At 42.5% G+C, this 68,888-nt stretch overlaps 1 protein-coding gene and 1 pseudogene across 2 annotated transcripts; both read right to left on the reverse strand.

Annotated features, from left to right (window-relative positions):
• Positions 1-9,287: 9,287 nt before the first annotated feature.
• On the reverse strand, positions 9,288-42,518 carry SLAMF1 (signaling lymphocytic activation molecule family member 1; the record flags this gene model as incomplete). The annotated part of the gene is made up of 7 exons (XM_080919871.1): positions 9,288-9,338; positions 10,624-10,719; positions 16,855-16,928; positions 21,279-21,374; positions 30,877-31,170; positions 33,615-33,956; positions 42,443-42,518. The coding sequence occupies 7 exons, from the start codon at positions 42,516-42,518 to the stop codon at positions 9,288-9,290; spliced, it is 1,029 nt and encodes a 342-aa protein (XP_080775997.1).
• Positions 42,519-43,517: 999 nt separating this feature from the next.
• Positions 43,518-44,304, reverse strand: LOC308430252 (small ribosomal subunit protein eS1-like; annotated as a pseudogene). Its single transcript has one exon. The product of its transcript is annotated as a small ribosomal subunit protein eS1-like (transcript).
• Between the last annotated feature and the right edge of the window lie 24,584 nt (positions 44,305-68,888).

Here is a 68,888-nt window from a genome sequence, read left to right on the forward strand (position 1 = left end):
TAGAGGGTGTGATACTGACACCTAGTGGTCGACCACAAGGATGCTGTTAAATGAGCAGGACAAAGCATCGCCACAAGCTCTAACCCACAGGGGCCTTAGAAACTGTATGTCAAGTGAGTCAGTATGTACAACTAGGATTCTTCGGTGAAATGACTTACCGCAGGTAGCTATGCTTAGACCCTGTTACCAACCCGTATTAGGCCTTCTTAGCTGTGGGGAGAAGGGGCAGCTCCCTCTTCCCTGCCTGTAAGTGTCTGAGCTAAGGTGAACCTAGTTATAGTTTCAGTAAGTCCATATCCTTCAGATACAGGAGAGACAATGGTGGAGCCATGGGGCCTTTTAGATGACATTGTCACACTACCCCCATATGGACAATGTGTAGAACTTGTTTTTAACTTTGAACATTGATCATCCTTCCTTCTTTCCTTTCTTTTTTCTTTCTTTCTTTCTTTCTTCCTTTCTTTTTTCCTTCTTTTTCTTTTTTCTTTCATCTTTCTTTCTTCTTCTCTTTCTTTCTTTCTTGGTACCTGGGTGATTCTAGCACTTTGAGAACTTGGTAACGCTGAAGGTATGTGATGGTTATTCTTGATATCAACTTGACCACATCTGGAACTAAAACCCCCAGATAAAGAGCACTTCTGAGAAGGAATTGTCTGCTTAATCTGGAGCAAGAAAATCCACATCTAATCTGGATCTTTGCGTTAGGAAGATATACATGCACCATGGGCATGCATGCACGTGAGCACACACACACACACACACACACACACACACACACACACACACTCCTCCAATCCAGATGTTTCAAGCTGGGGAAAAAAAGCATGCCTTTAATCCAGATCTTGAGGAGGGAAGACACATCTTTAATTGGGACCACGCCTTCTTCTAGAACCTATAAAAGAGATGGAAGAAGGAAGCTTTTGCTCTTTGCCTGCTTGCCCTTGCCTTGCTAACACACCCATTCTTCTCTCCAGCAGCCACAACTCAACCCACATGGCCCTCGTTATAAGTTTGGCTGAATTACAGCAAATATTCAAGTCCTAGCTTGGGAGCGTGTTGGTGGTTTAAAGGTCACAGAACTTGGTGAAGAATGGACACCTGCAACTTGGGCTGGAGTGTGTGAGAGGATCCTATTGAAGCCGCAAGCTTTGAACCTTCAGATTTTCAGGGGTTTATCTCACCCAAGGAAGCAGTACCCCCAGTCCTACACCCAGAACTATTGCCATTTTCACCTTTGACTAAAGATATTAATCCTTAATTGTCTGCTAACCAGTGGTGGTGACTTTCTTCGAAGGAAATGCCAGGCTAAACAATACTGATGTCTCTCAGATCCCACCAATAGTTGCCTTTAGACCTATAGCCAGACTCAAGGCAAAGCATGCTCCTAGAGGGGAGATAGAAAGTGTAATCCAGGAGATTTACTATGCTACTAAAGAGCTTAATGAGTTTGCAATTCATTCAAGCAGAAGTCTGGGGACTGTGTGTGGGAATGGATTTTAAGAGTATGGGATAACGGTGGAAGGAACATAAAACTAGATCAGACTGAGTTTATTCAAATGGGTCCTCGGAGTAGAGAGTCTAAGTTTAATATGGAAGCTTACACAGTTAAAAAGAAAAGGTGTCAAAATGTGCTTGAATGGTTGGCTGAAGCATTTGTCAACAGATGGCCTACTGAAAAGGAGTTAAAGATGTGTGATACCCCCTGGGCTAGAATTGATGAAAGAATCTTAAGGGTCAGGGAAATTTTAATGCAAGAGTGAATATGCAGTGTAAAACCTAACACTTCACAGTGGAAAGGGCCCAGAACACATGTCCTTCACTAATCCGATAATATGCAAAACGGTGAGAGGCACCAGCACATGTGAAGAGCTTTGTTGTAGCCCTTTTCCCTGGACCAGGCCTTAGGGTCAGAGATGCTGCTACTCAGTTGGACAAATTAAATATAACGGGTTTAATTGGGCCCATAAGCTGTAGCCTTATGGGGTGTTCCCTATGATCAGTTGACTGAGAAAGAGAAGACTAGTCCCAGTTTACTAATGATTCTATATGTTATGGACAGCTGCAGCATTAAAACCACTTTCTGAGACAGCTCTGAGAGACACTGGTGAAGGGAAATCTTCACAGTAGGCAGAACTTCTGTCAGCACACATGATCACGCGATCCTACATTTTGTTTGGAAGGAGGAAGGTTTGCTGATTCATGGGCTTTAGCCAATGGATTGCCTAGATGGTCAGGAATTTGGAAAGAGCATGATTGGAAAATTGGTGAGAAAGACCTCTGGGGAAGAAAAAGTCTAAGGATGGGAAGATACGCGTGTTCCATGTAAATGCTCATCAAAGAATGATTTCAGCCAGGAGAAGTTCAGTAATCAAGTAGACAGGATGACCCTTTCTGTGGACAGCCAGCCTCTTTCCCCAGACATCCCTGTCATTGTCCAATGGGCCCATGAACATGGGACCACATGGCAGAGATGAGGTTATGCATGGGCTCAACAACAGAGACTTCCATTCACCAAGACTGACCTGGATACAGCTGCTACTGAGTGTCAGATTTGCCAACAGCAGAGACCAACACTGAGCCCCAGATGTGGCACCATTCCCTGGGGTGACCAGTCAGTGGCCTGGTGGCAGGTTGACTATATTGAACTACCTCCTTCACAGAAAGGACAACACATTGTCCTTACTGGAGTAGATACTTATTCTGGCTGTAGATTTGCCTTTTCTAAACATAATGGTTCTGACAAAACCACCATCCGTGCACGCATAGAATGCCCTATCCACTGTCATGTTATTCCATACAGTATTGCTTTTTACCAAGGAATGTACTTCATAATCAGAAAAGTACAGCAATGGGCCCACAATCATGGAATCCACTGGTTTTACCATGTTCCCCACTGCTCTGAGGAGATGTTCTGATAAAAAGATAGAATGACCTTTTGAAGACACCGTTACATCACCAACTAGGTGGACAGAGCAGGGTTCCGCACAAGGCGGTATATGCTTTGAATCAGCATCCAATATGTTGGGTCCGGGAATTACAGGCAGGAAAAAAGGAATAGTTTCACTCACTATCCTCCATTGGTGACCCACTAGGAAAATTTTTGCTTTCTGTTCCTGTGACTTTGACCTTAAGTTCTGCTGGCCTAAAAGTTTTGGTTCCAGAGGGAGGAACACTCCTGCCAGGAGTCACAACAAATATTCCCTTGAGCTGGAAGCTCAGACTTGACCCTTGCCACTTTGGGCTTCTACTGCCCATAAACCAATAGGCTAAGAAAGGAATAACAGTATTGTGAGGGGAGATTGATCCAGATTACCATGGACAAATTGGATTGCTCTTCTACAATGGAGGTAAGAAAAATTTTATCTGGAGTACAGGAGATCCCTTAGGGAATTTCTAGGTGCCACTGTGTATTGTGATTAAAGTCAATGGGAAACTACAACAGCCCAAGTAGGCAGGATGACAAAGGGCACAAACCCACCAGGAATGAAGGATGGGTCACTTCTCCAGGAAAAGAGTCAAGGCCTGATGAGTTCTTGCCAACGGTGGAGGAAATGCAGAATGGGTAGCAGAAGAAAATAGGTATAGAGACCTGCTAAGGCCATGTCACGTGCTGCAGAAACCAGGGTTAGAGTAGACACGAGTGTTTCGGTTGTACTCTATTAAGAATGTGTTTGTGCTCCGTTTCCTCACTTTATAATGTAGTCTAACATCAAGTAAGAGCATGCCGATGATTATCATATTTAAGTCTGAGATACTAAAAGAATGTCTCTCAAGGGACATAGCCACCCATCCTAAATTTACAGTGTTTGTGGTTATATGAGGGATAGTTATATCATGTTAGGTGTAATTATGACCTGTTTATGATATGATAATAATATTAGGTTTAGGCATTATTGTGATCTGTTTGTTGTCTTCATTTGAAAATTAATCATGACAAGATATAATTCTGTATCAGGTTGACAAGGGGGTGGATTTGTGATGACTATTTTTGGTTGTCAACTTCAATATATCTAGAACTAAAACCCCCAGATGGAGGGCACATATGTGAGAGAGATTTCTAATCTGGATCTTTGTGTTAGGAAAACATACACACGAGCAAGCATGCATACGCCTCCTCCCGCCCTTTAATCCCGATCTTGAGAAGGGAAGACATACCTTTAATTTGGGCCATGCCTTCTGCTAGAAACATATAGAGAACATAGCAGAAGGAAGCATTTGTTCTTTGCCTGGTTTCCCTTGCCTTGCTAGCACATCCATTCCTTCACTGGCATTAGAACCTACTTCTGTGGAATTCCAGCATCTACCGAAGACCAGCTGAGACATCCAGCCATGCGGACTGAGCAACTACTGGACTCCTGAATTTTATTGTTGGATTAGCTTGACTGTACCCTACAAGTAATACTAATAAATTATACACACACACCACACACACACACATACAGATACATATTTATATATACATATATATATATATATCTATATATATGGAGAGAGAGAGAGAGAGATGAGACAGAGACAGAGACAGAGACAGAGAGAGATCCATTCTATAAGTTTTGTTTCTCTAGAGAACCCTGTTTAGTTTATTAGAAGCTAACTAAAGGTCCAGGTGTCAGTGGGTCTCAACTAAATAATTTGCCCACTTAGAAAATTTTGTTAATACCTGGGGACACTGATTTTTTTTTTCATTGCTGGGGTTCAAACAGGGCCTCACACCACAGGCAGTGCCCTCCTTCTGTCACAAAGACGGAGGATAGAGGTTGTACTGGTGGGAGTTAGTAGCTCTATTAAATGAACACAATAATTTACCGTGACAAAAATTTGCTCAACCCCAAATGTCAGTCAAGAAGTTTGGCTCCAGATTTCTCTCTGAGGGGAATTTGAGGGAAATTCAGTGAAGGGGATTACTGTGGCAATGACAAAAGTCAAACACTCTTTAGACACAGAGTGTCTCCTGTAAAGAAGGTGGATCCCAGGTTTGCTAGAGGGAGTCACTCTTGTCTGCTCTCTTGGGGAGGCAAAGCCTCACAGCTCATGTTACCAAAGCAGCCACCTTAGGTGTTCACAGATAAGGCTGCAAAACTAAAGTGAGCTTTTCTTGGTGGGTTGTGTGTATTTTATTAAATTTCCCTAGTAGAACTATAAACACATACCCATAATCCTAGCAATTGGAAGGCTGAATTAGGGGACTGGGAGTTCACCTGGGCTGCATAGGAAAAAACTCTGTTCTTGGGCTGGAGAGATGGCTCAGTTGTTAAGAGGGCTGACTGCTCTTCATGAGGTCCTGAGTTCAATTCCCAGAAACCACCTGGTGGCTCACAGCCATCAGTAATGGTATTTGGCGCCCTCTGGTGTGTCTGAAAACAGCTACAGTGTACTGTGTAATAAATAAATCTTAAAAAAAAATAATAACAATTTTGTTCTTGTTTAAAAAGTAGAACAACAATACATTTTAGGAGGAGAATGTGCACCCAATGTCTTCCCAGCCGACACAGGCACCCTGTAACCATTACACACAGGCTGCGGGACTCCTAAAAACTTGGAGGACCCCACCCAGGCACTAGAGCTTTAGTCTCTTAAAACTGAGAATGGATCTGTTCCTCCTGACTTCTACAGAATTCAGAAATGCTTGGTCAAAAGAAAACAACACTGGAACAGCAACACGGGGAATTCTAACACTGTAGTCTCTTCTCCAATGCTGTCAGCCTGAGGGAAAGGTGAGCTTGACTCACCCAGGGCCTTTTGGGGAAGATTGACATACACAAGTGTACTGGAAAGGGTTCTCTTCCATCCCCCTTAAAAACCAGGCACGTAATTGCAGGAAACAACAACAAAAGGCCAAGCACTGTGGGATGGGTGTCTGATAGGACTGCATCTAAGACAAAGTTCTCACCATCAGTGAGGTTTGGAGCCTAGAGATTCAGGAAGGTTTGGAGATAGAATCTCTTTCTCTGGTTTCTGTATCTCCATCAAGTACAATTCAGCCACAAAAAAACCCCCAAGTGTTAGGAGCTGATCTTGTAGAGCCATCTTAATTGCTGTAAATGAACGAGAGCATGTGACTCCAGGCTGTATGCATGTCTGTTCTAAGTAGCTCTGTGGTTTTAGGACTAGACAGCTAGTCTTTCAGACATGACACAGTTGATGCACACATCATAGCAGTGGTGTTTGTCTGCATTAGAGTTACATAAGATCAAGCCAGTCAAAATTGTATCATGGTGAGAGTGATCTCTTGAAGCCCCATCCTTAGCTGATGGGTTGCCTACAGTTGAAGGCTGCCGAGGGAGGAGTTACTTTTCTTTAGAGCATGTGGCCACTGGTAGGTTACCCCTGCCCTGGTGGATGACCCCATACACATTCTCACATGGTAAGCACTAACTAGGTTCGGAGGGTTACTGATAATAGTAATAACAATAAAAAAGAGGGCATTGAGTCAGAATGTAAAGGGTACATACAAGAAGGCAGTTGGGGTGGATAAGATCAAAATATTTTGTACATATATAATATTTTCAAAGAATTAAAAAATTCTTTGATCTAAAATTATACAAGAGCATGTAGTGAGTTTTTTTTTTTTTTTTTTGTTTTTTTTTTTATCTTCCTGGCACCTGAGTATCACTTCTCTTTAGGGAACTTTTTAGTTTATAAAAAGTAGAGTTGACCAGCTACTACAAAAGTAGAAATTTCCAGATAGCACATTTGTAACCTCCCCTGGAGATGTGAATATGTGACCAAGGGTTGGCCATTCTGAAGCATCAAACTTTGAATTAAAAGCTAGAGATGAAAGGAGTAAGGGGGGGGAGAAGATATTTTGATGGAAAATGCACAAAAAACTATTATCATGTTACTAAGCACAGCAGAAGCAGTTGGCAGGGGTGGAGTCTATGCCAAATGTTGTAGACAATGGTCACAAAAGAGTGACACCCAGCATCATAGTCCTTAGGGTAGCTTTGCGGTTTTAGTCATGTCCTAACCACAGTCTGTTTTTCCTTTATCCTCTTACTTTCAGGGAAGGTGAGTGGTGGCTGTTCTTGGCTGCCAACTTGACTACATCTGGAATGAACTACAATCCAGAAATGGAGGACATTTTTTTTTTTTTTGATGAGATATTATTTTTGCTTGGGTGAATCCACTTCAAGTCTGGAGCTTTGAGGTAAGAAAACACACACCTTTGACCCAAATCTAAGATGGGAAGACACATGTGGTTGATCTGGATCTTGAGGCAGAAAGATACAGCTTTAATCTGGGCCACACCTTCTGCTGAAAGCCTATATGTAAGGACATGGAAGAAGGAACTTTTCCTCTTTCCCTGGTTGCCCTCGCCTTGCTAACATACCCATTCCTTTCACTGGCATTAGAGCCCATTTCTTCGGGATTCCAGCATCTACTGAAGACCAACTGAGACATCCAGCCTTGTGCACTCAGAAACTACTGGATTCTTTAACTTTCTGCTTATAATCAGCCTTTGTTGGATTAGTTTGACTGCAGCCTAAAAATTATTCTAATAAATCCACACACACATATATATATATGTATATGTATATGTATATATTCTCATATATATCCAATATATCCATATCCAGTATATTTTCATATTCATTCTATAAGTTCTGTTACTCTAGAAAGTCCCAACAAAGGTTTTTCAGAATCTTCTAAAAATTATTTGAATCAAATGACATATTCTCAATAAGTTTCTTTCTTACATAAAAAAATCCAAAGTTAGCTTTTGTTGATTATAATTAGAAATACTTTGACGTAAGTTAGTAACCCAAAATGGGATACATGGAGCAACAGGACTTACACTGTAAATTATCTAAATACAGAAAGGTACAGGGTAATGGGACCTCAGGGTTTTGAGCTGGCCAGTTGATGTTCTTTGTTATGCAATGATACAATAGGGTTTTTTTATGCATGTGCATATGTATTACTATGTGTGTGTGTGTAGAGGGAGTGTCTTCCTCTGTCACTCTCAGGGCTCTTGGCATGTAGGGAGCAAGGTCTCAGCACCCATCTGTCTCTGTGTTACAGGCACACTCAGCCACACCCATCTTTTTACATGGACACTGGGAGTTTGAACCCAGATCTTCATGTTTGCAAAGCAAATACTATTATCCAGTTAGACCCCTCCCCCATCTCCACAATGGTTATTTTTTAAAGTATTTGCCAAAGTTGTGCAAGAAGGACCATAAACTGAAAGCTGGCCTCTCTAAGGGCAGACAGCATGAAGAAAATAGGACTTTGCGTAGATTCTTCTACCTGCCGCCCGTTACCTAAGAGATGGAACATCTAATCATTTGGAACTGTTCAATCAGAATAATTTAATTTTCTACTTGAGGTTAAATTTCCTACTACACAGAGGTGTGCAGTGAGACAGGAAGTGGTGGTAGACCTGCAGTTCCACAGGAGGCCTGGGTAACACAGCGGCCTCAGAACCAGCGGAGAATCTTGAGGATTCAGAGTTTTGCTCAAGGGAGTAAACAGAGAACTTAAATTCAAAAGTCCTTTGAAGAAGTGAAAAAACCTCCCTGGAACAAGTTCCTCTGAGTATCCCGGGCGACTTTATAACAGCATTACCAAACACTGCTGCTTTGATTCATACAGAATGCTCTTGCTGAGACCCGTACTTTGAAGAACCTTAGATAGATTCCATTCTGTTATTTGAAGCTTAAGATGTTCCCAAATCATCTTCAAGTCTATTAATTTGCTAGCTTGTGTATTGCAAATAAAATATAGGTTCTTTACAGAATGCTGTCAGACAACAAAGATTTCATTCTTTATGCTCTTTCCCTCTCTATCTAGAGAGTGAGAGAGAAACTGAGGCACAGAGCCCTTGGTCTTGAGGCGATCAGGATCACCGTCCAGAACAAAGTACAGAGAATCAGGATGATAACATCTGCAGTCTTGGTACCTTGTGTTCAGCCATCTGAGATAGAGTCTGCGTCCTGGTGTTTTGTCATTGTTGTTTTGGGTTCTGTTATCCAAACCAGCAAAGGGTCAGAGGCCTGAGCGCATATTATGCATGTTACATGCTACAGCAAAGATGAAATGCTGTATTAAGGAATCTCTGCTTAGTGTCTGGTGTCGGCTGCAGGGCCGGCTTACGTGCCCCAGAAGCCTCACTTCCTCATCTACTTGGCAGGCACGGCTGTGCAGATCCATCACCACGAAACTGATTGGAGAAGGATACAGATGAGCATTTCTGTCCCAGAGAACTTAGGATCTGGGGCCCCAGTTCAGCGTGGATTTTGGTTCCTCTATCCTCCTTCAAAAAGTCCTCTCACTGGGTCTGTGGGTCAGCTCTCTGGTAGTGTCACACTGGCATAAACCGTGGTGGCTTTTGGTTCCTGTGGGCAAAGAAGAAATCCATGAGTGAAGGAATAGAGGGGAGTTTCACAGGCAAGAAACAAAACAGCATTCCCTGGGAAAAGGAGAGGCTTAGAGTTCATACAGCATGGCATTACGCTTAAGTTTGTCACTGTCTGAACATCACTAGAGCCAGCATTTGGGTCTCTTGTCTGCAAATATGGTTGTATCACTCTTCCAAGCATAAGTGTGCCATCAGAGAGAGAGAGAGAGATTTGTTCCTAGTTATCTGAAGCCTTCATTTCCCTCCCTCCACTCTTCTTCCCACCCCTCTTCTTCCCTCCCCTCCACTCCCTCTGCTCCTCTGGAAGAAACTATCTTAAATCAGAGCTCCTGTCATGTCCTGCTGTGCTGTGTGATCCCAACATGACACAATAAATCCTCTGAAACTGTAAGCCAAAACAAAACTTTCTTAAAGTTGTTCTCTTATGTACTTTGGTCATAGTAATACAGAAATAGTTAATAGACTTCCCATAGGGCAAGGAGAGTCAAAGAACAAAGACAAGCAAGCTCACATCATGGAAACATCAAAGCAGGGTAGCAAAAGAAACCATAGCAACATCTGTCCTGTTTCAAAGGCACACCATAAGTAGACTTCTTCCTCCAATGAGGCCCCACCTCCTATCTTTTTCACCTTTCAATGCTATGATTGCATTATGAGGCCATCATATATCAGGAACCTTCCTATCAGGTCAGAACCCTCACCATCTGCTGCCCCTGGAAATGCCCTCAGAGACACGCCTAACGGTGGACTTAACCAACTTCTTGGGCACCTGTTAATCCAGTCAAGCTGACAACCAGCAATAACCATCACTGAGTTCTTCAATGATTCCTTTCTCCCTCTCTACGTTCCTCTACTCCAACTTACGGTCAGTCCTGGGGTATAGTTTTGAGAAAGCAAGAACGGTCAAGATTACTGAGTTTTTATAGGGCCTAGAAAGATCCAGATGTAGATGGGAGAAGTGCTACCAGTTCATCGTTTTCCACAAGTATGCCAGGTCTTTTAGATGTGGTCCTTGGATGACTCTCAGAGAGATACTAGGCAGTAGACAGGAACCCATAGCTTGTGAGTCGGAATGAAGGGTTTTGTGTAAGTCCTCACAAACCCTGGCTGCAGTTGCTCCTTGTATGATCTAGACCACTCTCCTACTCTACCACCCACCAATCTGTTTCATTTCATCTCTACTCAAAAATAAAATCAATAATAAAATCCTTCTTCTCCATCTCCCATCAGACATTCAGTGAGGCGAGGCAGAGATATGTTACCTGGACAGACTCTGGGGCAGGCTCTGTGGCAGCCACATAAATGGTTGTGCAGTGGTCCTGATCTGCCAGAGCATCATGAAGTTTCTTCTCTGGTTGCTACAAAAGAAGCAGAGAAAGCAGGTTAGTTGAGCAAAAAGCTGTGTCCTATCCAATTGGCCCCACAGAAAAGCAGTTCAACTTCAAAAGCTCCTTAGCCATTTGCTCTAACTTCCTTGGTGAGAATAGTCCCAAACTTTCCTGGAGTTCACTACAGCCACTCAGTTGTACCTCAGGGAATAGAGCCTCCCAAGGCAACTTCATCCCTTGTTAGCAATTCCAAAAAAAAAAAAAAATAAGTACCAAAACTGCCATACATTTCTCAGAAACTAGAGTTTGAAGAAAAAGTTAACTTAATGAAGAATTTCTGATCTAGATATGACAGGCAAAGAGCCCATAAAAACAGCTTATTAATCAACTTTTATTCACTGATGCAACTCTTGCTTCTCTTCCTCGTTGGGAGAATTTTAGTGTGACCAGACCTAAATGTAGGAATAAAAGGTTTAGTAAATAACTCACACTCTCTGCATTCAATCAGAAAGAAGAGTGTGATTAAAAAAAAAAAAAAAAAAATCACTCGGAGTTGTTCAGGACTTACGTTGCTGAATTCCCCATTAGGATTTTTATCTAGGTAAAAGGTGTTAACGTTCTGTCTCCACCCCACAGTTACCTGGCAACAGCCAGGTATGTCTCACACTATAAAAGGGATTGCTTGCCCCCTCCTCTCTCTTGTTCTCTCTTTTCTCTTGCCCATGCCTTCCAGCCCCTGCTCTCTCTCTTCCTTCCCCCTCCACATGCTCATGGCTGGCCTCCACTTCTCTACTTTCTCTCTCTCTCTCTCTCTCTCTCTCTCTCTCTCTCTGCTTTTCTCTGCCCCTAATACCTTCTTAACTCCCCTCCCCAAGTCCTAAATACATTCTATTCTGTCCTGTGGCTGGTCCCTCAGGGGAAGAGATGCTGCAACATGGGCCCCGCCAGAGGCATTCCCCTTCTCCCATACCTCACCACACCTCCATATCCACCCTCTATTATCTTTTTATAAACACACCATAAGGAGTTACTTTAAACACAATTTTAGCAATGTGAGCAGATTTTTGTTCCTCCTGTCTTGAATTGGGGTCCCTGACTTTCAAGTCTCCAGGAATCGGAACAACATCAGGTGTATAACTTACTTCTGCATACTTTTTGTGAATGGAAGCCCTTGAGGTAACTGTACAAGGGATGAGCCATAGTAAGCTTTGGAGTGGTTCTTACTGGATAAGCAACAGCTGCTTACTTTTCTATGTTGTTATGTTCTGGTTTTGTGAGACAGGGTATCATTGTGTAGCCTTGGCTAGACTGGAACTCAATATGTATGTATACCAGGCTGGCCTCAAAATCATAGAGATACACCCGCCTCAGCCTTTGGGGATTAAAGCCACGTACTATGAAACCTGGATGTTATTGTGGTCTTTATACAGATACTGTGTAGCAATTACGATGAAAAGAAAATGCTAATTTTTGAATAATTCTCTGTTATCATCTTTATACTGATATAAGCATGATAAACATAAATGAAGGAAATTATATAAGGATGTGAGTCTGTACATATTGACATGTAAAATAATAATGACGTCTTGTATATTTAAAAACATGTAAATTAAAAAACAATAGCATATAAATCAAGATGCAAAATTATAGTTAAAGTACTGACTGGAGGATAATAATAGGAACAAATGTGTGTTAAGAAGTCAGGGATGCATTTTATCATCTCTGGGGATCCACTAAAAATAAAAAAAAATAGTTATTTAATTACTAATGCAACAGAGAATAAAGAGGAATAATAAAATGTAATTTAAAAACTACTTTATCAAAGAAACTCAAATCTCAGAGACTCTCACCAATAAGTTCTACCAAATATATAAAGGGATAAATATGATAAATCCCAGGCAAATATTTCCTGAGAATTACAGGGGAAAAAATGCATCCATTGGTGAGCTGACTTACGGTCCCCAAAAGATATGTACCACCAGAGTCAAGGGTGTGGCACTGTGTGGGATTAAGGCCTCCTCAGGTGCAGATAAGTCCAGAGCATCAGGGTGAGGTCACTGTACCTTACACCCAGTGTGGGATGTCCTATGAGCTGGAAAGGAGAAGGCTGAGGCACAGACAGGAAAGTTATGTGGAGCTGGAGGCAGAAATTGTGGTACAACCACAAACCAACTGAGGCTGAAGGATGCCTGGCACCATTAGGTCACACCCAGGTAAAGGAGTCTCTCGACAGATACCCGAGGGCTGTGGTCCTGCCAAGATGTCAGTTTCATTTTGGATCTGTGGTCTCCGAAACGGATGTAAACAAAATTCTGGTTGTTTAAAACACCGAGTTTCTAATGGTTTGCTTGGGCAGCTTGAGGGAGAGAGTTCGAGCCTCAACCATTTGTAAGGTTAGCATAGTAGTGATATCACATCTCACAAAGTCATTGTGAGGAAGGGGGATGACAGGCCAGTTTCACCCAGACACTCACTGGGGAGAGGGAAAAAAACTGTTAATAAAACAACAGAAAAATAAAAATCCATGGTTTTTAAAAGGACCAAACTAAATTTGTTCTACTCCAGAGTGCAAAATATGTTAGATTCCTACAGTGGCAGATAAACGAGGAGAAAATATCCAGGTTACAACAACAGATGCAAGAAGGATGCTGGTAAAATAGAACGGCAGCTTGTGATACAAATTTTTTTTTGTCTAGCCAACCAAGAATAGAAGATAATTCATTCTTTATAATTCATTCATTCATTCATTCTTTCTTTCTTTCTTTCTTTCTTTCTTTCTTTCTTTCTTCCTTCCTTCCTTCCTTTCCTTCCTTCCCCTCCCTCCCTCCCTCCCTCCCTCTCTCTCTCTCTCTCTCTCTCTCTCTCTCTCTCTCTCTCTCTCTCTCTCTCTCTCTTTTCCAGCACTGGAATTGAAAGGCTTCATGAATGCTCACTACTTTAACACTAAGTTATATCTCCAGCCCCAGATAATATTCTCAATTTTTAATTTAATTTTTGAGACAGACAGGTAGCCTATGTTGGCTTGAAACTTTTTACATAGTCCAGGCTAGCCTTGAATTTGCCATAATATTGCTGTCACCTCCCAAGTGCTAGAATTACAGGCTGCTGTGCTTAGACTTCCCATATACGTTTTTGATTTATCTTATTTTTAAGTATGGGAGGGGTAGCTCAGACTGACTGTGAAGAGGTACATGCACATGAGAGCCTGCAGAGGCTAGAACAGGGCATTGCATCCCCTGGAGTGGATGTTGCAAGAGGATGTAAGCTGCCAGAGTGGGAATTGAACCCAGGTCTTCTGCAATAAGTGGTACACCCTCTTAGCCCTAGAGTAATCTCTAGGCCCCAACAATATTTTTATTGTGGAAAAGAGCTTCCTAGAAAAACTTCAGAAAAATGTATAGTTAATGATGGTGTATTAAAAGCTTTCCTTTCAAGTCTGGAACCTTATGAGACTATCACTGTTACTGGTTCTGGTCACCATCGTGTGGGCAATCTCAGCCGGCAAAACAGGGCAAAGGAGAGCGATATTATGCAACTGGAGATGATGTGATGGTGTTGGAAACCCAAGTCATCCACAAACAAATACAAGAACTTACAAATCAGTTCAGCAGTGTTGCAAATACAAAGTCAATATACCGAAGTTAGTTTTTGATATACCGACTGCAAAAAACTAGAAACTAAGATTTTTGAAAAAGGTAATGTTGATAATGTTTTAAAATATAAAATGCCAACTGACAAAATTAGAAAGATATTATTATTTGGAAAACTATAAAATGTCACATAGAGAAAACTAAGACTTAAAGGATAGGAAAGACTCAAAACAATAAAAATGTTTACTCTCCTCATTGTCCATTAGGTGCTAATTAGCATTTCAGTAAGGTTTGGTGAGAGGGCTTTAACACACTGAGTTTGAACTAGCTATCAAATGCAAAGTACCAAAATTAGTCAAGAAGGCTTGAAGAAAAAGATCAAATGGGAAGACTCATTTGATCAGATATCACAGTTTATATCTCTCATCAAGACAGTTTAGCCGGTGGACGAGGGGACAGAATACAGAACATCAAATAAAACCACACATACATGGGACCTCAAATTATAATGAACATGGCATGGCAGAACAATCTGCACAACAAATGACCAACAGAATACACCCATGTGGGAAAAAGAAAGAAAAGAAAACTTAGCCCTTCCTATACAAAACTCAAAAATATTACTTAGGTATATAACACATAAATGTGAAAAAGATGCTCAAAGAGTATTTTTATTACCCAGGACTGAGAAAAGTTTCTTCAACCTTTTATTATCCAATAAGAGTTGATAACTGTAAAGGATGAGGTTATAAATTGTTCTACCCTGACATTAAGAAGTTTTCTTTATCAGTACGTCTTGCTGAGAAATTACTAAGGCAAGCCACACATATGAATCTAACCTCTAAAAGGCTCACCTCTTAAAATGGCCTTTTGGTTTATACTAATTTGTTAAAAGGCCTAAAACTCAAAGGTAGATGGGGTAAGAGATTGGAATGTCAGGTGACTTTAATATGGCAGTTAACCTATAAAAAGTTGTTACTTACTGGGGGGGAGAGCTATAATAAGACCTCCCTACTGACATGAATAAAAGGCTGATAGTAACAGTTTTGGCTAGCATGTAAACTATTAAAACTCATTTATTAGAGAAGTAAATTGACCCACTCCCCCACTCTGAAGAACAATTTGGTCTTAACCAGTCAACTGGGGAATCCAAATATTGTCATCATTCAGCAAATTTACTTCTAGGTGTGTGTCCATCAATATGTAGACATGTTCATATGAATTCCATGACTGTAATTTTCATAATGACCTTAAAGTGGAAGTAACTCAAATGCCCATTAATAGTTAACTGGATAAACATTCTAAAACAGCACATTAATACATTCATAGTTGATAAACCAACTAGAGTTCAAAAACATGCATGAATTTTGTAACCATATGCAAAAAATATTATTTGGATTCTATTTTATAATGGTCAAGAAAAAAAATATGATTATATTTCTAGAAGGAAGTATTGTGGTTATCTCTGGGGAGGAGACTTAAGGCTGTGGTGCAGAGGTGTTCTGGAGGGACTGGCCATGTGGGTGGTGTTTTATGGGTAGACGACTCAAACTGAAAGATATAATTTCTTCTCAAATAGGTCAGTAGGTTTGATGCAAACCTACTTGTTTTATTTTGTAATATTTGAGAAGCTTTTTCTAAAAGACACACTCAGCTAAGTGCACATTTGGGTGAGAGAGAACTGTTGGGTCTCTCATGGTTTTAAATGGAGGTTTGTTCTTAATAGATGTTTGTGGGTAATGTATCCAGCAAACCATAAGCAGGCAGCAGAAAAAAATTTGCCCAGGACTGTCTCCTGGTCCTCGGAAATTTATTTACTGTATTATTATACAACTATCTTTTACTTTTATATCTTTTACTCAAGGACATTCTCCCACCACATCATAAATGAACAAATTATGGGTTACCCCCCACCATTAGCTATGTCCAGAAAACAACAGGGTCTTACAAGGTTAACAGAGTAAACTCCCCATCTCTCACTGCTGACATATCTGTCCCTGGCTCCATCATGTCTCATGTTTTCCCGTCATGTCACTCCCTGCTTAGTTCAGTGGACATGTTCCCTCAGCGTTTTTTCTCTCTTCCTCATTCAGCATGTCATCTTTCATTCAAACACTCTCTGACTAGAATTCTCAAGATGCTCCCTTTCTGGGCTTGACTTGCCTCTGCAGATGCCTTTGTTTGGAGCAGGCCAGTATGCCACACAATAGCTTCGCCACACTTCTCCCTCTTTCCCCAAGCTTACACCCTTCAAGAAGGAAGCTTGAGAACTTAAAGGAGTTCCCAACCTAGAATAACACAGCCGGAAAGCATGCTTACAACTTCATCTCATTACCACAAAAAAAAAAAAAAAAAAAAAAAAAAAAAAAAAAAAAAAAAAGCAGGTGACCAGGTTGCCCAGTGTTTTCTGTGATTTCAAACAATATAGGGTCCAGTGGCACTAGGGGAGCTCTTATTTTTGACTTTTCTGCTTTCCTAAGTTCATCTACTCTAGATCATGGATGTGTGCAAGGTAGTCTATCAGAAATCCTGTGGCAAATAGGACAGACACTCCCAAGAAGAGCATAGAGCTTACCCCTGATTTCTGTACTTGGGCATAAATAGTAAGGCCTTTTTCTTCTACTGTTGTCTGGCAGTGACTTGGTTTACCTGGAGAGAAAGAAACACAGTGGTTACCATCCTCTAGTCCTCAGTGTGAACCCTCAGCTCAGTTCTGTCTGGCCTTTCCTCTCCATGGTATAGTCACCTCCCCCAGCACTGCCATAGGAATGGGGCGCTAGTTCCCAGCCTCTACTTGTTCATTCATGGCATTAGATTGGTTACTTGATCTGTCTAGACCTGTATCCCTACCTGGCAAATGGAATTTGAAATGCCTGTTTCACAGGATTACTGTAGATAATACTTGCAAAGCACCTACACCAGTTACTCTAGTGGATAGCAAATGTCCGGTATGTGCTGGGCATTTTCTTCTCAACACATTGGCCCCTCTGCTGTTGCTGCTGCTGCTCCTCCTCCTCCCCCTCTCCTCTCTCCTCTTCTTCCTTCTACTCCTCCTCTACCCCATTCCTTGCCAAATCATGCCCTCATTCTATAGCCTAAGCTGCCTTCCAACTCAAAACTCCTCTTTGCCCCAGCCTCCCAGGTGCCAGGATTGAAGCAGATGCCATGACTCCCAGCTTGGGCACCATTTTATCGCTGTGATATTTGGTTGCTTTAGTTCTTCTGTGTGTTATCTGTTCTCCTAAGAGGGTTCTAGGTTTTCTGAGGTCACAGTTTGTTATTTATGGTCTGTCTTTTATTTTCCAGCTGGCTTCACTCACAGCTCTATCTATTTCTGGAGGGCATGCTGTGTGTGGGGGGTGGTGGTATAGGGGGATGATCCACTTGGAAGTGTCTAGAAAACAACTCAGCACTGCCACTTTTACACTCATGACTTAGACAACTAGCTCAGGGTCTGAGGTTTCTGCACATTAATGAGTTGTAAAACATTTTAATTCTTAGCCAACACTTCAATTTTTCTTTTTAAGTTACAAAGAAATTCCTCATCATAAAGATTCAAGTAGGTTAGAAATACATAAAATTATAACCTATAACTCCCTCTCCTTCAATAACCAAGGCCATTTTATTCCCAGAAGTAACCAATTAAAAAGCTTCCTGTAGGTCCATCTTTGGGCAATATAGTGTTTTCTGTGAAGACATCAACAGTCTCTCTTCATAGGCTGAGACTCACACGTGGCAACTGAGTACTTGAATTGTGTGAACAGCGAAACTGAGAAACCATTACTTAATGGTAATCCGATTAAATGCTGGATGGTGCAGTTTTAGATACTGGTTATATTTTATAGGTTTTCCTCTTTTTTACACAAATGGTGTTCTCAGCTTTTCATGCTGTGTCTACTTTTTCTAACCACTTCTCTTGCATGCATCATTCACTAGCAAGCATGTGGAAAGGCAGGAGCCTGACCTTCGAAGGGCTGGCAGGGGACTGCTGCAAGAGCTAGGCGTGGCATGGAAGCTTCGCCCAGAAGAAGCCATAGCTTTTAGAGTACAGTTACTAATGTCAAATAATTTATCCTCTTCAAAAGCTGGGAGCCTATCACTGAAAGAGTAGCTCCAAGAAGTACACTCTGGTCTGGAAGAGAAACGCCTAGTCTTGTGCTGTGGGTGGGGTAAAAGCGAAGATTTTGTGGTTCTTGGTAAGGAAACAATGGGTGGTCACTGAGGAAGTTCAAGGAGTTCTAATGAAGTCAGTGGGTGATTTTCCTGTGTGGGCATAGCATGCTCGATAGTTTTAATGTCACTGGTGAGTGAGTAATGTGTATGTGTGTGTGTGTGTGAGAGAGAGAGAGACAGAGAGACAGAGAGACAGAGACAGACAGAGACAGACAGAGAGAGACAGAGAAAGACAGACAGACAGATACATACATACAGAGAGAGAGAGACAGAGACAGAGAGAGAGAGACAGAGAAAGACAGACAGATACATACAGAGAGAGATACAGAAAGAGACTGACACAGCGAGACAGAGAGAGATAGGATACAAAGACAGAGACAGAGACACATAGAGACAGGAACAGAGAGAAAGATACAGAAATACACACACACAGAGAGAGAGAGAGAGAGAGAGAGAGAAAGAGACAGAGAAAGTCAGAGTTAGCAGAGACACACAGAGAGAGAAAGAATAAGAATTGGAGGGTGGGGGTCACAAGTTTCTCAGAAGCAGTTGGGGTAGGAGGAGGGTGCAAAGTATTTCTATGACATATACTTTCATTTCACATCCACTAGAGTTTGCAAAGTGAGGCCTGTTTGCCCAGCCCCCCTCTAGGTACAGTAGGGAAACACATTAAGACTGTACTCAAGTCTTTAGTGACTTTCGACCTTGCAGGCTGACAGTCCCAAATGATTAAAAAACCACCGACTCAAGCTAATTTAGATTTTCTTTTTTCCTGTCTCCTCCCTCCCTCCCTTTCTTCCATCCTCCTCTTTTTCAGTACAGAAACAGATTTTCAGAAGCCAGCTAAACTTGGCTCCAAGTCAGCCAAGTCTTAGGATATTATGGAAAAGATCTGAGCCCTAGACCTTAGCTTTAAAGGTAGCATTAGCATTTGCTATACTGTAGTTGTAAAACCAAAGAAATATGGGGTTTTTTTGTTTGTTTGTTTGTTTAATTTTTTTCTTTGAGACAGGGTTTCTCTGTGTAACCCCAGGTGTCATGGAACTCACTCTGTAGATCAGGCTGGCCTCCAGGGATCTGCCTACCTATGGTGATGGGATTAAAGGTGCGCCTAAGAAGTTGTCTTATGTGACTGTAATTTCAAGGACATTAAACCTGCTGTTAGTACTGTTTCTAGAGTCTTCCAGTATAGCTCTCTGCTAGCCTTAAGTCTTAAACCTGCTCACATCAAGAGATGTATCTGCGTATAGATGTATGTGTATACATATGCATCATCCAGGAAAACCACTGTGTGGTGCTTTCTGTGTACTGGCTTGCCAATCATCACAGCAATACCACAAGGGGGATAATATCCTTGCTTTGCAGTTTGCTTGGTTAAACAGCTCATTGGTGGCAAAGTGCATTTCAGTGTTGTCTAAGGCCAAAGCCCCATGTTTTCATTGGTTTATTTGGGGATGGTTCTCACTTTGTAGCTCAGGACTGATCTAGAATCCATGGGCTGGAGTAATGCTCCTGCCTCAGACTTGCAAGCAGCAGTTACTACGGACTTGTCTCACTGCACTCTGCCCAATGCCCACACTCTTAACTAGTGCATCCCCCTGGAAATGGGAACCAACCTAAAACTCCTGCGAGTCAGGAGGCATTTTGGAGCAGAGACCACTAGACATTGCCAACAGTGTCTCATGAGCAATGTTTTGTGGAGGGCATAGCAGCTGAATGTAGGCTTGCATGGCATTGGGTTGCAAGGCATAAATGGTGCCTAGGAAAGGTGGACATGTGTTTTGAGGGTGGGTGGAAGTGGGCTTGGGGAGGGTGGGAAGTAGTGCTCCCTTAGAGCAGAACACCATGTGGAATGTGTGTGGGAAAACAGCACAGCTTCCCTAGCTGGGCTAGAGGGGAAACTTCATCTGCTTTCTTAGCCACTGTGTCTCACCGTTTTCTTATTAGGCCAAGTAGATCCACTCCCAAACCTTTAGCTCTCAACAGGACTGAATAACACACCCCGCCCCCCACCTTCACAGTGAACACTTCTCTGAAGGAAATGAGATGGGGGTAAGCAACTGTGCTGTGATCGACATCCTATATAAGCAAAACCAATACCAACATGCTGAGGTAAGGGCTTTTTTAAGGAGACTGCATGTGGATGACATTGCTCTGCTTGAGAATGACACGAGCCACCCACTTGTCAACGAAAAAGGAAAGAGCATCGTGTTCTGCCCTCATTAAAGGAAGGCCAACCAGGACAACTGAGTTAGGATGCTCTGATCCAGATGGGCGAGTGGTAGTGAGTAAGGCTGAGGGGGCACATGGCCCTGAGACAGTGAATCACAGAACAGTTTAGGGAAAGATACCAAGTGCTTAAACTTAGAGCCACAGCCTTACTGTTTCCAGCCTACCCTGGGAACATTTCGGGAATGGATTCAAGAGTCCTCTGAGTTCTCTAGTAAATCTCAGTGTGGCATGCCTCCTGTTCTGAATCCTCTAGCCTTCTGTACAAGCCAACCTTCAGTGCTGAGTTTAGTTTATTTGCACATATGTCTCATCCATTAGGTATTTGTGGTTCCTTCCTCTTCTGATTCCCTTAACCTGGTACAGGGGCTCAAGAGACTAGAACTGTGCTGAACTGGACAAGCTCTCAAGAGGATTTTATTATTTTTCAAAGGGCTCCCAGCCAGAAAGCTAAAGAAGTGAGATTGAATCTGTGTTTAGGGTGAGAGCAGACAAGATCTTTTACTGTCTGTATACGAGAGTCTATGAGTGCATAAAATCTATTCAACTTACCACTGGGAGCCCCGGCAAGAAGTCCCTTCTTGTAAGACGGCCTACCTTGTCTTTTCACCATTATTATTGCCGTGAAAACCAGCATGGTGATCATTATGACCCCTAATGGTACAGCAATATATAGTAACCACCAACTTGATTCTGGAAAAAAAAAAAAAAAGTCAAAGGTAAATAGCAAATATACTGTGGGTTTAAAAACGCCCCGCCCAGAAGCAAGGGGAGTGAGCTGTATCTGTCTCCCCAGGGAGACATTTGTTTGCACGGTTCTAGAGATCAGCTTTGGAGCATTAAGATTTTCATGTCTACCTTCTTACTTACTTCACTAACCAGCCCTGACTTTCTCATTTCTGATTTCATAAAGATGTTTCTAAATAAAATGCTTTATTTTCGCCTTGCTTAAAATTAACATATTGGTGTCTCTCCTAAACCAATCTCTTGTCCTGCTTCTCCATTTTAAAATCTCTAATGTATTAAATGTCCATTTTTGGTAAAAGGGATATGTGATGGTCCCATGCCCTTGTCCCCATGCCCCACAAACTACTCCCATGAGACCATGGGGAGGGGTATATGCTTTTCTTCTTAAAAAATAAACACAATAGTGCTATTACAGCCTCTCAATGCAAATAGCTATGTTGAGCCTAACATACTGAAACCAAAAGAAACAGGTAGTATTTCCTGACAATTGTTTTCCTATTCTAAATTAGCAAAGCTAACTGAAGCTTGAAATCACAGAGCCAAGTTTTGTAGCTTCCTCTTCTTCAGCACTGTGCTTAATCCTTTTGAACCAAGAACACCACCTTGTAAAATCAATCTCTGTCTCAACAAGATATATGGCTCACTACCATAATTTTAGGCAGTTGTAAGCACTTACAGCTGGATGCTTTTGAGAGCAAATCTTGTATTTAATCAGAACAACTCCTAAGGGGTAGGTACTTTTATTATTTCCATTTTTTAAGCAAGGAAACATCATGAAGAAAGTCAAGGGTTTGAGCTAGTAGTACGAGAAGAAACATAGCCAAATACTAAAGACAAGCTTCCTGGGAGTCAGAGAGATTCCTGGACTTGGAACAGGCAGTGAGGTCCCACTCAGAGCACTAGGTTTCTAAGTAAACACTAACCTCTAGTGTTACTAGGCAGACAAATGTAGTATCAGGCATTAATACCAATGTGTAGGGGCACTTAATAAAGTTGATTGTGAAAGAAATAGTGGTTTAAAAGCAACCTACCCGGAAGTCCAAATATATATATACATACATAATGTAAATATAAACTTCCTGGTTGTTGAACTTTTGAACTCAGAAGTTGAAAGGAAGAACCAAGTGAATTACAAAGGAGCAGAGGAATTAATTGTAAGTACAATTCAGATGCTCAGAGAACTGATTAAAAACATAGAAATCTGGTAAAAAAAAAAAAAAAAAAAAAAAAAAAAAAAAAAAAAAAAACCAAAAAACTTGAGCCCAAAAGCTACTAGAAATATTCTTCTAGGTTTGAAAGAGTTCTTTTTTTCCTAGGCTCTCCATATAGCTAGTCACAAGGCACCTTACTGCAATGACAAATTCTCCTTCTCAAGTGAAACATGTTTTAACCATGCCACCATGCCAAATGCCAACTTTAACAGTCCTGGTCAAAAAAAGAAAGAAAAAAGGAGAAAAGCTAGCCCTGGTGGCTTATGCCTCCAGTCTCACCACTCAGAAGGCTCAAATAGAAGGACTGAAAGTTCAAGGGTTATGGAGCGAGGCCCCTGCCTTAAAAATAAATGAATGAATGAATGACAATTGTGGATAAGCAGAGAGTTGGTTTCGTCTAACACAGAAAATGAGGAAGGAAGCGTGTGAGCTACTCAATCTGTATAACACTCTGAATAGTGTATGATGGCTGAGAACTCTATATATGTACATGCATGTACATGCATGTAGGTCTGACCAGGAGTCTAACTGGGTCAGATTCTCTGCTGTCAGTACTGGGGATGCACAGAGAAAGTTCCCCAGTACAAGGTAAGAAGCTAAGGTGTTGGTCTAGCAAGTCATGATTGTATCGCTTCCTATTTTGACTTCCTCCTCCTTCTAATATAGTATCTTGAGAAAGTCTATAACAAACACTTCAACCATTTATGTCATTTCCATCAATAATATATCCTCTGAATTTCATATGAGATTTACAAAAAGACCAAAACCAAGGCGATGCCTCTGAACTGGAAAATAACAGCCAGCCGGCTTTCATGGAGATCTGCCAAATCCACCTTCCTTGCCTCCCCGGGCCTCCTGCTGGCAGCCCTGCTTCCCACATACTCACATTAGTCAACCCCACAGGCACACGACTGAGCTTCAGTGTGGTAACACCAGGCCTGTGTCTTCCTTCCCAGGCTCTCAGGAAGAAATCAGTCTGTTCCCTATCTCCTGTGACATAATGACCAGCTTCGGTCAGATACAAAAGGTGATCCGGCCACCATCTTAGAAGATGTGCTGTCAAGTCTAATTTTTCCCTTTGCTGTTTAAGATGTGTATGGATATATTGGTGAATATTATTCTTAATAGAACCAGCGGCTTAGAAAAACCCTTAAAGGAACTATATATAATGTTTAGTTTACACAGCCCACTGGTTTCACGTTGAGGAAACAAGTATGTGTAACATTCTAGAAGACATCAGTGGCCCAGCTGGGGAGGGACTAACTGTAGATTCTGAGGTTTCTGATAGACTCTGGAGATGGAGTCCCACTAGGAAAGCAGCCACAAACTCCAATGCCTGGAAAAGTGAAGGCCCTTCGAGTGACCCGCCATCTCTCTGCCATGTCCCTTCCACATTCTACTTCCCTTCCCGACGATGCTTCAGCAGTCCACCACAGCTGCTCAGGCCACCCCTCCTCCCTCACTGTCACTGTTCCTGAACATTCCAGTCTCATCCTGCCCTCTCCTCAAGACTTCAGTCTCTCGTGTAGTCTATGCCATTGAGCTTAGGGCCTGTGTTTTCCTACCATTATCTTTGCAACGCAAACCATTTTAGATGATGGTATTATAAACCAGACAAATGAATTTGGCACCATGTGTACTAATTGATAACTGTGTATCTCAGAGAGCCTTTCACACCCCCTGAGGCCTGTTTCATCATCAATAAAGTGGCCATAAAATATTCAGTCCACTGGGTTGTTCTGATGAACCACGATAATAACGAATATTAAGTGGTCGGAATCCATCATGTGATCAATGAATGTTAGCCTGCTTTTGCTGGTCTCAGTGCTCCAGTAAACTGCTAGGAGGATGGAGAACATCTCTCTCATTAACAGAAAGTCTTCCTATCCGTGTAGAAGATCCCAAGGTGCCTATATTTAGCATTCACCCACTCGGTGCTATTCACTGACCATGATATAAGCCCTGGGGAGCTCAGATGCCTATGGACCCTACGCCGCTTATCTGGTTTGTTTGGGTCAGGTTGCCCACAGCTGCCAAGGCTTCTGGAAATGCTTTCCTTGTGGTTCTCTGAGGCCTTCTTCCTACTGCACTGCTTGTGTTGTTCTCTTGCAAGGATTGAGCCCCCTCTATCCATTTCTACACCAAACAAAAACAGAATGGAAGATCTCTGCACCAGGAATCTGTGTGCTTCAGTTGTCCGCAGAAGATTTGAAGGGTCTCAAGGAGCAGACTCTACTGGGAACTGGGAAAAACTACTATCCATTACCTGATAGGTTCAGACCTTTCTCTCTTCCTTGCTCTCTTTTCCTTCCCTCCTTTCTTCCTTTCTTCCTTCCCTGTCCCTCCTCTCACTCCCTCCTTCCTTCCTTCCTTCCTTCCCTTTTTCTTTCTATCACTGTTGCCGAGATGAGCTCTTTCTTTGAGGCTATGCTGGCCTAGAATGTGCTGTGAGTCTTGCAGTTGTCCTGCCTCATCATCCCCAGTGAGGGCAGAGGAGGTCGGTGCCTGTTCCCTCTGCTGCTGCTCTGCTTCTTATGAACCGAGTCTTCCCATTTCTCAGAGCACCCAGGGCACATCTATATTCCTTGGTTGTGGGGAGGGTCCTCATTGTCTGTCTTTTAGCATCCATTAAAGCATGTCTTTCTTAGTACTATGTACTCTCCAGAGAGAAATTTTAGTAGTAGTCTCTTTTAAAATGATGTTTTCTCATCTAGTAAAATGAAGACTTTGTCACCAAAGTCCCACTTAGATAAAAGAATCTGTAAAGGTAGACTCTATTTTTTTTACACCCCCTCATTCTATCAGATATAGGACATGAAGACACTATATATACATTTGATGAACTTAAATTACTGAATACAAATGGATCTTAGAGAACTGTCACATGTTCTTTTGTTAAAAATGATCAGAGTGCTAAATATATGAAGGTCTCAGAAGGCATGCTGGGTTACTTTCTGAATGCCCTGAGACAGAAGTCAAAGGAAGTAGCGATGACCTACTTGACATAGCTTTGTAATAACATCACCCACAACACATGACCTGTGCTCCCATTTCCAAACCAGAAGATCCCTGATGCTCCCTCTCCTGTTGCTCATTCATGTAGTGAGGCCTTGGGATGGTGGTTCTCAGAAATCTGATAAGTCCTTGGCTCCACCGGCCCTTCATTCACCAAGAAACAGTACCTCAACTAACTTTCTTTCTCTTTTTTCTTCCTTTCTTCCCTTCTTCCTTTGTTTTCTTTCTTTCTTTCTTTCTTTCTGTTTAAACCAGAGGTAAGATACTTTTCTTCCCACAGAAACCCCTCAGAGTAAGCTAAGTGGGCTGACTGAAAACACTTGTGCTGTTTAGAGGAGCGAGTAGTTTGCATGAGTCTCCACCTAATAGTGCTTCTCTAGTATTAGCTACTAGTTGAACAAGAAAACCTGCACAGGGCCACACCTCCCTCCAAGGAAAATGCTGCCAATCTTTTCCTTTTTGTCTTTGAAAATCGGTTGTCATAGTAATGCAAAAGCTTCTCTCCTGTCGAATCCTTTAATCATATTATTTAAGGAAGATAAAAAAGAAAGCACAACAGAGCCCAAGAAACAAATGTAGTTCATCCCAGGAGCCTCTGAGATGCTCACATAACGGTCTGAGAGTACCGGAACTCTTTCCTGCCTTTCATGTGGTTTTTCTCAGCAAGGTTTCTGGCATGGAGCACAGCTCCTTGAAGAAGCTGACACTCTTCAAGAGATGCCTTCTTAGTGGTAGTTTCCAGTGAGAATTGGGGGTGGGGAGAGGATACCGATTTCAAGTCTGGGAACATCTAAGAAAGTTATTATGTGGAAACACCAAACCTGCTGGAAACACCCTCCGCAGCAGCCTGTTCCACCTAGATAACGATGCAGAGGATACTAGCTGATCATTTCTCCCATCTTTCCCTGTCAGGACAAGTCAGCTCTGGACACACAGCTGCCCAGCTAAGAACTGTTCTTCCTAGCTTTCCTTGTACACGTATGGCCACATAATGAGGCGGTAACTGACTCGAAGTGTCCCACCTCTACCCTTTCGCTGCTGTTTGTCATGTTTGCTTGATGGGACTGATACTGGAGAGGACGTGACCATGGGCATGGAACGTCTAGGTGACTATTGAAATAAGGCTTTGCTAGACTGGGGTGGGGGACACCGTGGAGTTCCACTGTCAGCCTTTTCTTCCACTGAGCCAGCATTTTGATAATTTCTTGAAAAAGTTCTTCCTTTCAGTGTGGGCCTCCAGGGACATTCCCTTGTAGCTGAATATTTAAGATTTTGAATCAATCGTCCTCACACAGACATAATACTTTCAAAACATACTGATTTAAGGACAGCAACAAGTCCCACACTGTCCCATACACTGTCGACCCATGCTAGTGTGTGTCACATGACCTAGATAAAGGTAAGGTTCAGGAATTTAGGCCTTGGCATAAGAGGCTGTATTATAATGGACATTGAAGATGTACAAATTTTCTAAATGGCCACTGGAACACAGATGATTATATGACTGAGGACCTAGACAAATGTCAATAACATTTCTCTCCAAGGAACAGGCGTGTCTATGCACAGTTCAGTTGAGCTAAGGCCTCACATCAAAAGGATGTGCCAATATCACACTGGATTTGTTCTCCAAGCACCATGAATGACTTTGAGGTTCTCTTTCATTAAAGTGAAAATGTCTTCAAAACTAGCTCTTTTGACTTACTGATTGCAATGTCTGACGAACCGTGGTGGACCATCAGTCTACCCTGCAGTTTCATTCCAGGGCTGGGGTCTCCCTTGGAGCACAGTGTGTAAGAAGACTTTGTTACACGAGCTGTTGCTGCTTTGACCCAGGCCGTGGCACATAAGGATGGATTATTGTCATATGTCCTCTTACAGCTAGTTTCTTTTTCTTTTGCCTTTCACTGACATCACTGCAGTTTTCTCATTGAAATGCAAAGGCAACGAACAGAGCCTGTTTTCTGTATAACGGCCGGCTTCTGTCACCTGCAGGATGATGTGGATGGAGCTCTGGCCTTCTCTGCTTCTTTTCTCCCCCTGCTTAGAATGCCTTTTGTCGATGAGTTTGGATAACGTCTCATTCCTCATCTTTGATGAGCTCTGAGAGCCAGTGCAGTTCTTTGCCTCTCTTCATTACCTTGCACATGCTTTTGTCTTATAACCTATCATACCAAGTGATCTAGGAAAACTGTCTATTTACAGAATGATCTTCTTAAGACCAAAAACTACATCTCTCTCTCCCTTTCATCTTTGTGTGCTCAGTACCTTACATCATGCCGGAACACAGTAAAACTTCAACAGACACTTTGGCAATGTGAACGTAATGCTGTAAAAATTAGCAACTTCCATTTGCAAACACAAAGTGATAGCCCAGCGGTTTTGATCCCTTCACAGGGGTTGCCTGAGACCTTTGGAAAACACAGATATTTACATTACAACTCCTAACGGCAAAATTACATTAGGAAATATCAACGAAAATAATTTTATGGTTGGGGGTCACCACAACATGAGGAATTATATCAAAGGGTCTCAGTATTAGGAAGGTTGAGAACCACAGTGATGGAGGAATAAAAATGGGTTTTCGGTAATTTAGGTAATGTCTTCTACAGCCCTGTGTAGAGGAAAGGTTATGCTGTGAAAGCCCGTGTGTCTGTCTTGGATGTGGTGAGGACCTCCTCCATCTTTGGAGGTAGGGGAACCCTGTGAGTTAACCGGAATTCTCTTAATACCCATATTTGAAAGTCCTTAGGATGTGACTTCAATTAGAGATGGAAGCTTTACAAAAATAATCAAATTAAAACTAGGACGTTAGTGTAGGACTGTGGCTTAATTACTACACCTACGGATCCATATGGTAAAGTTCTAAGCCTCACCAGAATGGTATCTGGGAACAGGTTGCTATGAAGATAATTAAATTCAAATGAGGTCACTAGCATGGCTCTTATCTAACCAAAGGGGGAAAGGAAACGCACAGGGATGCACAGAGGAGAGAAGCCATCTGCTAGTCAAGGAGAGATCTTAGGAGAAACCAAACCTGACAACACCTTGATCTTGAACTTCTAGACTCTTAGCATCCCTTATTAACTAACAGTTCTTGTTGACATACTCAGGAACTGAATCATAAATGTCACCTCCAGAAGGAACATTAACAACAATTTACCCTTTTCCTCTTTGAGGCAGCAAAATAGAGGCCCACAAGAGGAAAGTCTTGTCTAATAGCTTTATTGGCTGGATGAGGTCTCCATAGGCTTCTACTCAGAGCACCGTTCATTCATTCATTCATTCATTCATTCATTCATGTATGAGTCATCCTCAGGATGCTTAAATGAGTAAAATCATCTTCGGTGTTAGTTTAAGATATCTTGAGCCAAATGCCCTTAAGCGTAATCTTTGTAGCTTGTGGAGATTTTATTACGGGCTAATTATATTCTTGTTGAGATATCTGGAAGCATAGAAGGAGTATTCATCTCCATTTTTAGATAGGCTAGTGTAAAATTTTTGCTCCCCTGTCCCCTAATGGAAGAGAGCTGGCCTGGCACAATGGGTATTTTTTTCTCATCTACAAGGAAAACAGCTAGTTTTCTCATCATGATTTCTAAGGTCTAGTACAACCACTCTTCCATGACTACCTCTAAGGATTTCAGTATCAGACAGCTTGATTCTTTCACTGGCTCTGCATATGACCTTCCTCAAGCCTCTCATAGTTTTTCTTGTTTCCTTTACTTCGTTCACAGTGTGAAGACGGGCACACTATCTATAGTATTTGACTGCTGTGAGTATGGATGATGTACTGGCCCCATCGGGGCTGTCTCTTATAGATGAAAAATAATAGTCTCAGAAAGATGAGGTTGTTTTATGACTATAGTTAGAAAGAGAACCCTAGGATCATATTCTGGAAGGGTCCCACTGTACAGCACCGTTGGCTTGGTTTTGCCAGGATGCTCGGAATGACTGTGGGCAGGGAGGGCCTGGGTGGAATAGCCTTCACATGGTGACTGACTGTTTCCATGACACAGCTGCATTACGTTCATGACAGAACTCAAAGGAATATCCTGGGGTACAGCAGGGGTGTTTCCTATCTGAGAGTCTTCTGGGGGTGGGAAGTCTCTGTTACAGGAAGTACTATGCTGAAGACATAACGTAGCTACAGTCCCCTCTCTTCTGTCCCCACCTGTCTGTGTGTCACATGGAATCCACATCTATTCATGTTGGAGTCTCCTTAGGATGACTCTTGCTCCATTCCCCAGAAAGAACAATGTCAGGATATAAGAAATGCCTTTGGGGGCTCTCCCGGAACCTTCCAGTGACAGAGACATACAGTCCGGCATGAGGGAGCTGTAGTCGGTTCTGTATCTTTGTGGTTAGATTCGCCTACATAATCAAGCATCCTCCTTCAACAGAGCAGCGATGTTTTCTACCCCAGAAAGGAGAAAGACTACTCAGAATATTTAGGCTTAGGTATTAATTCCTCTAGTTGCAGTTGAAGAAGCTTGAGGAGATATTTAAATTCTGTGAACTTCAAGTTTCTCATCTGTAAAATGAATCTGGTAATGGCATCTGCCTGGCAATATATTGTGAACCAAAGAGACGATACAGTTAAAAGCTCCTTGCCAGGATCGCTCTGATTCCTCGGGTCCTCTATCTGGATCTAAGATTCAGAATCTATTCACAGCACGAGCCCCTCTATAGCTGAACATCATTATAGAGCAAGTGTCTCATGTCTTGTTTTTATACTGAAATGCTGAGTTGCACAGATCAGACATTGTATCTACTCTCTTCTCTTGTAGCATAAGTACTTATTGGTGGTCCACAACATAAGAAGGGAGGTATTTGATGGGGGGAGTATTTATCGATGGCAAAGAACTGTCTCACCATATCAGAGCATGTATCTAGGACCTACGACCTATAATCCCTTTCCTACACATCCTTGAACACTGGATCCAAGGCAGAAGGCACAGAGAATGTCTTGCCTTTGGAGACCTGAGTCTGGCTCAGATTCTGGGTCCCCCCCCCCCATTCCCTGTTTGTTCCTTAAACTGTGAATCAAATGTAATATAATGCCACCTGGGGCTAACACAGAAAGCACCCTTGTTGAATGCACCTGGAGGCTTTGACAATATAAAGCAAATGTCAAGTATCGTGGGCAAGGCTAAGCTGTTGAAACAGAGCTATTGGACTAGTGAGCATTGGATTTGCCATGGATAAGGTACCCGAGTGCTCACCTGAGGGTGACTCTTGGCTGCATTCTTGCTGTAAGTTGAAGGTCCGAGAGCGACTGCTGACAGGGTTGCTTGCTGTGCAGTTGTAGATGACATCTTGATACTGGTTGTTAATCGTGATGTTCAGGAGGTGGGAGTGGTTGGATGGACTCAGCCTGTGGGTACCTGCCTCATGGCTCCATCTGTAAGCCACATGGTCCCCTTTCTTCACCATGCAGGCTAACAGCAAGCTGCAGGTCCCGTTCTTGGTCTGCTGGGTTTTGTTTAGCACTTTAATCTCTGGAGTGGAGACCTGCTCTGTCAGGAGGAGGAACAAGGGAGCCATCACTGAAACAAGGGTCCCGAAACTCTTCATTGACTTATTTGTCAAAATAAAGTCTAGCCAACGGCCATTTTCCCCTCATGGAGAAACCTTAAGTGTGAGCTGTCTCTCCTGTAGCTCTTATCATCTTTCGCCCCACTCTGCTCATTCCAGGAGCCTCTTCAAATAGAACAGAGTAGCATTTGGTTTATAGTTCCTTTCTGCTCATACTGTTAGGATACTTCCTGCCTCTCCCAGCGCTCACCCTCTAGATTGCTCTGCCTTAGTCTATCAGGATAGGTTTTGACTGGTTGGAGTGCAACATCCTAGATAGTGAGCCAAAAGCATGAGCTTCCAGTGGTAGGCTTTCATTGGGTGCGTGTGCGCATGCTTGCCTGTGTGCGCATGCTTGCCTGTGTGCGCATGCTTGCCTGTGTGCGCATGCTTGCCTGTGTGCGCATGCTTGCCTGTGTGCGCATGCTTGCCTGTGTGCGCATGCTTGCCTGTGTGCGCATGCTTGCCTGTGTGCGCATGCTTGCCTGTGTGCGCATGCTTGCCTGTGTGCGCATGCTTGCCTGTGTGCGCATGCTTGCCTGTGTGCGCATGCTTGCCTGTGTGCGCATGCGTGCTGGGCAGGGGCTTTGTGGGTCTAAAGCAGTGGTAGAGTTTTTATGTATGTGTCTATTTGTGTTGGGGGTACATTCACTTGCATGCAGATCCCTCTGAGTGCCAAAGGTGTTGGGTCCCTGGAGTTGGAGTTACAGGTGATTGCAAACCACCCTGGAGTGGGTGCTGGGAACTGAACCCAGGTACCCTGCAAGAACAGCAAGTGCTCTTATCCACTGAGCCAACCAGGGTTTTTAATCTTAACTATAGGTCCTATCAATAATACACTTCCAAGGCCATGAAACAGGCAAGGTAAAAGGGAGGACACATTTATATACTTAATACAGCTACTACAGGATCAGCACATCGCTGGCATTTCATATCCATCTTCTTTAATTCAACTATTATTATTGCAACTAAAAGTAATTATTCCCATTTTGTAAATGCGAAAGCTGAATCTCAGGGAAACAGCATGACTTGAATGACTATGCAGCTTCTAAGTTGCCAGGCTGTGATAAATACCTTAGTCTGGTTCAGAAATCAGCCCCCCTCCCTCCCTCCTTCCCTCCCTCCTTCTCTCTCTTTCTTTCTTCTCAAAGAAAATACTGCTTGCAGAGTCCACATCTCCCAATGCACCCATCTGATTATATGAAATGTGATAAAATCAGTAAACTCATAAGAACAAATAGTCAGATTTTATAACATTTACATTATTTAAAAAACATGGAGGGTGGAGAGATGGCTCAGCGGTTAAGAGCACTGACTGCTCTTTCAGAGGTCCTGAGTTCAAATCCCAGCAACCACATGGTGGCTCACACCCATCTATAATGAGATCTGTTGCCCTCTTCTGGTGTGTCTGAAGACAGCTACAGTGTAGTTATATATAATAAATAAATAAATCTTTAAAAAATAAAAATAAAAAACATGATGTGTGACCTCCATGCACACTCAGCAGAGGGTTACGGGAACTCATCATCCTCTGTCTGCTGAAGGAAAGTGCTGAGGCAGAAGAGAGCTGAGATGTTTCTTTCTCTCCTAGAGAGCTGCAGTGTTCAATAAAATGCTGGCTGTGGGTTCCCGGTCTCAGCCTCGGCGACATCCCACACAGCTGTCAGGAAGCCTTGGAAAGCAGATGAGCCTCAGGGCCTAAGGGATAGGAATTGGAGGTGTCTCCAAGGACAGGAACAGAGGTTAAAGGAGCTCAGAAAAGTGCTGGATTCAGCTAGAGGCAGGTTCTACAGGGCTACAACTATAGAACTCCATAAGCAGACCCTGGCTCAAATGAGAAAAGAGTGTTTCTTTCACCATGTAGGTGGAAACCTCCCCCCAAGGCTCTGGGCTTGGTGAACTGCCTGTGGGTGGAATATCAGCTCTCTTTACCCAGAACCTCTGCTGTAACAAACATCCTACACACGTGTGAGCAAGCACGTGTGAAATCGCTTGCCCCTGGAGTCTGGGTCCCTGGCAAATGATAGAGGAGTTGGGTTTGTTCAGTTGTATATCTAACTTTGTGAAAGGCAAGCTTGATAGGAAAAATGTTTTTATTAAAAAAATTGATATGCAAACTAAGCCATTCCTTCAGTCACCACACAGTGGGCTCCCTTCCTTTCAAAACAGGAATTGAATCGGCTTCCACCAATGGGGAGAAAAAAAAAAACGTAAATATCCTTTTGTCAAAGTGCTTCCCTTAAGATTAAATACTTGTTGGACCAGACCTTTCAAGTTGCTTCCAATCCCAAACATTCCAGTTCTTCCATTCTGAGAAAGGCCTGACCTCTGGGACTGAGAACTTTTTAGGCCCTCCTGAGGGAAGTACAAAAATTCCCATTTTTACCATAAAGCTTCAGCTGCATGCAGAACTGCTGAACCGACACGTTCTCCTCTACGTTCACGTAGTACAATCCTTCGCTCTCCCTCCTGTTACCTACGATCTTCAGGCTCAGGTTCTTTGGTTGAAACTGGTAACCATCCTCCAGGTGATCTGGATTGCCCCCTTTTGAGAGATCAAAGGACACTATTTTCTTGTTGGTTTTGCTTCCTGGAGACGTTGCCATCGTGACAAGGATGCGGATGCTTTTGTTAACGCTCTTATTTATCTGATGTTCATTTGTTAGGGGCAGCCATGTGTCATGTCCCAGCTTCTGGGGAATCACTGGACAATCCATCAGACCTCCACCTGAGGGAAGGAGAAGATAATTCCTTACAACGGGAGATCTGCAGACACTCATTGTGTTGAGGATAGAGAAAGACAGGCTGAGACTCTCCTCACCTCTTAAACTACCTCATACTAACAGGCGGTGGTCGACAAGGATTTCCACTAGGATCCTAGCTTCAATACTTCAGAGCATCCAGTGGGCATCCTCAAATCATGGACACCAGGGTTCTCCTAACTCTGTCTGAACAGCGAGGGCACAGTGGGCAGAAGAAAAGAACTCCCTGTCTGAACAGCGAGGGCACAGTGGGCAGAAGAAAAGAACTCCCTTAAAGTTTCAGTTGTGAGAGGCAGAGTGAGGACTAGAATCTTAGGCTGTCATTTCTGTAACAAGGTCCAATATGCAGGGTGAGGTGACAATGAGGAGAGCCTAGGGAAACACAGTTCCAGAAGCATCAAGTCAGGTGAGAAGAAACAGAGAAGGGTTTGAGGACTTGGAGAAGTAGGAAAGAGATGTTCTTCGTGCCCAAACTGGAATCTTGCTTCTCTAACAATCCCTGAGATAGTTAATAGCTGTAAGGATAAGAGATTCTTTTGTTTCCCTTTTTTAAAAATGCTGAACCAACAAGAACAAGGTGGGGAAACCCCTTACAAAGACTCAAAGTTCTTTCAAACCACTCTCAGGGATTCTGGTGCTGAGTATTTAATACCTCCACTTTTTTCAGACCCACAGCCTGCCTTTCTGCCTCCTATCTCAGAGCTTACCTCCCATTTTGCTTCACTGAAAAAAAATATAGAAGAATCAAAGAGCAAATTTTAATCATGGAAATCCTAATTAGCCTGTCTACCTGGAGGAATGGCCTGTGCTCGACCCAAAGCTAGTGTCTTCCCTAGAGGAACATTCCAGTTCTTTCAGGTTTTGCCCCTAGAACCCACCCCCTGCACTATCAGTTGCCTCCTGGAATTCTTTCACCCTCTCTCTCTCTCTCTCTCTCTCTCTCTCTCTCTCTCTCTCTCTCTCTCTCTCTCTCTCACACACACACACACACACACACACACACACACACACGCACACGCGCGCAATTGCCCTCATCTTAAATAATTCTCCTCCGATCCCAGGTCTACCCTCAGCCACTTGGCTATTTTCATTTTCTTTTTGGAAGGTTCTGTTTGTTTTCTGCTTTTATTTCCTGACCCAATGTTCCCTGTTTCCACTCCAAACAACCATTCTTCCCAAATTCTCATGGGTTCACACTTGTCAAGATGATTCTGTGACACACATGGAGTCAACGTTAACTTTCCATCGTTGCCTTGCGAGTTTCTCAGTTCACCCCTCCGTTAAACACTATCTGCATTTGGTCCCCAAGATACCACACTTCCATGACTTGCTAGTTTTTTCTTGTCTCATACTTAGTTTCCTTGGGGGAAACTTCTGTTCTTTGAGATCTCCAAATATCAGACCATGCCCTGGCTCAGGCTTCCTTCCCTTCCTTATCTATACCTAGTCAGTTTCTCATTTAGCTCCCCAGTTTGGCATAACTGCAGAATTTACAGTTGTAGACTATGGCTAATCCTTTCACTGTAGACTTCACTGTCTACGCTGATGGGCACTTGGAAGTTTAACAAGCATCCAGCTTTAGCAAAGCACTCTGTTCAGGTGTGACCATTCATCCAGTGTCTCGGGCCAAGAAGATTAAAGGACCCTTGAGTCTATCCTTTCTCATATTCCACATTGAGTCTCGACAGAAAATCCTGCTGGCTCTAATTCCCAAGTTGCTCTGATGCAAAAGCCTTTGATACAGCATTTCTTCCTGCCACCATCACCACAGGCCTAGCTGCTAATACTCTCTGCCAGCCATCCATGGGGTGGCAGAGAGTATTAGCAGCTCATTTTTTCCCAGTGTAGGGGAACGCCAAGGCACGGAGGTGGCAGAGGGTGGTTGGGAGAGGGAGCACATTCATGCCGTCAAGGGGAGGAGGAGGAGGGATGGGACTGGGGGAGGGGATAACATCTGAAATGTAAATGCAGAGAATATCCAATAAAAAAAAATACTCTCTGCCAGCTAAGTTCCCAGCCTTTAGACCTCGGACAGAGTGATCCTTTAAAACAATGCCTGATTTAGGTTTTCTTCTATCGCGTTCAATCTTCCAGGGTTTTCTAGCACTTACAACATTCACAGCCCTTGAATCTGCTGTGAACTTAACATTGCTCCAAATCCACTCCCTGCTCACTTTCTGGCTTTCACAGTACTATGGCCGCTGACATTTTCTGCTCAGTAACTTCATGGAGAACTTTCCTGCCTCTGGGTCCTTGCAGTCACTGTTTATCACTGGAGAGTTCTTCCCTTGTGTACCTGAACTTCTTAGTGTGTTATTTGATTTTAGGTGCCCACTCAGAGAATTCAGTTTTCTGAGAGGCCTCCTCTGACAGATTGTTCAGGACATACCTCCTGCTGGTGTTCAATGTACATTTACTCATTGTATTGTTGTCTGTCCCACTTGAATACAGTCCTTCTCTAGAGAAAGAACTTCATGCTGCTGTTTGTATCTGATGACCTGATACAGTGTTTGGCACAGGCAGGCTCTGAAATAAATATCTGTTCAGTTGGCAAGTACTTAAAGCCATATTGCCCTTCACAAAGCTCCTGTTTACCTTAGCCTGACATGTATACAACTGAATTTAACCATAAGTTAATGTTTTATGGTAGGAACACATGACTCAGTGAGCATAGATTGCTCTAGCTGATAAGAGATTCAAAAGGGTAAAATAAAACCACCTGCTTCTGCAACCAGTCTAACCTAGAAAAGACCCCTTCTCAATTGTGGTAAAAATGGGCTACTGAAAAATTGGGTAAAATGGCCAAAATATTCTTAACATCCATGTGTCCTGAAATCCCTACACTGTCTACTAAATGACCCAGCTCAAAGTAATTAAATACTAGTGATTTGGAAAGAAAGAAACTGCTTTCTACATGGGCTAAAGTCAGGATGGATGTGACTGGTGCATGTCTGTTACAGGAAAGTGCGGTAGGTGTTAAGGAACTTGGTTTCTGGGGTATTGCTAATATTTCCCCTGAAAACACAGTGCTCAGCCAGTTGCTCTGAAGGTGGAGATTCTTAGTTTTATTCTTGTTGCCTGGTGCTATTTTCACAGAGATACCCTGGGAAGCACACTGGGTCTTTTTCCAGCCACACTCAGGAATGCCTGACAGTTCCAGATAACACTTCTCTGATGGCTTTGCATCTGAATTGTAACAATGTACCCAAGATACATGTTGGTCCCTTAGGTCCTGAACACAAATTTCTGTATGTTCAAGAAACAGGGGAGACTGAGGGCTGCACACAGACCTCTGAACATTTCAGGGAAAACTTCCATAAATGTCATTTCTGAAAGAGATCTGAACATTTAAAAACAGAATCGCGATCACACTGCTGACATTTAAAATTGATTTTGATATGGAGAAGAAGGGGGGAATGGGAACATTTATCCTTTTTAAGGCTGTTAACCCTTCAACCTCCCAAACGTCTCCCACACAAACTTCCCGGTCAGAGGACGCTGCAGGCTTGTTGTTGCTGTTGTTTGTTTTTGTATTTTCAGAGTACAGAACTGGTACAAGGAAGAGAAAAGTAGGGTAGGAAGTAGCCAAATAAAGAAACAGATAAACAAATAAATGATAGAAGTCAAGAGGAGAAAGGGTGAAAGGACACAGTTGAAGCAAATGAAGACAGTCCATACATAAGGACTGGAACCAAAGCTTCACCAGGAGGAGACCCTAACACCTGAACACAAGAAGAGAGATGATGTAATTGCTCCCATGATGGCTGAGTCTGGAGGATGCTTGAGGTCATCACCACCCAAGCACAAATGGAAACATAAGTGGGGCTGTAGAAGCCTTCAAGTGAGTCTCTGTTCCTGAAACATCCTACTGTCTGGTGAGGGTTTTCCAGCGAGCCTGTGATTCAATCAGCCCTGTTTACTAGAAGAGACTGGGAAGGAACATTTCTGCTCCTCTCACCGACTCACTTTCCTTCACGGGTATTTCTGCTTTGATGGTGGAATGATTCACACAGACAGACGAACAGTGGCCAGATACTTTTAGGATTTAGCTGAGTCTGTGACAAAAGGAACTCTACCCCAAGACATTTTTGGCTCCATTCTGATACTTTATCATCTTGCTACATTCTTCTTTTCTTTTCTCTTTTTTCTCTTTCTTTCTTTCTTCCTTCCTTCCTTTCTCTTCTTTTCCTTTCCTTCTATCTTTCTTACTTTCTTTTATTTTTTATAAAGGAGACAAGTCTCACAGGCCTCACAGTTCTAGAGGTAAATGCAGACTCAGGAAGGTCTAAGGATTGTTTTTAAACCTAGATATCCTGCTAAGATCCCTAGTCTGTGGTTGAGAATGTTGGGTCTTTTTTAGGGTTTCCACTCCTCATTCCCCAGCCTAAAAACCTGGACCACCCTTTGCCTGGCCAGTTCCATCCTCCAGGTATTCTGATGAGGGCAAACTTCTCTGACTTCAGGTTTGGGTTAGGCTTCCCACCGTCTCCCTCCACTGTCCTTCCGTCAATCCTTCCTGCCTCTCAGCACAGTTTTTATCTAGTTTAACACTTGTCTTCACACAGAAGCTGTCAAGAAGAAGAATTGCCTAATTTATTCACTGTGCTATTCTAACATATTGTTTCTCAACCTTCCTAACCCTGTGACCCTTTAATACAGTTCCTCATGTTGTAGTGACCCCCAACCTTAAAACCATCTCGTTGCTACTTCATAACTGTGATTTTTGCCACTGTTAGGAATTGTAATGTAAACATCTGATATGCAGAATATCTAATGTGTGACCCACAGGTTGAGAAGTACTGTTCTAACTGGTACCTGGTACACAATGGGAGCCCAAGAAATCCTCCTGTCAAAGTGAATAAATGAAATTAAATGGGTTGAATGAATGAATGAACGAGCAACACCACAAGTCTAAGTATTTTCCCTTTCCACGATCAAGATGTATTCCATTTTGTCTCTGTAGCATCCTGATGTGAGATGAGAAAGAGTACTTCTCCCCACTTTCCTGGTGAGGATTTAGAAGTTCCTCAGCCACAAGCACTAGGTCTTTGGTTACAACAGAGTCTTTGCCATTCCACCCAAACACTCATATCACTGAAGCCCTGGATTTGTATCTCCATCTAAAATACACCTTCACAACTCTAATAGAATCCAACCTACATATCTGAAGGATACACAAAACCCTGACAACAGTGTCTCCCACAGCAAGGACAATAGAAAGAAGGCAAGTCTTCATTCTAATCTATTTCATTCTGTTGAAGTTTTAGAAATGCACATGCAACTTCTTTCTAATAAATAAAAAAGGTTAAACAAAGACCTCTATGATGAAGACAGTTTCTACTTCCCAACTTCCTGTCAAATGCTTCATGTGCTCCTCCTACATTCCTTCCATTCATCAATGCCTCTTCCTTCTGAAAAATCCCATTCTCAATTAGTTTCAATCCAACTCAACATAGACACCTTAATCATAGACACTGTAGCCTAGTTTTTCTCACGGACCTAGAAACACATTGGATCATACTTCCCAGTCCTCAAACAGAGCATATCCAGTTTCAATCCCTGAAAGGTCTATCATCTAGTCAAGTGACTGCAGAGAAACTGTTAATCAACTCTGCTTGTCTTTCCTCCTTGACAAAGTTCTGGCAGTACCAGTGATGGTGACGCTAATCTCATGGGGCTGGTATGAGAATTTGAAGGGCAAAACACTTAACACAATGTCTTCTATAAAACAAATATACAGTGTTTTATACTATTATTTATTCAACAATGATTTTAAGTGAGCTGTCATGTACAAGATATTGCATTAGATGCTTGTCAGGGACTTATGACTGCTACTTTTGCTGCTTATGTTGTCTGGCCATATACACTCAAATACACTCAGTAGATTAGTGCTGAACTGAATCTTTAAAAATCAGTCTATACATACCCCAAATCCCTGATGTTTTGAACTCTATTTCAATCCTGCAGATAGAAAAAGGTGAGGTTTCATATTATGGTATTCATTTTTTTGATGAAGTATTTAGATCAGTATATTGGCATAGGATCAGCCAATGGCTGCATCAGGTTGGGCCAAGCCTAGAATCCAAGCATTTGCCTCTCATCTCTTATTCAACATGGATGAAGAAGGTGAGAATGACCTACATAAAGGGACAAAGCACTCCATTTGGTAAGTCATCAGTCATAACACATGTGTCCCTGTAGTGGCCAATACTGATAATAAGGGTATGCAAATCCAGGGGTAAAGGAATGTAAGCAAGCTCTACTCGACATGACTATGGCTCCAAAGTTGCTCTAGAAATAAGGTCTAGTCTGAAAGATTTTTAATAAGTTGAGGGATCTGAATTAACTGGTGTCTAGATATAATGCAACAACATCTTTGGTCTCTTCCGTGTGGATTTTTCAGAATATGAACTTGGTATTTTATACCTAACTCAAGTATTCATGGAAAAACTAGGCACATGTTATGAAATATCTGGGAATTGGAGTTAATGGTCTATGTAGATTAGGATCATAATGGTTTGGCAGGAGTGATGAAGGGAAGAGTAGTATCAAAGACCAAAAATACGATACTGTTTCACAAATAAATACACATAAATTGAAGCCCGAGGCTAACTTTGCAGGAACCCCAGCCTGGGCTGTATCTACTGTAAAGACTATGAATCTTCCTGAGAGCCTAGTAAGTATGGACACCATGACATAAGGCACAGCATGTTTGTCTTCTTTAAGGGAAAAAAATTAAAGATGACCCACAGTGAAATATAAAGGGAAAAAACATATAAGTTTACCTTGCAGTTATTTACCCAAAGATAATAACTCTTCATTATCTTAATTTTAATTCTTTTGGATTAAAGTCAAGATGCCATATAGAAGTTGCATAGTTTCTTGAACATCTCATACTTATATGTGAAGTTCACTGTGAATAAACACATTGACTGTCCTTTAGGAGAATTTGATTTACTTGGGAAGGGATGGGTGGACTTTTCACATTTTACAGTTCTGAGTAGGAACTGAAAATTGAGCTGAAATGGGAAGGTGCTGATTTTTACAGGAATCAAGCTCCTTTGGGCTGCTTTGACACGACCGATAAGTCTCATTTGCAAAGTACTTCTATTTGGGTTTTATTGGGGTTTCACAAAAGAGTACACATTTAAAAATAGAAACACTGAAAAAAAATTGAGCTTATTTTAGAATCTGGAACAAAAGGAAAGAATGGTTGCCAAGTGGGGAGCCATGTATGCACCCAGGGGCTGGGCTGGCGCTCACTAGCCAGTGACCTCCTACCCTTACGCAGAACATTTGCTAGCTATACCTGAGCTGTCATGGACGAGGCTAGACATCCCATAATTACTACAGACACCAAGAAAGCCAGCAATGGTTGGTTCAAACGGTATACAATGAGGAGGGCTGAGCTCTACCTCCAGATGCTCAGTTTGATGACCTAAAAAGCTCTCAAAGTGGAGCTAGACAAGGGCCTCCTCATCTGAGACTGAGCAAGGTACAGAACCCCCACATCCCTGGCATATTTCAGGGCTTTTCTTAGAAAAGTCCATGATGGATTTACAGTCATGAAACCCCCATGACCAAAATGCTCTGGCCCTCAGGATTTTCCCCATCCCCTTCCTAAAGCCACCTTTCTGTCACACTGTCTCCCACAATCTAAATCCTAAAATGGGGGTGATTCCATTCACATGGTCATCTCACAGATGCACTGCTTAGCACCATCAACTCCCGCCCACTAAGCAGAAGACAATAGCTTGCCTTGGAAAGGAGAAGAACCTTCGGGATGGAGGAGAAGTTCTGTTCTTCTAACACTTTGCAGTCAGTTGGACCCATAGCTGAGCCTTGAAGTTTCCTTATTTGCACTTTCCACATTCTGCAAGCAAACCTGGGCTCCAAGATCTCAACCTCTCTTCTTCTTAGTGCTCAGTAATCATCTCTTATAAGAAAGTATGACCACAGCACAGCCACTGTCTGTTATCAACCAAAGGTCTGAGATTTTTCACTTATACCTGTTGCCCCACCCTTGCTCTTCACTGGACCGTGTTCTTTGTCTGCTGGTGTATGTGTGAAAGTCATTTTCCACAGCTGGGATGTAGGTCAAGTTTCCCAGAACTTTGGTCCCTAGTCTGGGTCTTTGCCAGAAGGGTATCCACATAAAACCAACTACTCAGAACTTCTGCCTGAGTCCCTTCCTCCAAGAGGCTGATTATGGATGTAGCAGGTGCCTTTAGCTTCTGGTTTCCATAGAAACTAGTATACATGGGACAAATCCCTGGAACTGGTGGCTGATCTCACAGGTTTCTTCCTCTTTGAAAGATAGAAACCCAAAGACACTCAAAGAAGAGGCAACTGAACAGTGCTCCCCAGCCTTTGTCTTCTCTATCCATGAGGCTCTGCTGATTTTAAACTTTGAAACACAGGACTCAAACCCTTTAAACAAATGAACACTCACCTGTTCCGTAGCTCAACTCAAAAGCCAGGAAGAGAAACAGAAGTATTCTCAAGGAAAGGGATCCGTTGAAATCCATTAGCCAGCAAAGAGAGGGACAGGGTGCCTCGCCGGGAGCTCGGCAGCTGCTTACAGTTACCCTCAGACAGAAGCTCTGATCACAGTGCTGCCTCTGCTGACAAGTTCCTGAACCAGCTTCCTGTCTCAACTGGGTTTTTTTGGTTTTTTTTGTTTTTTTTTTTTTTCTACTTGAGTCTCCAGAATTGCTCATATCTGGTCAGGCTCAAATCACATTATCACTTCGTTGTTCTTGAGAAGCCTAAGTCAGGTGTTCAGACCCATGGGAGTTGGGAAAGGGGCTGTTAAGTCACATCAGTCAAACCCTTGCTTGGGGAAGAAGTATGATTCTCCCCACCTTACCCCCCCTTTTTTTCTAAGCTGTTTCCAGGAAATGAGTGTCACAAGTTCTCTGAGCACATCTGTCTAGTAAACTCTCCTTGGGTCCTAAGAGAAGATGGACGTTGGGTAGACCACCTACAAATTAGGGAAATTCGTTTTTGTTTGTACCTTACATTGAATGGGATGATAAGACTTTTACTTCTGATCTGTTCCACAATCTCACTGAATACCCTGTAAGTCAGACCTGGAAGCTATAGTGACAGACTGATGGGATAGACAAGACACCACTGACCCATGGCCCATTTTCCTGACAGGCACAGTGGGGCAGAAGCAAGACAGTTCTCTGCTGCCTTCCACTTAAAACTGTGGGGAAGGTTTCCTGTGGAGAAGGGATGAAAGAAAGAATGCTTATAAAAAGAACACTAAAAAAGTGCTAACAGTAAAAAGTGCTCACAAGGAGACTCTGAAAGGTGAGGTTTTGTGTGTGTGTGTGTGTGTGTGTGTGTGTGTGTGTGCAGGAGGTGCCTGCCACAGTTGTACATGTGAAAGTCAAAGAACAACCCCTTAAGAATCAGCCATTTTCTACCATCATGTGGGATCTAGTTTTTTTGGTTTTTTTTTTTTTTTTTTTTTAATCACAAATAGGACTTTCTGTTTGTCACTATTAAAAATCTGGATTTTAGACCAATTCTTGGACTGGTGGTTCATATCCATCAGCTCGTTCAGCTTTATTAGCACCGGTCTCATCACCCGTTGTTTTTCCAGAGCTACCGCCTTCACCATGGAGCTTCCCAATTCAAGCCTGGGTTTCTTCAGCATCTTTACTTTTCTGACAAAGACATCATGAAGAGAAAAATGGACTGGCACGCCTTGTTTATGTCTTTCCCGATGCTCTCTGGAATCAGTTTACTAACCACTTCCTTCAAGCCATTTGTCTGCTCTTCTCGGGCCATGATCTCCATCATCTTCTTCCAGATCTGGTGGACATGCTGGTGCTGTCCATAGGACGTCTTTCTTATCTGGTTGTTGCATTTTTTTAGTGAAACCGATGCAGTAAAGTTGGAGCAAATACCCATCAGTCGTCTTGATATCAACATGAGCTTCAGTCATGGTCTGCCACCTTTTGACCATGGAGCACATTTTGTCCTGGGGAAGATCCATGCCATGGAAGTTAGTCAGACAGGCTTTACCCTGAACATCCTCAATAATTAGGTTGAATTTTCCAAATGCAACTTCGTCATTCTGTAAATCAGCAAGGCTCACTTCAACACACGACCCTTGAGGCCATCAGATGCAATTTTGGTTCCTTGAGTCCTTGTGACTAGTGTTTTTCCAATGTTCCTAATATTGAACATTGCTGGAGCTTTCACATCGTATCCATCTTTCTTAGAAAATGGATCAACCACTTTCTTCTTAGCTCCCTTCTTGCCACTTTTCGTCAATCGCTTGTTCTTCCCAACCACCATGGTTCTGCTCAGACAGCCAAAAGGGGATCCAGTTATTAAACTCAAGTTGCCAGGCCTATGCAACAAGTGTCCTTACCCAGCAAGCCATCTCACTAGTCCCCAGGTTAATGCTTTTAAAAATCCATGGTCATGATCACAAACAATCTATTCTTGGCCTCCCCAAAGACCTCAGGGTAGAAAGAGCTGGTGTTAGAGGAAAACTAGTCCCTTGTCCTTTGCTTTCTCTTCTCCTTCCTTCTTCCTGTATCCAACTTCATTCATAATGATGAATTAGGTGTAGTATGTTCCCAGCTTGACATTCAGTGTCATCACTGTGGGAATGAGGAATTGACTCCATATAAGGAGTTAACACCATAGAAATTGACAAATGATATAAATTAGAGTTTTCTTCCTTCCTCCCTTAGATCCTGCCTTTTCCCTTTGGTTTTTTTTTTTTTTGTTGTTGTTGTTGTTGTTTTTATTTTTTTGTTTTTTGTTTTTTTTTTTTTTTTTTTTTTTTTGAGACGGGGTCTCATTATGTAGTTATTGCTGGCCTGGAACTCACTATGTCGACTCAACTGGTCTCAAACTCTCCAGGTTCTGATTCCCAAGTGCTGAGATTAAAGGTGTGCACCACCACACTTGGACATTAAATCGGAGTTCTCAAGAATGATGCACATCCTTGGGTCACACTACTCCTGAAATACATGCTCCATCCCCTTTGCTTAGGTCAGGCCCCTCCTTCTTTACAAAGACTTACATTCATGTTAACTTTGTCCCTCCAGAATGAACCCTCTACTTTAAAAAATAACTATTCGTTCTTTGAGAATTTTATTGTTCATCATATTCATGCCCCCTATTCTTCCCAGGACCTTCACCCAGCTTTGTGTCTTTTCTTTTTTAACCCAATAAAACACGTTTCTGCTGCCCAAATATTTGGGGATGTGTGATCTTACACCAGAGCCTGGTTGACTTAGCAAGGACTATACTCTTCGAGGAAGTTGTCTAATTTCCCTCCCTCTTCCAGCAGCTGACACCTGTTAAGAAGTCTATGGCTAGGGGTGGGATTTTGTGCCCACTCCCATCCCCAAGCTGAGATTTGGTCTTGCTTAAGCTTTCACAGGTTTTATGTGTGATGTCAATACCCCCTGTGAATTCATATGTGTTCAGTGTCTTGAAGACACTGGTTCCTTATAATCGCCCACCACCTCTGACTCTTACATTCTCTCTTCTGCCACCATCAGTCTTGGGGAAAGGGGAAACCATCTAGATGTTCTATGCATATGCAGATCTATAATGAAAAGGAGCATGCTGAGCAAAGGAAAAAATACAAACTGTACAGTTGTGGGAGAAAAAGAGCACCAAAACTTGCAATAGAGTTAAGTCAAGAAGATAAAAAGTTTAAAGAAAAGCCTAAGGCTAAACGGAATAAAGGGAGTGGTGACCTGAGGGTAAGACCTGACCCAGCTAAGCTTCGGATTTTCGAAAAGTAATTAAAGGGCCCTGGAAAGGAATTAAAGAAAAGCTTTAATTCCAGCACTCTAGAGGCAGGCACATGTCTGAGTTCAAGGCCAGTCTCATCCACAGAGTTCCAGGACAGCCAAGCTTAGGCAGCGAAGAAAACCATCAAAACCCAGAAAGCTGATGCAGATATAATTAAATGATTATATGTTTGTTCTAGCCCCAGCAAATAGCAGAACTTAACAGTTTTAGCCACATGGCTCTGGTTTTATTGTAAAGGATAAAAGGAAGGGGCTGTGGAATCTCCCTCCAAGGCTAAGGAAAGCTGTTGAGGTTATTTGTATGTCAGGAATGTCTCTGAATAGAGGCCTACAGAGGTTATTATATGACTCGGTGATGGTGAAGTCTGGATAGAAACCACAAGATGTTGGCGATGCCAGAGCCATTACAAAAGCTGCTAACAGGGACTGGAACCAGCCCAAGAGAGAAAGAAATGTGTTGCAGCCAACAAAGCTGAAAGGAGTTGGAGATCCACAGAGCACTTGGACGTTAGACACAGATACAGAGTTTGGAATTTGCCCGGCTGCTTTTCGGTCTGGGTCTGGTCCACTCTTTCCTCACCAGCCTCCTGTTCCTTTCCTTTGGAATGATAATGTATATCCTGTGCCATTGTATGTTGGAAATACATGATCGCATCTTCATTTTGATTTTACAGAGGGTTATAGTTAAGAGATTGCCCACAAGCCTCATAGACTTTGAACTGTGGCTTTTTAAACAGTGTTGAGCCTGTGATAGTCTGTGGGGACTTTAGGAGTTGGACTGAATGCATCTTGAACTATGAGAATGCTCCAAGCCTACGGGGGCCTGAGAGTGAGAACACAGTGGTTTGAGTAGGTTTGTAGAAAGTGGCATTATTTGGACTTTGACATTTACTATGTTGTTTTAGCCTCACAGCAGCCCCGGGAGCAGGCAGAGCTTGTGGATGTATAAAGCTGACTCTAGGCCAAATGTAAGAATCCAGACTTGAAGTAAAGGCTGTTTTCCCTTTTCCAGGAGGACATTCATTATTCCTTGAAGGCTCCAGAAAGTGGAAAGGATTGTCACTAACTGTGGACCCTGAAGGTCAGGGTTTCCATTACACTATTTTTGAAACACTAAGATGCTGGTATGATTTCCCTATGTTACCTATTTTACTGATGGAGGTTTAAGAGTTGTCACAAACACATACACACACACACTCACACACACACACACACACACACAGAGAGAGAGAGAGAGAGAGAGAGAGAGAGAGAGAGAGAGAGAGAGAGATGTTTGCCAGTCTTTGGGCTCATGATGGCCAATAACTTATTATCTATAGAACATGTCTTCTAGTACGGGTAAGTAGCCAGTGGGAGAATCCTAGATATGTGTGGTTTCTAGCCTCCATCATTTGTGACACAGTGCCACTTCCTCCCTTTGGCTACACAAGGCCTCTCTCTGAGAGTGAAGAGGGCTATACAAACAAGAGCCTTTCCTAAACTCAAACTGGCTGTACAGTGAAGCCATAATCCAGTTCTTTAGTTTGAATAATAGTGTCTGTTTTATGTGTGTGTATGTGTGTGTTGTACATGTGTGTGTTGTACATATGTGTGTATATGTGTTACACATAGGGTATATGTGTGTTGTATATTCATGTGCTACATGTATGGCATGTGTGTGTGTTGTACATGTGTGTTATGCATGTGTATGTGTAGGTTGTAATGCATGTGTGTTCTACATGTGTGTGCATATGTATGTTGTACATGTATGTGTGGGCAGGTGCACTCACATATGTGTAAATGTGTGAAGTCCAGAGATCAACATTAGGTGTCTTCCTCTGTAGCTGTGCACTTTATATTTTTAGTCAACATCTCTCTCTCTCTCTCTCTCTCTCTCTCTCTCTCTCTCTCTCTGAACTAGGAGCCAATCATTTCAGCTGGACTGGCTGGCTGGCCAGCCCATGGGACCTGCCTGTCTCTGTTCCTGGTCCCTGCACAGCTTACAGAGGTTACAGGCACACTGCACTTGGCTTTTATGTGGACATCAGGAACCCAAGCTCAGGCCCTCAAACTTGAGGGGCAAACTCTTTACTGTCTGAGCCATCTTCTTACTCTCTGACTTTTGAAAGCCGAGGTATACTATCTTCTAAGGCTTGCTATCCTTTTCTTCTCTTGAGACCTCATAGCTACAAGTGGCAAAGTTGACTGCCTGCCAGTATCTGGGGCTGATGCCTCTGACCATGCTGGTTTCCCAACCAATGACCATCTTCAACCTGACTTCTAACTAAAAATCCTCTATTACACAAACTATTCTGGCAAATAGAGTCACCGAAGGATGTGCCAGATCACCTAGCCACATGGGGCTCACAATGAATATGTGTATCTGGATGAGAAAAAAACCCACAAAAACAAAATGAAAGTACAAAATTTCCCCAAATTCTGAACATCTCCTAGGAGACCTAGTTGCAGAGTCTAAAACCGCCTGGGGAAAACACTGGGAAAAAATACCCCTGTGTCCGCCCTGCTGGGTAAGATGAGGAAGCTGTCAATGGGTAGAGACAGCAGGTATCTGATACGGGGTCTGATAGGACAGCCAGAAGCCCCTCTTGTTGGGCTGTGCGTATATGGGGCAGAGGGTGCGAACAGGAGAGGGTTGTGATAAAGAGAGAGCTGGCTAAGGCTCAGATCCAGGCCCAAGCTTTCTGCAGCCCTAATCTCATCTGTGAGGACTGTGATTGCCAACTACAAGCTCCTCACCACAGAGTTCCTCACATCAGCGCCTTTCCCTGAGCCTCAAACCCGGGTCAGAGCACTGACGTATGGGGATGGTGTGGCACTGTGGACTTCCTCTCTAGCTGTCTTTCCTTTTCACTGATGATGCTTCAGCCCTCAGACCAGAGTCAACATGGTGTGGAAATCCTCCTCTGGGGGGAGGGGGGAGCCTGGGCTGACCGGCCTCTCTCTATCAAAGAACACTTGGTTGAGAGCCACTACTTCACAGACTCTCCCCATGGCACTTTTAGATTCGTTCTTGTTAGGGCTGCCGTGCTTCCTACTGCTCCTTACCACACAGTTTCCTGGCCTCCTTGTTACTGGCAAGAGCCCTTAGCGAAGGGGAAATGGGGAAATGCCTGAGTCATGGTACTCCTTCTAGGAAAGAATGTCAGCCAGGGACAGTGGGCCCTGATTCACCAGCTTCTGAGCACCCCAGACTGCCTCCTCTAGCCAAGTGGTGGGCATGGTAGTAATCACAAAGTGTGCCAGAAGCCTGGATAACTACAGCAGCCTGGTTCTTCCTCGACTTCAAACTTTACTTTTCTTTGACAAATCTGTCGAGTGTTCGTCCAGCAAGTGCTGAGGAGGAACACAACCCATTCTTTTCTCTCTGAAAACTTCAGGTGGATACTCACCCAGCTACTTCCTGTGAGGCGTAGCAGGGAAAATGGTGGCTGCGTGAGCCAGGAGGCCATTCTGTGGCCTTCTGAGATGCTTGCAGGTCATGTATGTAGTCTGGAGCAGGGAGCCCTGCGTGCTGATGAGGTGGCCTGACCTCAAGCAAGTCCAGGCAAGGGGGAGGGGGTTCTGCATCCCCTGTAGTTTGGCAAGCTTAGTTGTAGTCTACAAAGTTCTGGTGATGGATTCTTAGTGGGGTCTCTGTAGAGAGCAAGACAAACTGTGGGAAGTAAATACAGATAGAGTGAAATGGTAGAAATCCAACCACCTCCTGCCTTCCATCCATTCACATGATACAGCACTGAGTGTGTGTGTGTGTGTGTGTGTGTGTGTGTGTGTGTGTACATGCCATGTCATGCATGTGGAGGTCAAAGCTGACTTGCTGAAGTTGATTTTCTCCATATAATACGGTACAATGTGGGTTCCAGGAATTGGATTCAGGAAATCAGCCCAGTGTTGGGTTCCCTTACACACTAAGCCATCTCAGCAGGTAAGGATTTAGGGTTTTTAAAGATTAGAGTTTCATTCTGTGACATTTCATTTATCCCAGTTTGATGGGCTAAGGAGTAGGGATTGAACTTTTTGCTGAATGTGTTGTGAATGTCCATGGACAAGATTAGCACTGAAATCTGTGGAGTCAACGAGATACATGACACCTCTGAAACCCTGAGTAGCTGTCATTATCCTTTCAAAGGTGATAGAGGATAAAAGGTGGAGAATACAGGGCTTTAGCCCTGGAGCTTCCTCACTGACTGCTTGACACCCATTTTCCTTGCAAGCTCTCAGACTGGATTTCTACCATCAGACTCTCAGATCAGAACTGAGCCACACCACTGGCTTTGCTGGGTCAGCATTTGTGGACTGAGATCATAGGAGTTCTCAGCTTCCAAAATGACAAAAGCCAGTGTATATGTCTACTGTATATATTTCTATAGCATGTTGTTTGACTCTCGAGACCCCTGATGGATACTACTTCTTCTAAAACTGAAAATATAATCTAGTTTAGAAGAAATTTTTAAAAGAAATGATGCCACCTTCCACAAACTGTTTAATAATTCTACGCCATGATTTCCTCTTGAGCAGCAGAGTTAAACTGCAGGGCCATATCACAGAGCTCTTAGAGAAACACAAGGACTCATGCAAGATGCCAAATGTAGTATTTGGCATGCGGGAGCCATTTTACATTTGATGTTCATTAGAATTATTATTTCTAGAAGAGGACATGAGGAGTTAAACAAAAATTTCAAGTAGCAGCAACTAGTGATGTACAGGAAGTACTTCTCTGAGGTCAAGATAGAGGATAATTTCAGAGAGACGGTAATGTGCATCAAGTATCTTTCAGATAAATGCCATTCGTGGATGTATTAGCTAGGGTTTTACTGCTGTGAACAGACACCATGTCCAAAGCAAGTCTTATAAGGACAACATTCAACTGGGATTGGCTTATGGGTTCAGAGGTTCAGCCCATTATCTTCAAGGCAGGAACATGCAGAATCCAGGCAAGCATGGTACAGAAGGAACTGAGAGTTCTACATCTTCATCTGAAGGCAGCTAAAATGAGGGTCTTATAGCCCACACCCACAGTGACACACCTACTCCAACAAGGCCACACCTTCTAATAGTGCTACTCCCTGGGCTGAGCATATTCAAACATGACACTGGGATTCTCCACAAAAAGGCACAACAAACTTGCAGCCTAAATCTGAAACAAAACTACACTAAGAACAGTCAAGAACTTTTTATCAGTTTGTGGAAAAACTGCTAATTAAGGTCGAAGTCCACCATGACCAGATAGCCTCTGGGCTTCTTGAAATATGGGAGACTCCCTTCATTACTGGGGCTTCTCCTCAGACCTTGTCTTGGGAATTCTAAGCTTCCACACACACTTCTATTTGAAGAGTGTCCCATAGCCTCAATTAGATTACAAGATCAATTTCCTTTCTCCTGATAAAACTGCTCAGAGAGTTCCTGGGATTCCCGAAACGCTTTCCTATGCTAATGAGGTATTTCAGGTACCCTATGCACCCAGCCAGTGACTTTTCCCATCCTGGATGTTCCCACCCTCGGTCCCCCAAACCTTTATAACTTTATTAGCCTCAAATCACCCTAAGTAAAGGTGATCTGCCTCCCCATCTGTTCCTGCTGTGGTCATTCACTGTGCACACTCACAGAGCTTCTGAACTGTTCCCACCTCCAACTTGACGTCTCTGCTTCCAGTGTCCCTTCCTGACCATCCATGAGGGTGGGGGAGACACCCTCAGAAGACAGATTTTATAAATTAAGTATTTAAAATTCCTGTGATTAAAAAATTCAAACTTTTCTGAAAGACTATTATATTTCTTAAAGAAAAATATCAGTACAGGATGGGAACAGAAAAATAGAAATCATAGCTGAAAATTGAAAGGAAAGTGAAAATATGAACTTAGTTTTTGGCCATACTAGGTTTTAGTTCACAAAATCCACATGGAGAGAGACTTGGAGTCAACACCAAAACCACAAGGGTAAATACTGAAAGGATAATTTTAACTATAAAACACCTGTGTAGCAGTAACCAATTCAGTACCAAATTTATCCCAGTGGGGTTTCTTGCTACCTTTGTTCTGGGTTCCTGAATGAAACCCACGCATGAGCGCGCGCGCGCACACACACACAAACCTCCGATATTCCCAAGTTATTACTCACTAAATTCTTTATTTCATGTTTGCTGTCCTGGACCCAGTTGGGCAGCCCTTTGGGGGCTGCTTTCCCCACAGCTTCTACATAGCAGCTATGCTTTCTGTCCCACACCTTCTCAGGCGTGGCATCTCTACTCCTTCTCCGGGCATAGCCAATCTCCTTTTCCTTCCTCCTTCCTCTCTTTCCCTACCCTCAGAATCCTCAAAGTCCCACCTCTGCCTGCCCAGCCCAGCCATTGGCTACCGGCCACTTTATTCACCAGTCAGAAGTAACTGGGGACAGAGTCCCTCAGTGCAGATGGTGAAGATTCTCCAGCAGACGATTTTGGAGACCCAAATTCACATACTATAAGCAGCATTGGGTGTTGTAAACCGCCATTGGAGCCTGGCCTTATTTTTCCTTTCCCCACTTGCTTTGCTAAAGAACTCATTCCTTGTATCCATTGTGGTTCTTAACCACGCCTTAGAACGGTCCATCTGAGCTGTCTCTACCCTGAGGACATCCTGTTTTGTACACTCGTGATTGAACCTGAACTCTCTAGGCTTTGTTGTTCACCCCATAAAAAAGGAGTCCCGAGTAAAGCCTGGTTGGCATTCACAGATTATTGAGTGACCCGTGTGTGTGTGTGTGTGTGTGTGTGTGTGTGTGTGTCTGTGTGTGTCTGTGTGTGTCTGTGTGTGTTTCTTTTTCAATCCCCCAGGCCTCTGTCCAAGGTTCGGTGACAGTGACGGCACAGGCGTCGTCAATTAGGCCAAACCCACTGCAAACCTGTAAGATTCTCTTCTGTGGTGTGGATTGGAGTACTAGAAATTTTTCAGGTCAGTAAATGACTCTGGGTATTGTATCTGAGAGGCAAACTAAGGAAACTGGAATGGCCGCTTCATAGTACATTTAAAGAGAAGGTTTTTATTGTACATAAAAGAGAAAATATCCAGAGCAAAGACTTTTAAAGCAGACTGGACACAACCAGGGCTATCTTTGGAAGAAGGGAGAATAGAGGAATAGGAGGGATAGAGAAAAAAATAAAAAAATTTCCTGTAATAACAAGAACAAAGGGGTGTCTAGAAGGAGGGAAGCTGGAGCTTGTGCGAACTTGGAAACATGTGACAAGTACTTGTGGGTAGGGAGTGAGGGAGCCTGACAGTCAGCGTGGGTTTTGGTGTGCAGCCACAGGTATAGTCTGTGGGTCCATATGTCCCTTCTGCCAGAGATAAGGGAGATGACTTTATTTGGCAGATGGGAACTGGTTTCACAAGTTTCTGAGGAGTGCCTGCCTTTCTCTAACCACCAGAAGTCCTCCTATAGTTCAGGTTGGGCTGGGCTTAGACTCAACTTTGGGGCAAGTAGATGGGCCTCCCCTTTTGAGCAGGGATGGGGCTAACTTTTTGATGTAACATGTAACATGGTAGTTAGTCTGTCGTTGAATAATATCTATAGTCAAGATGTCAGTGCTAGGGTAAGGACCCTGCAAGAATTACCCCTTACTAAGGACTGTCATAGGAGGAGGGGGTGCCTCAATGCACTGTTCATTCCAGAAACAAATTTGTGTTGGGTTCAATGGAAACTTCAATCCCACAAGTTTGAAAAGGCAGTCCAACTTCCCCTGTCCTAAACTTCCTGCAGCTCACGGGCTTCCTTCCCCCAGCCACTCATTTGCTTTCTAACCCTGCTGTTCTCCCCGGGCTTTCTCTTTGCTCTGCCCCTGCTTCCCTTAGTGTGTTTGCCTTCTTGCCCTGCTGCTCGCCCCTCTGTTGCAGATATCCCTGGCTATGCCCAGTTCGCCTCTTTTTACCTCTTCTCCAGACTCTTCCATCTGCCTCTGGATGTTTCTCTCATATCTACACTAAAAGCCATACATGGAATGTTGTCAGCTTAGATAACTTGTAACCTGTGTGCAAGCACTTTTATGTTTGTGTTCTTTAGCAGAACTCACACAAAAGGATGCATTGCATATCACTGCTTAGTTTTATAAGACAAACAATAACAACAACAACAATAAACCCTCATATTATGTGCAGAATTAGAGACATAGCTAGTTGGTGAGTGCTTACCCAGCATTCACAAAGCCCTGGGTTTGATCCTCAGCACTGTTTAAACAAGATGGTGGAATACACTCACGTCTGGAATTCCAGCACTCTGGAGGTGGAGGCAGGAGAATCAGAAGTGTAAGGTCTTTCTTGGATACATAAATAAAGGCCAGTATAAGTTTATGAGACCCTATCTCAAAAAAGAAAAAAAAAGAATATTATGTTTGTTATCTCTTTGGGGAAAAAAATGAAAATGTTGGTATTGTATAAATATCAAGTTTTAGAAGACATTTTTTATGCCAAAAAAAAAGAGCAAAGATCATACTCAAATGCTCTCCTCAGCCTTGTTATATTGAGAAAAATAATAAGAGCAAAGTAATCAGAAATAGATCCTATCTCAAGAAATGTTTCTGGGGGTGGCTTGATTAAGAAGCCTTAAGCCTCAAATGGTGACAAATGCCTATAGTTCCAGAACTTGGGGGCAGAGGCAGGAGAATCATTGTGAGTTCTAGACCAGTCTGATCTACAAAGAAAGTTTGTAGATCACAATGACACAATGACACCTGTTTTAAAACAGTGCCACCTTTTCAGGTTGAGAAAACAAACAAACACACACACACACAAACAAACAAACAAACCCTCTTCTGTTTTATTGTGGTTAAGAAGGATGACTCATTGCTCCCATGTCTGAGGACAAAACACAGATAAAGCCTACAAGAATGTTGAACTCTTTACCGAGGCCCCTGTTCTCTGGGGAATAAAACACCATGTGCTCAGGTGGCACCTGGAAAGCCAGCTGTCCTTTGAGGCTTTTTCTCCAGTGGAGACTTTTGCACGAACATTTCTTCCACTTCCCAGATCACTGCTTACTCCTGGAAGGTACTGTCAAACACTAGGAAAGCCATACTCTGGGATGGGAAGCAGGAAAAAAACAAGCAGTCATATTGTGTGGTGGTTTGAATAGGAATGGTCCCATGGAATCATGTGTTTGAATGTTTGGCCCATAGAAAGTGGCACTATTAGGAGGTGTGACCTTGTTGCAGAAAGTATGTGACTGTGGAGGGCTTTGAGGTCTCATTTAAAGTCAAGACACACAAGGGTGGCTCATAGTCTTCTGCTGCCTGCAGATCAAGATGTAGAACTCTCAGCTCCTTCTTTATTACCATGTCTTCCTGCACACTGCCATGTTTTCCACCATGACAGTAATGGACTAAACTGGAACTGTAAGCCAGCCTTAGATGAAATGATGTCATTTTTAAGAGTTGCTGTGGTCATGGTCTCTTCACAGCAATAGAAACACTAAGGCACACTGTTTCCTATCTTATTTAATGAAGTCCTGACAATATAAGAATATTGGAAAATGCCAGGTCTTTGCTCACATGTACTAAGACCTAGGGTTAAAAGACTGAAAACTCTGCAGCTCAGCTTTCCTCCTATCCTTACACTGGGTCTAACTCTTGTTACCTCCAATTCCAGTTGAACAAACTGAGGCTTACAGAGTTAAATAACTTATCTGACACCATACAATAAATAAATAACAGAGTCAGCACTTTGATACAAACTCCACCACCTCCTACCAAATTGGCCTAAGCTACATGCTGCTTAGCAAAAGCATTATCAGGGCCTTTGATATCTAGGGAGGAGAAGACCAGATAAGGAACCCAGAGTAAGAAAATAGCTGTGACTCAGTGCACTTGTTCTAAGACAGCCCTTTCTGCACTCTGGGCCTCACATCCTAATCTACGTAGCATTGGAAATCTTTTGACTTCTTTTAGTCTATCCTAGCTTTTTAAGAAGTATTTGATATTGACTTTAAGCTGTCTCTCACCTCTTCTTCCTTCTTCTTTGCCTAACCTAATTCTTTGATAAACTTCTCCATTGTGGTAAATATTAAAAGGTATTTACCCTTTGTCCCAAGCTAGGGTCAGCTCCCGTTGGGCCATATGGCACTGTGGGGATCTCTATCTCAGAGGCTCCAGGCCACCTCTATGAACTCAGTTGCTGTTCATTCCGTCTACCCCTGCTGCTTCTGTCCTGGGTGGATATTGCCACCCCAACACGTTGTTCTCACACAATTCCCCTTGGCATGTTGTTGCCAGGCCTTACACACACACACACACACACACACACACACACCCCAACACACACACAGACACACCCCCAACTCCATGGCAGGCTTTATGAATTCTGCCAGTACACCCTCAATTTGAACTCAATTAAGTTGCCACATCAAAGAACACACCAAAATACTCTGATCCAATTGGTAAAATATAATTTGCCCACCTAGATAAATCAAATGATCTTGTACAATTTCATCCCTTATAAAACATTTATAATAACCTTATTTATGAAGAGATGCACTGAGAGAAACATAAAGATCTGCCTTCGTCTCCTCCAGCAATCTCCTCACTCTTCTGCATCCACTTCCTCTCCTCCACCTTTCCCCACCTATCTCTCTCCTGCCCAATCATATATCGCCTATAGCCTTAATATAAATCTACACCTCTCAGGCAACATTTTGCCACTGGCCAAAGATTGGAGTTGATGCCTAGTTGATTGTGTTTTACAGAGACATCTTGGGTCATACACATAGCCCTTCTCTCTTTGCCCTGGGTTACATGTCAAGGCCCCACAGACCCTGCTACATTCATTGTCTGTTTTCTAGAATCCCCACTTGGGAGTCTTTGATATACCTTTAATTCTCCCTCAGATAACTAATGTACGTGAAAAATGTATACCGTCACGCAAAGCAGCAGAAGGTCCAAGTTTGTGCTCATTGTAATGAAAATTTCACTCAAGTTTCAGTTTTAGAGATAAAGGAGGGAACAAGCCATGCATACAAGTTTGAATTTGAAGCCCAGGGACTTGGGTGAGCCAGGGTAGGTCACGGAGCTGGTGAGATTGCTTTCTTATCTATAAAACAGTGCAATGGTGCACGTGTTATCTCACATAGAAGATGCTCAGAACCCACTCAGGACCAAAGCAATTGTTTCCAAAGGCTGTGAATACTAGTGGCTGACAGTTTTCAGCCAAGACCTTGGAGTAGTTCTGTACTGAGATCAACGCATGTCTAGAAACTCATGCATAAAACGATGTAGAGGTCCAGTCCTCTCGAGCTGGGACAGTCACGAAGAGTCAGACTTCGGGAAGTGAACAGAAACCTTTGCTGCAGATGAATCCAAAATCCCACTTCTGCTCCGGCCTTCCTTCCTACCTCACAGGCAGTAATTGATTTTCGAGTAATTCCCCAATAGACGTCCTGCAAACGATCATGCTGAAAAGAAACCCCAGAACAAATGGTTAACTGTGATGCCTATTAACATATATCACCCTTGCCTCAGGCTCTCTTGGTATAGGAAGTATCTGATAGAGTCTAAGATGATGACATCCTGTCTGTTCTAAGCTCTTCTCACCCCACCCCATACCCCAAACCTCTCCAGGCTTCCCTTTCCCCAGATTCTCAGTCCAGTGGAACCCAGACTTTCAGCTGTGAGTGCTCTTAGTTCTTGGTCCTCTTTGATCTCTTGGTCGGTTGCTTCCTTCTCATCCCCACTCCTTTCTCTCTTGGCTCTTCTCTCTCACTCTTGCCTCCCTCTCTCTTCTCTTGGCCTGGCTCAGTCTGCTAGCCATGTTCAGTGTACTACCTTCTCTCCCTGCTCTGGACTCTTTCAGATGCCTCTGGCTGTTTTCTCATCTACAATAAAATCTTCTCCTTAACCCAGCCTTAGAGCAGCTGTGTTCTTATTTTATTCAGAAACAAATCTCCATCCCAGAGTTTATTGCTTGAAAGCCTATCCAAAGACACCTCATATATTTTGAGGGTAGAGTTATTAAAACAACAATGTATAAGATACATCATTTGATTGCTGGTTTCCTTGTCTTTGTTTTTGGTGGGTCCATGGCAAGCAGAGTCCTTTGTTTTCACACCAGATCAAAACTCTCTTTTGTATACAAATATGTCAACACATTCTCAATAAAATCCATTCATTCCTTGATGAGATCCATCAAAAAGTTGAAGCAGGTGAGAGACTTGTTTATATTTTCGTAGAAGCTGACAGTTACAACATCAGATGCATAAACTGACAACATGGCTGCTCCGTGATAGAAATAAGTAGAAATACTTATGTAGATATAAGGGAGAGGGGAGAGAACAGCCAGAGGCATCTGGAAGAATCTAGAACAAAGAAAGAAGGTAGTCGAATGTACATGGTTAGAAGATTAGGCCTGGCCAGAAGAAGAAAGAAGAGGAAAAAGAAAGAGAGAGAAAGACAGAGAGAAGAGGACCAAAAGAGGAGCAAATAGGATATAGAATAGCATACAGGATAGTTGAAATAGCAAGCAGGGTTAAGGAGAAATGGATGGGGGAGGGCTGCAAAGCTTCTGAGCTGGAGAAGTTTACGGCTTGGGGAGGAGGTGAGAAGAACTGGGGATTTGTGATACTGCCAGCCTGTGCTTTGGTATGCTAATGAACATGTGCTTTGGTATGCTAATGAACACCACAACCCTTCTACCGAAGGTAAGGGAATGGGATTCTTTGTTAGGGAGGACCAGGCTTCACAAGTTTCTGAGGAATGTTGGCTTTTGTTTAACCACCTGAACTTGGGGGAGTGGAGTTTCCTCTGGACCTGACTTTGCTTTAGAAAACAACTATTTTGGCTCAGTGATAAAATTTACACAAAACGGAAATCTGGGAGAAATAATGGCTTCCCATTATGTATACTGGAAGAATTAATAACCTAACTCAAAAAGTGCCCATTGGATAGGAGAAACTGTCCACAAGATAGTTGTTTAGTATGTTGTTAGTATGTTGTTAGTATGTAGACTTGGCAGGTGTAAACAAGGAAGCACAGTAAAACTGCAGACACAACCACTCCATGGTATGGTTAAGGCAAAAGCTATCATTGTATGTAAGAGGGAGAAAATGTCCAGAGGTGGACAGAAGCTCAGAGCAGAGAGAGAAAGAAATAGAGGGGGCATGGTCAGCAGACTGGATATTCCTGGGCTATCTACAAGAAAGGAAGAAGGGTGGGGAATAGAGGATAGAGAGAGCATAGAAAATAGAGGGAGCTACAGAAAACAGAGTGAAAATAGCAAGGCTATAAGAAGAATGAGTAGCTGAAGGGAGGAAAAGGTCAGAACACTAGTGTGGGCCTTGGAAATGGATAATGAATACTTTTGAGTAGGTACTAGAGGAGCCTAGAAGCCAAAGATGCGAATGGTATACGTTAATTAAAGAACCACATGTCCTTTTTGTCAGAGGTAAGGAAAATGACTCCTTTTTTTGGCTGATGGGAACCAGCTTTGAAAGTTCCTGGGGAATGGTGGCTTTTATGTAGCCACCAGAAATCCTTCTAGTGCAGGTTGAGCTCATGTCTTGATATTTGAACTGCCTCTTGGAGTTTGTGGAATTGGAGATTCCTTTGGACCTGACAGCAGGATTTGATGTCTATTTGAATGCTGGACATAAGGGACAATAACCTAATGTGGCCTTTAGCTGTGAGGTGTAGTTCCCTGCCAAAGTAAATACAGAAGTAGAAAAAATTCTGGGGCATAATGGGAGCAAGGAGTATAAGGTTTGTTGTCAATTTGAGATATGTTTAGTTGAAATACTTACAGTTCACCTAGATGGAAGTTCCCAGACCATATTTTAGTGTATAGACTGACTTTAAGAGGAGAATAATCTAGAAGCAAAACTCAAAAATAAAACAATCTTAGAATTCACCTTTTTTAGCTCTCTCACCCCACTCTGAATAAAGCTAGACTTAGAGGCTAACACCTTTAAGGGACTTACCATGGAGTAAGGTTTTGAAAAGACATGACCAGAAACCAGATCTCTGGGGTCAAAGCCAGTGCAATCAACTTCTGGTTAAGTTCCTTTTTCTCTCTCTCTCCTCTTTTTCTACTTATCTTTCTGCTTCCTCCATGTAGCAATGAGTGACATAATATGTTGCCAAACGTGCTTGTTGAATGTACTAATTCTACCCATTCTCTGAGAGTAAGGTTGGTCCCTTCTATAAACCTTACCACTGAAATTATATTTAAGCATCTTGGAAGTCATCAGACCCAGGGAAATCCAATTTAGCCACCAAAATTTGCATTTTACCTCTCTCCACTTCCTCTAAGAGCAAAACCTGTCGCTCGGGTCACAACCATGGGAAGGTTTTGAGCTAAATCCTCTGATACAATTGGGAAGACCAATCAAGGCAAAAATATTAAAAAGAAATTATTTGCTTACAGAAATCATGCAATCGATTCTCTTACTTTACACTTGGAAGAACTTGAGCTAAGAGCTCTTACATTGAGTTAGACACTTGAAAGTCCTGACTCAGGAAGAAAGAGAGCAGCAGTCTGGAACAGAAGAAGATACCATACTAGTTAAGCCCTTAATGCAAGCTGGACCTCGTGTTACATGATCTAGTGCAATTTTCTCCTTTAATAATCATAGAAAGATCATTACATGTTTTTCACACAAGGAAAGTTTATTTTTCCTAGAGTTCTACAATTAGTAAGTGGTAATTTTGGAACATACACCCCAAATTGTCTGAGTCCATAACTCATGCCCTACCTTCTATGCCATAGAAGTCTATGGTATGCCATCTCTAGATGTTCCTAAAACCATTAGGTACAAACCTGATCTCCAAGCATTAGGTATAACCTGGAGATCAAAGCACCTATTCTGGTGCTTTCTCTAGAAGCCAGCGAACCTGTCCATCTTCTCGTTCTATCGAGGCCTGTAAAGTTCTAGAATTTAAAAGAATCCAGGAGAGTCTTTTGATATAGGGGATGCCCAGTGCTGTACCAGTAACAGCAGGAATTATCCTTGACCTCTTATGCTTCCCCCATGTAACAGTGAATGACATAATATGTTGCCAAATGTGTTTGTTGAATGTACTAATTAATACTAATGTCAGCTCTGCTGGTAACTAGTCAAATGGCCTCAGGAAAACCATGTCTCCGTGATGGTTTTCCAAGATTGAAGAAAATACAGAGAAATGTAAATTTTGTGGGCTTCCCTGTCAATTCCCAAGCCTTCTCTGCAATACTCATCTTTGCCACGCTGTGCATAGAAAGAGTTGATGTGTGAGGAAAACTGAGTCTCTTCTAAGAAACGTATCTTGCCTTTGGAGAACAATTCCTCTGAGTCTTAACAAATGACTAAGAACTTATTGGATCCGTGATGAGAAGGAGGGGATTCCAGGAAGTGCAAAAGTTTGAACAAAGGGCACAGGGTATTTCTGAGGAATTGCAAATACAGAAAAGTTGCAGCATTTGGTGAAGGGGGGGTGGGGGGGCTGAGCTAGAAAAAAGAAATCCACAGAAACCAAGTAGTGCAAGGTGTAGGGAGCTTAGGCTCTCTGAGGAACTCATCTCTCAAGGTTCCAAGCATGACAGTATTGTCAGCAAACTTCTGCTTTAGAAAGGCCCTTCTGCTCTGTGTCCCTGCTCTTGGTCAGAGATGGCAAGGCTGAGAGAGGAACTCTTAAAGTCCTGGTCTTTAGAAGGGAAAGAGATCGGCAGAGCTACAACACCGCCAGTTTCCAGCCCTTGTCTATTTGCTAGTTGTGGTGGTTAGTCTTGATTGTCATCCTGATGGGAACCTGGAATCACCCCCCCCCCCGGGCCAATATCTGGGGCATTTTCAGGAAGAAAAAACTGAAAGACAAAGTGTGGGGTTTAAAAAGTCTGAGCTTACATCCAGGTTTGAAAACCCACCAAATCCTGAGTTCAAAATCCCATTAATCCCTGATCTTGAAATTCCACCAATTCCTGGGCTCACCCCAAGCTCAGGACCTGAAACCCCATCAATCCTGGGAATCCCTATCTTGGAAAACTGCCCCCCAAGAAATCCTATATAAAGCTTCTCCCCAGCTTCGTTTCCTGTTGCTTCTCAAAGGAGCAGAGGCAGCGGCCTTGTTGTGTATTTCTCAATAAATCTCTTGCATGAGGTTTCCTGTGCAATGTGACTTGATGGTGTTCCTTGGCTCCCACCTGCCAGGATACCTTCCCTTCAGATCTGTAACACTTGCATTAGGGAAACCATTCCCTTTAGAGCTGTAACACTCACAAAAAGACCCTTCCTTTGAGTGGGTGGAACCTTTCAGTGGGGGTGGTTCAAATGTGTAAAAGTTCAATTAAAATCCTGGTACACGCTGACTTGCCTGGCATTGCTTCTTGCTTGTGCCTATTCTCCTAGTTGCTTTCACTGCCCTCTATTAATACCTGACTCCAGATTCTTCAGCCTTCCAGTGCAGACAGAAGACTAGAACAATCCAGGACTTCAGTGAGAGGTTGGGACTACTGAGGTGTCCAGCTTCATAGGCTGAGCCGCTGCTAGTTCTCAGCCTCTCTCTTGTGTGCTGAACAACCTGATTCCCACGTTTAAGTCATTCTATGATATGTATACATTCCCAACAACCTTGGTAGCATACTACTCTGAGATGCTTTGCTTTCTTTCCCTCTCCTTTTTCCTCTCCTTGTTCCAGCTTCCAATTTCCTTTCCCTACAGAGGAAGAATCTCCCCCATTTTATCCAGGCTATGTCTGGAATTTTTCTGTCTGCACCTCTTGAACAGTTGAGATCACAGACTCATGACACCATGCCTGGACTTTTCTTGACTAAACCAACAAAAAGAAACCTAATCTGTCCTCATCTAGTTGCTAATTTAATGAGTGTTCAGTTGAAAATGATTATTTGAACTGAGAGAGTCTGTAAAAGAAAGGTCCTCTATGGGCAGAGGAGGACACCAGTACGTGTGAATGAGGGCTCAGTATTGTAAAGGCTCATCAGTGAGAAATAATCCAGGCAGATCATTCATGGATTTATCTTTCTAAGTTTTCATTTAAAAATGTTATACATTAATAGTATTAAGAAAATAATAGAGGAAACCCCTATATAAAGACACAGGAGCACACACACATGTAATCCCAGCACCTAGGAAGTAGAGACAAAGGATTAGAAATTCAAGTTCTGCCTCAGCTACAATAAATCTAAAGCTAGCTGGAGCTACACGAGACCCTATTTCAATACCCAGTTCAAAAAAAGGACAGCAACAATAACAACAAAACCCAACAACGACAAAATCCACCTTTATAACTTGTCTTCATAGTTGGCGATGACTGAATAACTGTTCTTTAATGCTTTGCTCCATTTTAATTCTCTCTTCCCCTTCTTCTTTCCTCTCTCTCTGCCCTCTCTGTATGTGTATGTGTTATATAGTATACATGCATGTGAATATGTATTTATACATATATAGGTACATATAAGTATATATATGCATATATATATATATATATATCACATATATATTTGTTACCTGTCTCTTTACTATGACGAAATACTTGACAAAATCATCTTAAAGGAAGGACTTAGTTGGGCTTGCAGTCTAGATGTCCAGTCCATCATGCCAGAGAAGGCATGATGGCAGGTGTAGCTCAGCTGCGGAAGCTATGGATGAAGGTGCTAATTATATGGTATCTACAGTCCAGAAGCAGAGAGAGATGAGTACTGAAGCTGCACTCACTTTCTCCTGCTGCTGGGACCAGGATCCCAGTCTGTGGGATGAAGATGCCCACCTTCAGGAGGAGGGGGTCTTTCTTCTCTGGTTAAGCTTTTCTAGTACATCCCTCACAGACACACCCAGAGGTTCTGTCTCCTAGGCAACTCTAAATACCATCAAGTTGCTAACCAAGATTGATCATCATTAAATACATATAGTTTTCTTAAGCTATTGAAGTTTATGTCTATCATGTCCTTTATCCCTAACTTCGATATGCATAGTTAGGATAGTCTCTCAGCCAACAAGAGAAAAACAGGCTGTTTCAAGTTGGTGATGGTGTGAATTTTGGTACTGTCATAAGCTGCAGGTGACTTCCAGACATTCTGGATGCGTCTACACCTGCCCCACTTGCTTTCCTCTTTGCCAACTGCTGACCTCCACTCTCCAGAAACCAATTTCATAAGGTTTTGTTTGCACAAGCTCTATGGGTCCGTTCTCTGTCTGGTTCTGCAGCTTTACCTGCTACACATACGTGTAGGAAAGAAACTGAATATGTTCAAGCAAGTGTGCTCAGCAGCCAAGCAGAGTGAGGAGAACATTTACCGATTTACTTGCTCTCCCCTCTTTTTCAGATGAGGGTCACAATACAGTTCCCTAATAGTGATCAAAAGTTATCAATCAAAGGTAACCTGTGAATTATTACAGAAGTATGATCAACGTACTTTTCAGTTCAAAATGCTATGGTTTTCAAAAACACAAAGAGATCGCAGACTTCTGTTCACATCGTGATTAACTGAACTTTTATTCTTAAGCTTCAGCTGTCCTCAGTTCCCATGGATTTTGGATGAAGGCCCAGCACTGAGGGGATAAGGGCTCTTAAAGGCAGGCTGTATTTACTTCACTGCTGTGGAATTTGTTGCTATGTGAAGAACTGCCTCACTCCCTCTGCAAGCAGCAGAACCCAGAACAAGTGGTTAATCTTTTATAACAGTTTTACAATCCTGGGGAAGAGGGCAAAGAGTCACAGTGGCTGGGAGCTTATGCTTTAGGAACTTAGAATGGGCACCTGGCACAAAATGGAGTTTTCCTTAGCTGTCACAATAAGTAATATCTCAATAAAGAATGACAGTAATGATGAAGCTGACTTACGAGTTTACCTCTGGCAGCTCCTATTTTTGGCCAAGAAGAAACATCTTCTTGACTGCTCAATTTTGGTGCAGTCTTGGTATTGGCCTCATAACTCTAAGAAAAAAGATGGCAGTTTTGAGGAAAGACTGGTTACAGGTTTGGTACCCAGGGTGGGGTATGAGTCGATCATTAATTGGAGGACCACCTCTTGGGAATAAGAATGTTTCAGTTATCACTGGTGAATGCTCCAGCTGGCTTTTTGGGTCCTGGTAGTCAGTGTATGTACTTCTCTGTGAAGACCCCAAAGAGAACTTGCCTCTGGGAAGTTGAGAGATGCTTCTATTTTAAGGGACCTTCTCTCCACAATCAACATAGATCCCTTCTGGAAAATAGAGAGAAATCACTGCTGTAAACCCAGAGTTCCTGACATTGTCCCAAGAAACAGCAGCCCTGTGAGGACCTTTGTGGCATTTTTCTGCATCCAAAATCTGGCCTTGATAATATACAGGTCCCATTAGTATGATGATCCACATATCCTGTCTTCCTTTATACTTTCTTTTGTCCAAGAAAAACTGTCTTATCATTTTCTCTCTTGTACTCATGACAGAAAGTCCTCAGTGCCAAGGTTCTTCGTCTTGATATAAGGTGTGAGGATGAAGAGTATCTGAGGTTAAAAGCCCTTAGTAGATAGACAATAATTCCTGTGCATGTCATAGCACTGGTGGCCTCATCAATGTACCGGGACACACTAGACCTTACAGGCTAAAACAGGAAAGCTTCAGAAAGGCCAAGAGGGACTTAATTCATGCAAACTGACCTTTCTTTTCTCATGGAGGAAATATCTTTGATTAGAAAATTTAGGTCAATATACTTTACCCAAATAAGGCTATAAACTGTGACTTTCTGACATTTTAGTTGGTTGTTTAAAAAAAAAAAAACTTATGGATGAATGAATGGAGAAATGATGAAGGAAATGGGATGGATGGAATGAGATGGATAGATGGATGGATGGATGGATGGATGGATGGATGATGGATGGATGGATGGATGGATGGATGATGGATGGATGGATGGATTTGTGTGTGCACTAGCCCTGGTGTACAGGACAGTTAGAAAACAACTTCTGCCAGTCAGTTTTTACCTTTTGCCATGTGATCCTGTGTCCTGGGGATCAAATGCAGGTCATTAGATTGGATGTCAAGCACCTTTTAATCCTTTGCCTTAAGTTATCATTTTAAAACTTGTAAAAGAAATACTCATTTATAAGGGCAGCTTCCTCTCTACCAATTACCTCAAAATGGGTAGAGACATTAACTTAAAGGCTACAAGACCACTGTCAGCCTTTAACCTTTTCACAGGGCTGTTTCTTAAGTCATTTTCAATGTCTGAGTCTTTGAGATGTAAATTTTCCAATGTTGTATCTTCAGAAGTGCAATTTAGGATCAAAGATTACTTAGCAACACCATGGATAGTTATCAGATCATTAGCTTAATCCTTAAAAAAACTGACAAATTATGAACTAAATGAAAGCTATAAAATCTTGGTATTTTTGCTATTTTGGGAGTGGGATCTGACTGTGTATATGTGTGTGTTTTAAATTATGTTTACATGGGTTCATGTTTATATGTTGTTTGCATGCTACAAGGTTGGCTTATAGATAAATAATCATGTATATTATAAATGCTAAAGCATGCAAAATGCCTTTTAGTTCATATGACTTAGGAAAAGCTGTGACAGATATGTTAATTTAATTTATGGGTCACCCAAAGCAGAAATGTCTCCAGGACCACTAATATATATTTTGTTCTTATATTTATATCTGTGAAATATTTAAGATACAAGGCCTAGTACTGTCTACGCCTTAAATGCAGCCTTCTGAGCCATCATTAAAACATAAGATTACTAACAACTATTTCATTTTATTTAGAATAGGAGTAATCTTATCAACTCAGGAATTTCATAAAGTTCTTTCAAGTTTTAATTTATAAAAGAAGAAAGGTAGAGAGGAGCTTTAAGTGGAAGGATGATATTTAAAAGTTGCATGTGAGAAAACAAATTTTTGAGAAAGAATTCTAAATAGGAAAGGAAATACTTTGAGGGGTGAGGAAAGAATTCACATGTTAAAATAAGGTGGTTTTTTCTTTAAAATTTTTCTGAAAATTTTGTACATGGGTATTATATTTGCATCATTTTCACCCCCACCACCCCTCCCAACTCTTCCCTGGTGACTGTAAAAAGAAAAAGAAATAAAAAAGGAAAGGAACAAACTAACAAAAAAAAAAAAAAAAAAAAAAAACAAAAAAGCATGACCACTTCTAGCTATGGTGGAGAAGCAGGTTGATTGTAGACATGTGAGAGAGAATAGCCAGAGGCAGAGACATCTGGGAGAGTCCAGAGTGGACCAGACTGAGCTGGGCCATGTGAGGAGAGGAGTAAGGGGTGAGGAGAAGGGAGAGAGAAAGAGAGGAACCAGCTAGGAGGTCCAAAGGTACAAAAAGAGTGGGTAACTGAAGTGGTTGGATTATATTTAGAAAAGCAGCCCAGCCCTCTGGACTGGAAAGTTCAGGGTAGGGGACAGAATATGCCAGTCCGGAGGCTCTGTAACAGGGAGACCCTGATGGCCAGGTCTGCTTTGGTATGTTAAGTAGGTACCTCAGCCATTTGTCCCAACCATTTGTTAAATCCTAACACCAAGCTTCTTCTAATCTTTCTCAGAAATTCATAAACCTCTTTATTTAATCCTCGTTGTAGAACATGTATGTTACATATGTGCATGTATAACATGTATATTCGTATACAGAACATGTATATATATAAATATACCCTGCTGAGTTCATTCAATATTGATCATAGGGGCTTCACAGTGAGTTCAAATCCAGCTTGGGATACATAGTGGAACCTTGTCTCAAGAATAACATTTAAAACAAAGTCATGCTATATGTTTTAATTTTTTCATTTGCATCATGATAGTTTGAATAGGAGTAGCCCCCAGAGATGAATGTGTTTGAACACTTAAAAAATAGGGAGTGGGACTATTTGGGGGTATAGTCTTATTAGAGGAAGTGTGTCACTGTGGAGGTGGATTTGGGGGTCTTATATATGCTTAAGCCATGCCTAGCGAGACAGTCTCTTTCTGCTACCTGCAGATCAAGATGCAGAACTCTCAGCTCCTTCACCAGTACCATGTCTGCCTACATGTTTCATACATGCTGCCATGCTTCCCATGATGGCAACAATGGACCAAAACCTTTGGATTGTAAGCCAGTCCTGATTAAATATTTTTCTTTGCAAGAGTTGCCACAGGCATAGTGTCTCTTCACAGCAACAAAAATCCTAAGACCAATTATTTAGGATTATTACAGTTTTATAATATAAATAGACATCTGCAATTAGAAATCTCTGCACCTAAGGGTTTAATATCCTGTGGCTCTGAGCTTTGTATAAATGTTAGTTTGAATTAGGGGTGTATAGGGTTAAGGCATGCAAAGTAAGTAGCATTGTCTTTTATTCAACACACATTGTATCTACACCTTAATATCTATGTGTATATATAATACACACATTCCCACCCACTTTCTCCTTCATGCTAGGAACATTGTGACCAGCTGTCTCACCCTCTCACCATTAGAGCTAGAGGTGATGCTGCCACCCTCACTTTCTCACCATGAACCTGGAAGCCAGAATGCACCTCTCCTCCTTAAATTGGGTTCCTCAGGTACTTTGGCACAGCAACAGGACGAACACTTAGTAGGGAGGTCACTCTGTAAGAGATCGGTAATTTGCTCAGGACCCCAAAACTAAGTTCTCAGCACAAAGGAGATACATTTGTCCCAGAGGAACAGAGGACAGGGGATAAAAGTCAAAGACAGGAGATAGAAGATGAGGGAAAAGGGGAAGGGGACATGGGGAAGGTGGGGAGGGAAGAAGGGAGAGGGGAAAGGAGTGTTTGTCTTGAACAAAGGACTGCCTCTGGTAGAGAGGAAACAAACATGGTCCTTAGGCCAATGGTAGTTTATAAAGGAAAACTGGAAAAACTCATGTTAGGACGCAGTGTGTAATTTTTATTGGGTGTGTTTATTACATGAGCCAAAGGGGGCTTTTGATTGCTAGACTTCAGTACTTCAATAGCTGGACTTGGTAGTCAGCCTCAGAAGGAAGTGGCCAAATAAGGGAATAGAGCTTGGTAGCTAGCTTTAGGGTGGTGTGGCCTGATGTTCCTTCACACCCAGTGCATCCTTCTCTTTCCTTCTCCTTGAAGAGTCCTCCTCATACGTGCCCTGACCTGCCTATCACCTTTCATTTTTCAGTCTCTGGTTTCAAGGAGAGGCTCTCTCTGACTTTACA

This window comes from Micromys minutus (genome assembly GCF_963924665.1).
Source record: "Micromys minutus genome assembly, chromosome: 1".
Lineage (NCBI taxonomy): Eukaryota > Metazoa > Chordata > Mammalia > Rodentia > Muridae > Micromys > Micromys minutus.